Source organism: Protopterus annectens, chromosome 1.part0, assembly GCF_019279795.1.
Source record: "Protopterus annectens isolate FY-2018-M chromosome 1.part0, PAN1.0, whole genome shotgun sequence".
In the NCBI taxonomy this organism is placed as follows: Eukaryota; Metazoa; Chordata; order Ceratodontiformes; family Protopteridae; genus Protopterus; species Protopterus annectens.
The window spans coordinates 528895770-528967858 of record NC_056725.1 but is presented as its reverse complement, the minus strand read 5'-3'; positions in this window follow the sequence as shown (position 1 = coordinate 528967858).

The window sequence follows — 72089 nt, the reverse complement described above, 5'->3', positions numbered from 1 at the left end:
CTGGCACCCTACCTAAGCACCATGTTTAATCATAGCCTCACCTCAGGCTTTGTGCCCACTGAATGGCGCACAGTGACAGTTATCCCACTCCACAAAGGGGGAGCCACCATGGACCAAGGGAACTACCGCCCCATTAACCTAGCGAGCCTGGTCTGCAAGACCATGAAATGTATCATCATGGAACTTATAAACAAAGACATTGGTAATCTCCGAACTCTGGACCCCACCCAGTTCAAGTTTGTAAAACGCAGATCATGTCTCCTAAACCTGACAGACTTCTTTGAAGCAGTCACCAAAGCAGTAGACAAGGGTATGGTGGTTCACACAACCTATCTAGATCTCGCCAAGGATTTTGACACCATCCCCCACTCTGGAATTATAGATAAACTCACTAAACTAGGTATAAATCCCTATGTCACAAGATGGGTTGCCAACTTGCTCACTGACAGAACCCACACTGTGAAAGTAGCAGACTCCAAATCCGACTTCAGATGAGTGACAAGTGAAGTACCACAGGGTTCAGTCCTGGGTCCCCTTCTGTTTGGTATCTACTTTTCTGAAGTACAGGCTAACACAGAAGGTCTTTGGCTAATGAAGTTCGCAGATGACTGCAAACTAGGAGCCATAATCGAAACTCCTAACGATGTAGGCTTCCTACAAAAGGGCCTCACTCAGACAGATGCCTAATGTCAAAGCCATGGCCTCAAGCTCAATGCCAAAAAGTGCATTGTCATCCCCTTTGGTAAAAAGTCTGTACCCATGAGCTACCACATAGGTGGTAGTCTACTTAACACTGAAAGTGTGATAAGAGACCTTGGGGCACAGGTGGACAGTAGTCTCTCGTTTGATAATCACATCACCACAGTAGTCATGAAATACTTCTACCTCTTCACAAAAGGTTTCTCATCCAGGAAAATAGAGGTCATTGTTCCCCTCTACTCATCACTCATTAGACCCATTATAGAGTACAATGTCCCTTTTTGTATGTACTTCACAAGACATCTACAGCAACTGGAAAGGTTGCAGAAATACCTCACAAAAAGGATTACTGGCATCAAAAATAATCCCTATGCAGACCATCTTAAAAAACTCCAGCTTTACACATATCCCCTACTCAGAGGCAATCTCTGCCTAACATACAAAGCTATGTCAAACCCAGAGCTGTTGGACATGCTCCACTTAAAGAAATCCCAATCCCTTTGAGTTACATGCTCTAAGGACCTAAACCTTGTCACCACAATAAACAGAACATGCTGGAGGGATAGACTCCTGTCCCAGAAACTTCCCATACTCTGGAACAAACTACTTATCTATATCAAACAAAGTTCCTCATTAGCACTCATCAAGGAAAATCTTGATGACTGGATGAGAAATAGGAAATTCACCCAGTGGATCACCTCTGGGGCTCTGCTCAACAGGGGCACAGGAAAATAATTTGCTTGGGTGGTGAAAGCCAGAGTTCCTTTTTGGCTAGGCTTATATAGGTCCTAGGGCTAATAGCCTAGTACCTAACTATGAACCACTAAACCTATGAACCTATGTATATAAATATTTATATATGAATATATATGTGTATGCACATGTACACATATATCTACACACACACACACACACACACACACACACACACACACACACACACACACACATATATATATATATATATATATATATATATATATATATATATATATATATATATGCATATCCTTGTCATGTGTAAACATTACTGTTGTGTATACCTTCTCAGATGTATCACACCATATTTATCTGATATGTGTATATTTAGATATAACAACATATGTGATGCAACAGTAATATCACTATCAAGTACTACACATTTGTAGAAGTCACAGCAATTGTTCAATACTATTCAATATGTGTACTGACAGATATATTGGAAAACAACAACTGTCTTCACAGTTGTCATGGTGTAGTGATTAACTGCTGTGACTGTAGTGGATAGGGTCCTGGGTTCAAGACCTGCAAGGGCTGTTTATTTTGTTGCTGGGCAGAACAAAGGCCATTGGATACAGAGTGATTAAGGCACTTTTAAGCAGTTGTAGGCGGGTTTGTGTGGGTTTACATGAAGGTAAGCACTGCTACCTAATGGTTACAGTTTGTTATATTCAGTTAGCTTATAACTGCTTAACCTGTGTAGGCATTGCTTACCCCCATGCAAACAGGCTTAAACAAGCTTACTGCAGATTAAAAGTGCTTACTCCCGCTTACCCCCTGCTAATTTCTTTAAGAAAAAAGAAAAAGGGTTGATAGAAAAGTGGTGAAAAAGGGGCACAAAGAGGGAAAGACAGTAGGGAAAATAGCTTGGGATGTGCAGGATGGTTATAGGGAAGGTCCATAGCTGCCCATTTTTTCTAAAGCAACAGCTGTGCATATACACTGATTTGGAAGTAGATTTGTACACTCATACCCCTGAGAGAGGGGGGTGAGGATAACAATAATATGTTGTGAAGTCAATTAGACCAGATTACATTGTCCAGTGGACATGTGTGCGATATGGAAAGCTATGTATGGGGCGAGATTTTTTTGGGAACAGATTTCCTTTTTTTTTCTTAAGGTGAGAGTAGGATGTTGGGGAGAGATATTAGGTATATTTGGGGAGGTAGGTTGGGTAGGATAACAGACAAGATAGCATACAGGGGCGGTATATGACACATGTGGGAGGTAAACACCTTGGATGGGGAGGGGTGTTTGGAAGTCAGAAGCCCATGAGCCCCCTGGTGGAAACAGTGGGACTGAGCTCCCCACACATGGACAGTTACCACTGCACCTTCACAGCCCCAAAGGTGGCTGTGCTGGGGAGCTGGGTAGGAGGGGCAGGCTGACCATCTAGATGCACCATGTGGCCCTCAAGCTGGTGTAGCAGATCTCCAAACTCCCTGTGGAGGTTGCTATGCACCAGTCCCTCAACCTGACAATGGGTGACAGTATCCTGTCCGCACCTGCTCCCAGGGGGGCAAGCCCCATTCCCTGAGGTGATTCCACCCAAAGGTGGTGCAGGACCAGTGGATGAAGAGGTCCTGGGGTGGGCCCCAGATGTGCTGGTGCCGGTGCCATGGAGAGATGAGGTGGAAGAAGTGGGTCTGCTGGGACCGGCTTTCCCAAATGTGCTATGGTGTTTCAATTTTAAAACATGTGTGGGTTAGTAATAGTCAACACATTCCAGGATTAGGTATGCATAGATATTCCCATTAACCCAAAACACCAGATATGGAACAGTTGCATAGCAAACAGAACACATGCATATATGGAACCACAGTGGCCATTACAACAGCATGCAGATACATTGATGGCAGCATGCTACCAATGTGGGAATATTTCAACATGGCACATGCATAGAAACAAATTTCAATATTTATCAAACAATCAGACATATGTCCCAACAGTAGCTTTAATTGTACACATACCATTTGAGTTTTGTATTTAGTTTATTGTTGCAGATATGGTGGGGGGTGAGACAAAGATGTCAATTAACAACTTGTATATCCCTGTAGTTCTCATTACTTTCTTAGTCAGTGTTGTGATTTGTACATTACAGGTATTATTACACTACCCTATGGCCTTAGTTTGGACAGTGGTATGGATGTAGACAACTGTATACATGAACTGTGTTTTACCTGCAGTATACACCTCTTACCTGGTATTGTTTGTTAACACTACCTGACTGTTTCTATGCATATTCCCAGATTCCAGGTTGATGTTATGCACATACCTCTCCATCTCTTATTCCATACACTCTGGGCATGTCTTGACAACATGCAGGTGAAACTGGGATATATTTTGACTATTGCCCTCATAAACCTTTGGTGAGTTGTACAATGACAGGTTTGTTTTCACAGACATTTTCCAAATATTTACAGGCCTGATAGTCAGTTATATGACATTAAATGCTGCCTAAATGTCAGAGATTAGCACGCTGATATGCAAGGGGGACAGGGTAACAGCCAGCAGATATGGGCCAATTATGTGGACATTCTGGACAAATCTGTACAGTCGAGGGGTATGACTCTGCATACAGCTTACTACCACTCCCAGGATTCGAACCATGCCTGTGTGTGTGCTAGAAATAAAACAGTGTACATCACAGTTGAGTGTGCTTTATAGATATTGCTGTGTATCTTTTCTCTGAATTCTTTCTATAAGTCTCCCATGGTTTTACAATCTGACCTTGTAATTCTAACACTCTTATACAGGGTTTCCTAGACAGCTTTATTATGTAGCACTGTGTGGATGACAGTGATGAGTAATACCTTATTAGTCAGAGATACTGCAACACTAACACTGCCATACAATACCAGACTAAACAGTACCATTCCAGGATTTTAGTCTTTTATTTCTAGGCACAGTTTTGTATCTTTCAGACATGTGGGGGGAATGTTTGTTAACTACCTAAATGTTGCCACACATATTACCAGATTCCACATTATTATTATGCACATATTTCTCACTCTGTTACTGCACACACTCTGGTCATAGCTTCACAACATGGGGGTGGAGTTGGGACATAATTTGCTTCTTACTCTCATAACACTTTGGTGAGTGACAGGTTTGTCCTTATAGATATATTTCTGACAGTTATTATGTCTGACAATCAGTTGTATGTCATTATTTGCTGCCTTAACATCTGGAATCATCCCACTGATTTGCCAGGGTGTCAGGGTGACAGGCAGGGGACTTACAACAATTATCTGGACTTTCTAACAATATTTGTACAGTTGTGGGGTATGATTCTGCATACAGTTTACTACCACTCTCAGGATTCGAACCATGGCTGTGTGTGCTAAAAATGCAACACTTCATGTCTCAGTTGAGTGTGCTATTTGGATTATGTTGTCTATCTTTTCACTGTTTTCTAAGTCTCTTTCAGTTGTACAGTATGACCTTATGATTACAACAGTCGTATACAGACATTCCTACACATTTTATTTATGCAGCACAGTGTGGGTAACAGTGCTTAATACAACAGTACTATTAAGAGATTGCAACACTACTTTACCATATGATACCAGAGTAAACACAAGCAGTCCAGGAGTTAGACCATTATTGCCAGGCTGTCAACCTTTTATTTACATACAACCTATATGAGACTCTTCCTGCCATATTGTCTGGTTTATTCAGTACATGCCATACACAATACAGCTTTTATACTGGGAATTAACTTTCTACTACTTTTAGATTTATTTCTAATGACATTACATACAAGATTATTACTAATCTGTCACACGATGCAGCCTCTGCAGTCTACAGGCATAGGCTTCCCGATTCACAGCCCACTCATCTGCCACTGTCAAAGACATAAGAAGAATATTTAGCCATACCTATCCATATTATACATGAGCTGGCAATTATTAAACAGGTAGTAGACTGATACTTACACATGGCTGGGACATCACCCATGTGCTTACCCTCTTGGATCCACTGATCCAAGAGCTCGCTCTTTCTCCATTTCAGGTCGGCATAGTGATGCCTGACCTGCTCACCAGTTCGAGGGATGCCAGTGGCACTGGTGAGGTCAGGGGCGAGATGGTCCCAGGCTTCAGCTTTATATTGGGAACCCTGGTACTGGCCCTGCAGCAGTCTCTGTTCATTGTCTTTAACAAGAAGTCCTGCCATGACTTTGGACTCCTGGATGCCCCAGCACTGTGCCTGGAAGTGCGATCCTTCACCCACACTGGCCATAGTGACTACAGAAGGATGCTGCAACCAGTTATGAGATGTATTCCCACCTGTGGGGTTTAAATAGGGCTGATTTCCCACACTTTGCCATGAATGGATGGTTTTGAAAATGCTAAGCTTTGAGCAAACCTGCTTACCTAAGGTTGGCATTGCTTAAAGGGGCATACCAATGGGCAAACTGATTTTGCTGGCCTACACATTGCTTACACCTAGTAAGCAGGGGTGTGCAATGCTTAGCATTGCTTAATTTTTAATGTGCACATTATTTGCTGTTTGGCTTTGATTTATCATTCATTACATGTTATATATGTGTTTGGTATCCATGATTCACGTGTATGTACACTGTATGGGATTCTTGTGTTTATTGGGGGATTTCAACACTTTAATACAATGACACCTCACATCTGGACTTAATACAGTTCTCCAGTTCATATATTTATGTTATGTAGTAGGTTATACAACATAAAACTATATATAGATTCCTTTCACATGTAAATTTTGATTTTGCTATAGTGAAGATCTGTTTGGGGATGTCTCAGTCTTATATACTGCTGTGATGGCTTACTGGTTAACTACTGTGACTATAGTGTACAGGGTCCTGGGTTCAAGGGCTGTTTATTTTGTTGGTGGGCAGAACAGCGGCAGTTGGATACAGAGTGATTAAGGCACTTTTAAGCAGTTGTAAGTGGGTTTGCATGGGTTTGCACGACGGTAAGCAATGCTAACTTCTGGTTAAAATATGCTTACAGGGAGTTAGCCTCAATATTACTTAACCCGTGTGTGCATTGTTTACCCCTGCGGAAACAGGCTTAAACCTGCTTACTACTGCTTACAAGTGCTTACTCCCACTTACCCCCACACTAATCTAGACAGAAATGTAACATGGCTCTTGGGAAAGTGGTGGATTTGGACACTCAATGGATTTATCATTCATTACACATTATACCTTCAATTCATATCCCTGATTCATGTGTACATATACTGTATGGGGAACTTGTGTTTATCTGTGGATTTGGCAACATTATTACAATGACACCTCACATCTGCATTTAATGCAGTACTCCAGTTCACAAATATATGTTATGTAGTAGGTTATATGGAAAAAAAATGTTGATACAGTGATTTCACATGGAAAATGGAATTTACTAACGTGAGACTTAAATCAGGTATGACTGCTCGCAAGGTGAACGCTCTGACCACTGCACTATTGCAGTACTGCTTCATTTGCATGTATCTTGATATTTATCTTTTGTGCCATTTAAGCTACAGTATGCACAGCTAAGCAATGGGCAAACCTGCACATCTAAGGTTAAATTTAATCTGTTTGACAATAAAAAAATTCTACTGCTATTTTCTCTTGGCAGGGACAGGTTTCACTTATTGCTGTGGATTCTTACATGTTTCTGCACATTTGGCAGACATCCGAGCAACCCCCCATACCTCTCAACCTCTTAATGCACATTATCTGGACAAAGCTTGACAATATGAGGTCCAACTATGGACATATTTTAATTATTACTCTTATAAACTTGGGACAGTTGCTAGAGTAACAGGACTGGTTTTATTATACATTTTCTGATAGATTTTGGTGTCTGACACTCATATGTATGCCATTATTTCACGGCTTCATTCCTGCCATCATCCCGTCATTTCATGGTACAATTGGGGTACAGGCCAACTGTATGGACAACAAATGTGGACATTATGCAATGATTTGTACAGTTGGGGTGTATGCAACCTCCTATGAGCGTTCTTGCTCATTGTTATTGCCGAATGGTACTTCCTGAGTGCAGGGGTGTATGTATTGTGAGATCTCTGCTCTCAGACACACTCACTGCACTTGTCCATGCTCTGTGTCCATTTAGGAGCAGAGGCAGCACACCTTCATTACTATGCATGGCTCACTGCTGTGCTGCTCCTAAATGGTCGCTTCTGTGCAGGAATAAGCTATTCCTGCACAGAATCTTACTGAATCCCTGGGTAAGTATTTTTCAGTATAATATGAAGTTTATGTCCGTTTAATTTCTCCAAGTCTTTTGGGTTTCTAATACCATGATATGAGTGGATCCCATTCATATGTCAAAGTATGATTAAAGTTCATGAAATTAGTATTGTTTCAATCTTTGATGTTAGCCAAAAGTGCTCTTTACAGCACCTGCAGTGTGCACAGAACTGACTCCTGCAATTCATGTGGAGTTACATGTATCAGTAACATATCGAAATATGACTGGAAATGTTTTATCAGAGCCATTGCCACTGCTACTATTGGATCTGTCTGGGTATCCTTCTTCTATGTTGCCTTTGTTTCTGCCTGCAAATCCTGGTATTGTATGACTTTGTGTCTCTCTGTACACAAGACACTGTAGTCACTGGGTGTAGTAATTTCAATAATCAATGTTGCTTTTGTCTTTTTTTCATGGACTACTATATCTTTTTTTTTTCTCACATGTATTTTTGAACTGTTAGTAATGGGTGATCCCATGTGATATAAACTTCCATCATTTTCTAGAATGCATTGTTGCTTATGTTTCCAATGTTTCTCAGTTACTTTGATATTATAATGTTTGCAGAATCCCTAATGCAACAGTTTTTCCGTATTATTATGCTATTCAGTATACAGGCCTTCTGACATTAGTGCATCACACCTAGCAACATGATGTGTGACTGTTTACAATTCTGTTTTAAAATACCTGCATTTGCTTGTTTCTCCAACATGTTCAATGGACTTTGTAAACCAAGGTGTACATAGTCCATTATCCTGGGATGCCAGTATTAACCTTTTGTCTTTTGGTTCAAATTCACTTCTGAACCATTCATGCACTAGATCCTGATATACATGAGACTGTTGAGGAGTTTTCTGTACTTGCAACTATATTTATGCATTTTCCACATTTCTTGCCTTCTCATCTAATCCTTCACCTTATATTCTTTCTTTTGTTTTTGGGCACATTAATTTTTGTTTACTTCGGTTTGGTTTCCATTCTGGCTTGACACGGATATGCTTCTGCTAAACTAAGCAGTTAAGTCATCTTAGACTTGTTCTCCTCATGTTTTAAAACATTCACTATGTTTGGATCTTGTGAGGTGAGCAGATATGTATGCAGTCCAATGATTGCAGATCTATACAGGTAATCAATGTTTAGGAGGCCATACCTCCTTCAGAATGTGGAACATATCATTTTGATATACACTGATTTTTATAAATCATTTGATAAGCATTGCAGCACTTTTCTTGTTTTCCTGTCCAACTGATCCAAAACCTTTTGGTACCAGATAATTACCCCAAAACTTTAAGTTAGAACAGGAAGAAAAATTTGGTTTATAGCTTGGACTTTGTTCCAAGATACCAAGGCTGTTTTCAGTATTAACTTTAGTCTTCTGACATATTCCTTACTAAAATGTATTCATATTTGTTCATGTTTTATTGCTGATCCTTCATCAGTCCCCAAATATTTATACACTCCCACCTTCTCAAGTTCCTTTATATCTCATTCCTGTCCCAGACTAATATTTTTGGTGCTGCATCTTTCCTGCTTTAAAGGTCACATTTGCACATTCATCAAGAATAAATGACCTTCTTTTATCATCTGAGAATGTTTTGGCCACTTGCACTTGTGCTTTCGGTTCCTCATTTGATGAACTATACAGTTTTAAATCATCCACAAAGAGAAGATGAGAATTCTTTACACTTTGTTGTTTTCTGAGAGCCAAATTGTAGCCATGACCAGATCTCTTAAGTAGACAGCTTACTGGGTTAAGGGCAAGACAAAAGAGCAGCAGTGACAAAGAGTCACCCTGGAATATCCCCCTTTGAAATTTTATCCCTGAGATAATAATCTGTCCTATATCATGATTTAGCTGCAAAGTGATTTGCCACTGTTTCATCGTCACTGGAATGTAATTGATCAATACAGGGTGTATCTAATACATCTGTAAGCACTCCTTTATCTATGAATGTAGGATGCTATCAAATGTTTTTTGTATATATCCATGCCATACTTAGATTCTCCCCTGTTTACAATTCTCCATTATGACTTTATCTGACAACAAATGATCCTTTGTTCCATATGACTTTCTTTTGTCACCCTTTTGTTCTATTGCCATGACTGAGTTTTCTTCTAAATGACTATAAACTCTGTTGGCATCAATTCCATTGTATAGTTTATACATTATTGGAAGGCAACTTATGGGTCTATAGTTTTTAGGATATCTTGTAGGTTCACTGTTAAGGAGGAATATAATTTTTCCTGTTGTTAATCAGGTTGGCGTCTGTTCAGGGTGTGCATATAAATGGGTCTAACTCAGGGCTAACTGAAAGGGGATGGATCATTAAACTTGGGACTTTATTCTTCCCAGGGCTTAGTGATCATATGTAGTTTATGTATGTGATTATAGCCCCGATAAATGGAGCTGCTGCTGCTTTAAATGTTGATTTTCAATTATGGGATTGATCATGGTATAAATACTGGTGATATGTGCTTTTGTATTTATCACTGAAGAAGGCATGGTTGCCAAAATCAGTTTGATTTTTATGGTGTTGCCACATTAAAGAGAAGTATGAATATGCCTATTTGGTCCTGGCTTTGTTGTTTGAGAAATTCATTAAGGGTAAACCATGCCAGTTAAATTTTGTAAATTTTTCATGAAGGTGACTCAAGCAGTAGAAGTTGGTCACGTTGTACACACCGTTTATCGTAATCTCACTACGGCATTCAATACCATACCATGCGATGATATTATCAAGAAGCTACTGGCATTAAACATTAATCCCTATAGGGTTGCTATTCTCATTAAACATTAATCCCTATAAGGTTGCAATTCTCATTAAACATTAATCCCTATAAGGTTAAATGGATAGCAAATGGGCTCAGAGTTAGAACACACATTATATGCATAGCGGGTACCTGCTGAAACATTGCAAAGGTGATCAGTGACATCCTTGAGGGGTCCATGCTGTGCTCTCTCCAGTTCAACATCTATTGTTCTGATCTCAAACCTGAAAAGTATGACTTTAGGTTGACCATATTTAGGCTTTGAGAATGCAAATATCATTCAGAAATTGTTTACACAAGTAAACACCTAGTGCTTGGAAAATGGCCTGAAAGGGAATGCCCAGAAATGTAGTATTAGATACTTAAGGAGGGAATATTTCAATGCAGCTTACAGTACTGACAACATTTTATTGTCTGATGATAAGAGATTTGGGTACCTGGGCAGACATTTACCTATGCTTTGATCACAATGTAAGAACAGCAGCCTATAAACCTTTCTATATATCCCAGCTATTGTTTAAATTGTATTCACCACTAGATCCACAGAAGTAATCATTCCCCCAAATGCAGTTCTAGTTAGACCTTTTTTAGAATACAGTGCTCCTTTTGGTATGCACCTTACTAGGCACATCAAAACAAAAGAAAAAAACTCAAGGGCCTCAGACTTTTCAAATGAAAATTATCTGTGGACTAAAGAACCTCAGTTATCAAGAACAGTTGGAAGCTCTCACTGTACACAACATCCTACAAACTCCTGAAGAGTGATTTGTACCTCATTTAATGTGTCATTAAAAATCCTGCTATCCTTGATCTTCTTTTTCTCAGTAAATCAAACATAGTGGCTAATAGTAAAGGCGGAGACCAAAAACCCAAAACTGCACAAAAATAAGATGAGCTGGGGGGATAGAGACACTGACCAGCATCAGTCCCTGCTCTGGAATAGACTCCCCCTGCAAGTTAAATAATAAAACTCCTCATCCTCATTTAAACAAAACTTGAATGGCTGGATGGGTAGTCCATCAGGTTTACAACTGGACTAACTGCTCGAGAGAAGAGGTAAGGCTTGCAGGAGGGTATTTGACAAAGCATACATGGTCCTTAGATTGATCAGTCTTGTATTTTCTATGATCCTATAATTCTTTGTGAGAGGAAATTGAAGCTTCTAAGTAAAACAGCTGTGGGTACAAGAGCGATCTGCACACATCATACAGAAGGCACCCTATCTGGGAACAAAACCACTGAACAACTGCTGTGTGGAAACAGTGCTAACTATTGTGCCACATTTCTTCTGAGTCATTTCAGTCAAAATATTCCACATAGAAAAAAGCTCCGTGAAACATAGATAAAAAACAGAGGGTTTATTCCAAAAAAATGTAACGTGAAGCACTTTTCATCTGCCGACAAATGGGTAAACTTCATCAGACATATTACATTGCATATAATGGTATTAAACAGCGTTTCATCCAACCATTTTTTAAAAATATAACCAATCAAACATGTTTAAAACATCGCCAAAACCAGACACTAGAAACACCCACAACAAAATTAACCCTTAATAGTCATTCTAAATAAAATAAGTGCAAACATTGAAATACTAACATTTTGTGTAAACACAATAAATATAAATGCTTACAAATTTTGAAAAGCATATGTGATGAATGTTTCTAAAATATAAGTATAATAAAATGATTTACATAAAATTCCAAAACATGAACAAACTATCCTTTTTAATGCAAAAGTTTTTTTAATTTTAAAATACATGTCAAGGACACCAACTCATTGATACCAGGGGGGCAATAGGAATTTAACCTCAATTGCCAAATTAATTCTTTCTTTTCTAACAAAAGTTCCTGAGGACCTCCCTTTAGATCAAAGGCAACTTGATCAATTACCCTAAACAAAAAACTATGGGTAGCATTTTCCTTACAGTGTTTTGCTAGTGAATTAACAGTGGTCACCTTCCTTATACTATACGTGTGCTCATAAATCCTATCCCTTAGCCTCCTGTCGGTCTTACCTATGTAAAACGCAGGACACACATGAAAGGAGGCCAAGTACACCACTGATTTGGAGTCACAATTAAACCTACCCCTAGTCTTGAAATCAGTGCCTCTAACACTAACGTTTGTACCACTAGCTATAAATTTACAATAGTTACATTTTTTCACACTTGTAGGTCCCATCTATCCTATGTGTAGGTTTCCTCTCTACCTCAATGATATTTTTTAAGTTCCTCCCTTTCTTAAAAATTACAAAGGGGGAATCACCTAACTTTTCCTATAGTTCATTTTCTGCAATCAGAATGTTCCAGTTCTTGTTTAAAATACCTTTCAGTTGCCCAGCTTCTAAACTGAACATAGTAATAAAGCTTCTCATTGGTACATGTTCTTGGCAGTTATTTTGAGCAGGTGCATCAACTTCAGTTTCAGTTGTTATCCTTAACTGACCAGATACCTCATGTGGACTCTGATGTGTAACCCTCACCATATCTTCATTTGATAGAATCGGTCTAAACATCCCAGATCTTCTTTTGTTTTGTACCTCACCTATCAAGTCAATGACCAAACATTCTGGATAGCCTCGACTGATAAACATGTTCTTTAAAATGTCACACTCCTCTAAAAAACTAAAATCCTCAGTTGTCATCCTTGCTGCTCTCACCAATTGTCCTTTCAACACAGATCTTCTTTGATGCAGGGGATGACAACTGCTATAATGTAACATGGTATTAGAATAAGTCAGTTTATGATAAATTCATGCTATAAACCGATTGTTTACCAAGTCTTTCCTTAAATCAAGATCTAAATATGTAATAGAGTGCTCATGACAAACATAGGTGAACTTAAAAAACAGGGTACTGTTATTGAGGTGTCCAACAAATTCATCCACCTCTGACCTTGAGCCTTTAAACATTATAAAGGCATCATCCAAGAACCTAGTATAAAGTTTAACCTTGTCAGTAAACATACAGTCACTCAGGATGTTCTGATGTTCCCATTGAGCTATCACTAAGTTAGCGTAGCTACCACCACAAGGCGAACCCATGGCCACTCCTACTACTTGTCTGTAAAGAGTATTATTGAACATCACATAGTTGTTTTTCAGTATAATGTCCATTAATTCTTGGATAAGTCTAGTCTCCCTGCCATCTGCCCCATGGTGCATCATTCTTTCAACTACCCAATCTATCCCTACCTCATGTGGGATGGAAAAATACAAGTCAACAACGTCTACTGTAACAAAAATGATCTCTTTTTCAAAACCAAAACTTTCTATAGAGGCTAAAAAAGCCCCCAAGAGTCCTTACATATATGGTGCTCTTTCAACATGTATTTTTTCAAAATAGAATCAACATACTTTGCATCTGCATAGGTGGTAGATGACCTAGCATTCACTAAAACCCTCATAGGAGGGTCATGAAGATTTTTATGTAGCTTGGGCAAACCAAATAAAGAAGGTATCGTAGGATTTAGGTTGGTGAGGTAGTTGAAAGTATCCAAATCTGTCATACATCAATGAATAAATTGTTAATAAAAGAGTTAATCATTCTATATGCAGTGTTCATCTCATTTAAACCTAATACTTCATATGTCCCACCATCCAAAACTGACTGCATTCCATCATTATAATCAGCAGTGTCCATAATCACCAACCCACCACCTTTATCTGGTTTTATTATATGGACAGGTAATGCCTTTAATGCGTTCAAGAACTCCTTTTCTTTGATGGTCAAATTTCCACTATTCTGACCCATACAACTCTTGTGTAAGTTCCTAATATCATATTCACAAATGTGTTCAAAAAGAGCCAGTGTGTGATACAAAGGTGGGTTAAAGGTGCTCATGACTCTTAAACGCTCAGCGTGAGCACCACTGTTTCCAAATAGTAGAGCTAAATATATCATTGAGGTAGAGAAGAAACATACACATAGGATAGATGGGACCTACAAGTGTGAAAAATTTAACTATTGTAAATTTATAGCTACTGGTACAAACTTTAGTGTTAAAGGCACTGATTTCAAGACTAGGGGTAGGTTTAATTGTGACTCCAAATCAGTGGTGTACTTGGCCTCCTGCCAGGTGTGCCTCGCATTTTACATAGGTAAGACCGACAGGAGGCTAAGGGATAGGATTTATGAGCACACATATAGTATAAGGAAGGAGAACACCGTTAATTCAGTAGCAAAACACTGTAAGGAAAATGCTACCCATAGGTTTTTGTTTAGGGTGATTGATCAAGTTGCCTTTGATCTAAAGGGAGGACCTCAGGCACTTTTGTTAGAAAAGAGAGATTTAATTTGGCAATTGAGGTTAAATTCCTATTGCCCCCCTGGTATCAATGAGTTGGTGTCCTTGACATGTATTTTAAAATTAAAAACCTTTTGCATTAAGAAGGATTGTTTGTTCATGTTTTGCAATTTTATGTAAATCATTTTATTATACTTATATTTTAGAAACATTCATCACACATGCTTTTCAAAATTTGTAAACATTTATATTTATTGTGTTTACACAAAATGTTAGTATTTCAATGTTTGCACTTATTTTATTTAGAATTACTATTAAGGGTTAATTTTGTTGTGGGTGTTTCTAGTGTGTGGTTTTGGCAGCGTTTTAAGCATGTTTGATTGGTTATATTTTTAAAAAATGGTTGGATGAATCGCTATTTAATACCATTATATGCAATGTATTATGTCTGATGAAGTTTACCCATTTGTTGGTAGAAGAAAAGCGCTTCACATTACGTTTCTTTGGAATAAACCCGCTGTTTTTTTACCTACGTTTCACGGAGCTTTTTTCTGGGAGTTTATTTTTATTCATTTTTTAAGGATTTGCTAATCTTGTTATGGCTTCAGGAACCATATTTGGTGATAATGCTGAGGGTTCTATGGAACTGCCTAATGACTGGGAGAACAACGGAACTGATTTGAGTAATTTAACTTCTCTCATTCATTCCATAAATGAGAGACTGAATGCTTTAACAGATCTTTTAGACAATCTAGCACAGCCGAATTTGGTTGTGCGACCAAAACACACTTCAACTGATAACATAATTTTGGGTGAGAGACTGTCTCTAGATAATGTCGCTGTTATGGGGGGCAATTACCAGCAACTGAGCAAGCTTGTATTGTTTCTACAAGCCTCAGGAAGAACACTGTAGGAGGTTTGAAGTTAAGTAACATTGGAGCAACAACAAGTTCGGTTGTTTCAGGTTTACTGGATGTAGGCTCATGGTTGAATGAACAACCGGTGTTTGGGGAACAAGGTTTTACAGCTTTGCAGGAGCGTTAAACTGGGGTAAGTGCCTCTATAACTACAAAGCCTAAAGAACTTGATCAAAAATCCTTTAAAGTGAAGAAATTGCAGTTAGAGTTAAAATACTTTGAGGAATGTAAAAAAGTGGGTGTGGTCCCTAAATGGTTACGTTCTTGGCAATACCCTTCAGGATTAGAAGCAGGCAATCAATTTCCCACTGATTTAATCAGTTTATTTAACAAACATGGTATGGAATTAATGGAGATGATGAGTAAACATTATAAACAAACTATAGACAATCTTGGTACCAATATTAAGAATGTGGACCAAGAAGTAAGGTCCCATGCAGATTTTTTACATTATCAGTTTGAATATAAAAGAGTTTTCACATCAATTGAACAACAATTGATGAAGAACAGTGAAATGAAAGTAAAAGACTTAAAAGGGACATCAATTATTATAAAAATGGAGTGGCTTATCCAACCCCCCCTCCATCGCAAGGAAAACAATTTTTAAGTCAGGCTACTGCAGATATCAGTTTAAGGGTCAATGAAAACTTGGAGAATTCTGGTTCAGTTTTATCACAAGCAGGGCCTTCATTTAACATTCAGAGGAACAGTTGTTTTGATGAAGGTTCCGAAATTGATAGTAACCAGCATGCTAATACAAATGAGAACAAACATGATAAAGTCAGGTTTCAACAGGATTCTTTTTCAAACGAGGGACAGAACCACCAATGGAAATACAACATGAGAGGGAAAACGACGAGGAAGGAGGTGGACAAATACAACAGGTAGACATTAAACCAACTACTTTGACTAATACGTGTGGTGACTTCAAGGTTTAAAACTTTTCTAGTTTCGAGATTGAACCAGATGTGAGTGACATTTTTAGAAGAGGTTTAACCTTTGTTCCTTCCGAACACTTCAGGTTGGCTGAAACATTAGTGGACTTAAAACTTTATACTCATAAACTTAAAGTAGCTCTACTATTTGGAAACAGTGGTGCTCACACAGAGCGTTTAAGAGTCACGAGCACCTTTAACCCACCATTGTATCACACACTGGCTCTTTTTGAACACACGTGCGAGTACAATATTAGGAATTCACACAAGAGCTGTGTGGGTCAGAATGGTGGAAACTTGACCATTAAAGAAAAGGAGTCCTTCAATGCGTTAAAGGCATTACCCGTCCGTATAATAAAACCAGATAAAGGTGGTGGGTTGGTGATTATGGACATTGCTGATCATAATGACAGAATGTAGTCAGTTCTGGATGGTGGGACATATGAAGTATCAAGTTCAAATGAGTTGAACACTGCATATAGAATGATTAACTCTTTTATTAACGATTTATTCATTGAACGTATGATAGATTTGGATATTTTCAACTACCTCACCAACCTAAATCCTAAGATACCTTCTTTATTTGGTTTGCCCAAGCTACATAAAAATCTTCATGACCCTCCTATGCGGGTTTTAGTGAATGCTAGGTCATCTATCACCTATGCAGATGTGAAGTATGTTGATTCTATTTTGAAAAAATATGTGTTGAAAGAGCACCATATTTGTAAGGACTCTTGGGGGCTTTTTTAGCCTCTTTAGAAAGTTTTGGTTTTGACAAAGAGATCATTTTTATTACTGTAGATGTTGTCGACTTGTATTTTTCCATCCCACATGAGGTAGGAATAGATTGGGTAGTTGAAAGAATGATGCACCATGGGGCAGATGGCAGGGAGATTAGACTTATCCAAGAATTAATGGACATTATACTGAAAAACAACTATGTGATGTTCAATAACACCATTTACAGACAAGTAGTAGGAGTGGCCATGGGTTTGCCTTGTGGTGGTAGCTATGCTAACTTAGTGATGGCTCAATGGGAACATCAGAACATCCTGAGTAACAGTATGTTTACTGACAAGGTTAAACTTTATATTAGGTTCTTGGATGATGCCTTTATAATGTTTAAAGGCTCAAGGTCAGACGTGGATGAATTTGTTGGACACCTCAATAACAGTACCCTGTTCTTTAAGTTCACCTATGTTTGTCATGAGCACTCTATTACATATTTAGATGTTGATTTAAGGAAAGACTTGGTAAACAATCGGTTTATAGCATGAATGTATCGTAAACCGACTTATTTTAATACCATGTTGCATTATAGCAGTTGTCATCCCCTGCATCAAAGAGGATCTGTGTTGAAAGGACAATTGGTGATATCAGCAAGGATGACAACTGAGGATTTTAGTTTTTTAGAGGAGTGTGACATTTTAAAGAACATGTTTATCAGTCGAGGCTATCCAGAATGTTCAGTCATCGACTTGCTAGATGAGGTACAAAACAAAAAAAGATCTGGGATGTTTAAACCGATTCTATCTAATGAACATACAGTGAGGGTTACACATCAGAGTCCACATGAGGTATCTGGTGAGTTAAGGATAACAACTGAAACTGAAGTTGGCGCACCTGCTCAAAATAATCGCCAAGAACATGTACCAGTGAGAAGCTTTATTACAATGTTCAGTTTAGAAGCTGGGCAACTGAAAGGTATTTTAAACAGGAACTGGAACATTCTGATTGCAGAAAATAAACTAGTAGAAAAGTTAGGTGATTCCCCCTTTGTAATTTTTAAGAAAGGGAGGAACTTAAAAAATATAATTGAGGTAGAGAAAAACATACACATAGGACAGATGGGACCTACAAGTGTGAAAAATGTAACTATTGTAAATTTATAGCTACTGATTCAAACTTTAGTGTTAGAGGCACTGATTTCAAGACTACGGGTAGGTTTAATTGTGACTCCAAATCAGTGGTGTACTTGGCCTCCTGCCAGGTGTGTCCTGCGGTTTACATAGGTAAGACCGACAGGAGGCTAAGGGATAGGATTTATGAGCACAAGTATAGTATAAGGAAGGGGAACACCGTTAATGCACTAGCAAAACACTGTAAGGAAAATGCTTACCCATAGGTTTTTGTTTAGGGTAATTGATCAAGTTGTCTTTGATCTAAAGGGAAGTCCTCAGGAACTTTTGTTAGAAAAGAAAGAATTAATTTGGCAATTGAGGTTAAATTCCTATTGCCCCCCTGGTATCAATGAGTTGGTGTCCTTGACATGTATTTTAAAATTAAAAAAAACTTTTGCGTTATGAAGGATAGTTTGTTCATGTTTTGCAATTTTATCTAAATCATTTTATTATACTTATATTTTAGAAACATTCATCACATATGCTTTTCAAAATTTGTAAACATTTATATTTACTGTGTTTACACAAAATGTTAGTATTTCAGTGCTTGCACTTATTTTATTTAGAATTACTGTTAAGGTTTAATTTTGCTGTGGGTGTTTCTAGTGTGTGGTTTTGGCAGCGTTTTAAGCATGTTTGATTGGTTATATTTTTAAAAAATGGTTGGATGAATCGCTATTTAATACCATTATATGCAATGTGCTATGTCTGATGAAGTTGTTGGTAGAAGAAAAGCGCTTCACATTACGTTTCTTTGGAATAAACCCGCTGTTTTTTTACCTACGTTTCACGGAGCTTTTTTCTGGGAGTTTATTTTTATTCATTTTTTAAGGATTTGCTAATCTTGTTATGGCTTCAGGAACCATATTTGGTGATAATGCTGAGGGTTCTATGGAACTGCCTAATGACTGGGAGAACAACGGAACTGATTTGAGTAATTTAACTTCTCTCATTCATTCCATAAATGAGAGACTGAATGCTTTAACAGATCTTTTGGACAATCTAGCACAGCCGAATTTGGTTGTGCGACCAAAACACACTTCAACTGATAACATAATTTTGGGTGAGAGACTGTCTCTAGATAATGTCGCTGTTATGGGGGGCAATTACCAGCAACTGAGCAAGCTTGTATTGTTTCTACAAGCCTCAGGAAGAACACTGTAGGAGGTTTGAAGTTAAGTAACATTGGAGCAGCAACAAGTTCGGTTGTTTCAGGTTTACTGGATGTAGGCTCATGGTTGAATGAACAACCGGTGTTTGGGGAACAAGGTTTTACAGCTTTGCAGGAGCGTTAAACTGGGGTAAGTGCCTCTATAACTACAAAGCCTAAAGAACTTGATCAAAAATCCTTTAAAGTGAAGAAATTGCAGTTAGAGTTAAAATACTTTGAGGAATGTAAAAAAGTGGGTGTGGTCCCTAAATGGTTACGTTCTTGGCAATACCCTTCAGGATTAGAAGCAGGCAATCAATTTCCCACTGATTTAATCAGTTTATTTAACAAACATGGTATGGAATTAATGGAGATGATGAGTAAACATTATAAACAAACTATAGACAATCTTGGTACCAATATTAAGAATGTGGACCAAGAAGTAAGGTCCCATGCAGATTTTTTACATTATCAGTTTGAATATAAAAGAGTTTTCACATCAATTGAACAACAATTGATGAAGAACAGTGAAATGAAAGTAAAAGACTTAAAAGGGACATCAATTATTATAAAAATGGAGTGGCTTATCCAACCCCCCCTCCATCGCAAGGAAAACAATTTTTAAGTCAGGCTACTGCAGATATCAGTTTAAGGGTCAATGAAAACTTGGAGAATTCTGGTTCAGTTTTATCACAAGCAGGGCCTTTATTTAACATTCAGAGGAACAGTTGTTTTGATGAAGGTTACGAAATTGATAGTAACCAGCATGCTAATACAAATGAGAACAAACATGATAAAGTCAGGTTTCAACAGGATTCTTTTTCAAACGAGGGACAGAACCACCAATGGAAATACAACATGAGAGGGAAAACGACGAGGAAGGAGGTGGACAAATACAACAGGTAGACATTAAACCAACTACTTTGACTAATACGTGTGGTGACTTCAAGGTTTAAAACTTTTCTAGTTTCGAGATTGAACCAGATGTGAGTGACATTTTTAGAAGAGGTTTAACCTTTGTTCCTTCCGAACACTTCAGGTTGGCTGAAACATTAGTGGACTTAAAACTTTATACTCATAAACTTAAAGTAGCTCTACTATTTGGAAACAGTGGTGCTCACACAGAGCGTTTAAGAGTCACGAGCACCTTTAACCCACCATTGTATCACACACTGGCTCTTTTTGAACACACGTGTGAGTACAATATTAGGAATTCACACAAGAGCTGTATGGGTCAGAATGGTGGAAACTTGACCATCAAAGAAAAGGAGTCCTTCAATGCGTTAAAGGCATTACCCGTCCGTATAATAAAACCAGATAAAGGTGGTGGGTTGGTGATTATGGACATTGCTGATCATAATGACAGAATGTAGTCAGTTCTGGATGGTGGGACATATGAAGTATCAAGTTCAAATGAGTTGAACACTGCATATAGAATGATTAACTCTTTTATTAACGATTTATTCATTGAACGTATGATAGATTTGGATATTTTCAAATACCTCACCAACCTAAATCCTAAGATACCTTCTTTATTTGGTTTGCCCAAGCTACATAAAAATCTTCATGACCCTCCTATGCGGGTTTTAGTGAATGCTAGGTCATCTATCACCTATGCAGATGTGAAGTATGTTGATTCTATTTTGAAAAAATATGTGTTGAAAGAGCACCATATTTGTAAGGACTCTTGGGGGCTTTTTTAGCCTCTTTAGAAAGTTTTGGTTTTGACAAAGAGATCATTTTTATTACTGTAGATGTTGTCGACTTGTATTTTTCCATCCCACATGAGGTAGGAATAGATTGGGTAGTTGAAAGAATGATGCACCATGGGGCAGATGGCAGGGAGATTAGACTTATCCAAGAATTAATGGACATTATACTGAAAAACAACTATGTGATGTTCAATAACACCATTTACAGACAAGTAGTAGGAGTGGCCATGGGTTTGCCTTGTGGTGGTAGCTATGCTAACTTAGTGATGGCTCAATGGGAACATCAGAACATCCTGAGTAACAGTATGTTTACTGACAAGGTTAAACTTTATACTAGGTTCTTGGATGATGCCTTTATAATGTTTAAAGGCTCAAGGTCAGAGGTGGATGAATTTGTTGGACACCTCAATAACAGTACCCTGTTCTTTAAGTTCACCTATGTTTGTCATGAGCACTCTATTACATATTTAGATGTTGATTTAAGGAAAGACTTGGTAAACAATCAGTTTATAGCATGAATGTATCGTAAACCGACTTATTTTAATACCATGTTGCATTATAGCAGTTGTCATCCCCTGCATCAAAGAGGATCTGTGTTGAAAGGACAATTGGTGATAGCAGCAAGGATGACAACTGAGGATTTTAGTTTTTTAGAGGAGTGTGACATTTTAAAGAACATGTTTATCAGTCGAGGCTATCCAGAATGTTTAGTCATCGACTTGCTAGATGAGGTACAAAACAAAAAAAGATCTGGGATGTTTAAACCGATTCTATCTAATGAACATACAGTGAGGGTTACACATCAGAGTCCACATGAGGTATCTGGTGAGTTAAGGATAACAACTGAAACTGAAGTTGGCGCACCTGCTCAAAATAATCGCCAAGAACATGTACCAGTGAGAAGCTTTATTACAATGTTCAGTTTAGAAGCTGGGCAACTGAAAGGTATTTTAAACAGGAACTGGAACATTCTGATTGCAGAAAATAAACTAGTAGAAAAGTTAGGTGATTCCCCCTTTGTAATTTTTAAGAAAGGGAGGAACTTAAAAAATATAATTGAGGTAGAGAAAAAACATACACATAGGACAGATGGGACCTACAAGTGTGAAAAATGTAACTATTGTAAATTTATAGCTACTGATTCAAACTTTAGTGTTAGAGGCACTGATTTCAAGACTACGGGTAGGTTTAATTGTGACTCCAAATCAGTGGTGTACTTGGCCTCCTGCCAGGTGTGTCCTGCGGTTTACATAGGTAAGACCGACAGGAGGCTAAGGGATAGGATTTATGAGCACAAGTATAGTATAAGGAAGGGGAACACCGTTAATGCACTAGCAAAACACTGTAAGGAAAATGCTTACCCATAGGTTTTTGTTTAGGGTAATTGATCAAGTTGTCTTTGATCTAAAGGGAAGTCCTCAGGAACTTTTGTTAGAAAAGAAAGAATTAATTTGGCAATTGAGGTTAAATTCCTATTGCCCCCCTGGTATCAATGAGTTGGTGTCCTTGACATGTATTTTAAAATTAAAAAAAACTTTTGCGTTATGAAGGATAGTTTGTTCATGTTTTGCAATTTTATCTAAATCATTTTATTATACTTATATTTTAGAAACATTCATCACATATGCTTTTCAAAATTTGTAAACATTTATATTTACTGTGTTTACACAAAATGTTAGTATTTCAGTGCTTGCACTTATTTTATTTAGAATTACTGTTAAGGTTTAATTTTGCTGTGGGTGTTTCTAGTGTGTGGTTTTGGTGGCGTTTTAAACGTGTTTGATTGGTTATATGTTTAAAAAAATGGTTGGTTGAAACGCTATTTAATACCATTATATGTAATGTACTATGTCTGATGAAGTTTCCCCATTTCTTGGTAGACGAAAAGCGCATCACATTACATTTCTTTGGAATAAACCCTGTTTTTTACCTTCGTTTCATGGAGCTTTTTTCTGGTAGTTTGTTTTTATTCATTTTTTTTAAATATTCCACATATTCAGAACACAGGAGGGAAATAACTGTGATCTAATATACATGATTCACGAAGAAATGGAAGACTTGACTTCAAGTTTTAATGTTAGGTGTTACTTAGCTTTTAATTTATTTTGTGCATCTGTGATGTACAAGAAATGCCATGTGGTAATTTATTGCAGGGGAAGCTACAGACTCAAGCTGGGAATAGTGAAATCAGATTTTGACAAATTATGCTTGCAGATAAAGTACAACATATATATATATATATATATATATATATATATATATATATATATATATATATATATATATATATATATATAAATTCTTCAAAACATTGGTGTACTATTCTGTAACTTAAACTTGTAATAATTTTCATTAGATAAACAAAAGTTTATCTTACTGAACACTAACATGAGCGAAAATCCCAGAACCCGAAACCGGAATTGTGAGATCACAGTACAGTGAAGATGGGAATATTTGCCCTTTCCTCACTGTAGTGTGATCTCGGAGTTGGAATATATATTTAAAGGGGGGTGTTGGAGGCGCAGCCAATTGCAGTTTCAAGTTCCCGGATTTTCGATAATGTCAGCATTCGGTAAGATAAACTTTCATTTATCTAATATAGACCCATGCAATATGAAGGCAACAATCATAAAGATAGGATCAAAAACAATTTATATTCTAAATATAAACAATTGAAATTTGAAGACAAAAAAATCCTTCAGTAAAAAGCATCGCAAAATGAAAATAAAACTATTAAATATATAATGGTAATGAAACAGTTATAGAAACATGACAGAATTTTGATCAGGACTCTTACAGTGTGCCTTTATGTATACAAGCTTTCACAGTGATAAAACAGGAGAATGTAGTAAGAATCTTAATACTGTTCCAAAAATCTAAATTTGACTAATAAAGGTAACTTGCTGCAACTCCTAGATTTACCCATCACATTCCAGTAACTTTTACTGAACCGCTACCTCGCATACACTACCATTTAAGGGCTAACTAACTATCATCTTAACATTTGACCTCAGGTACTTATCATACATATACCCAAACCAGCAAACTAAATTACAGCAACAGCACTAACCACCCACATACCAAAATTATATTAGTGAATACAAATGTAAACTGCAATAATATGCTGTGGTCTCGAAGCCAAGCAAATAACTTATATAATCAGTCCAACCTTAACCATTTCCATGCAAAATATAATGCCTAACCCCTGAATACAATATTAATAGTAAAATTACTTCTTATACTATACATTCCTCTTGCATTTGTATTTTATCGGACAAAGCCACCCCCATCATAGAACTCAAATGTAAAATGGCTATAGGCCTCCTAGATATTCTTCCCTCAGTCGGTCTCCTCATGGATTTATCTTGGCCCACTTTAGTCCAATATCTTCATCAGCCATCTGTCCATTTAACTTACCAACTCCACTCTGATCCAGTATGCAGATTAATCCACTATCATCTACTGATCTCCTCCTATCTTTGAAATTCAAAATGTCACTCAATATTCCTTCACAGCTTCTGGAATCTAACGTGGTCCTAAACCCCCCAAAAAACAAAACCTATGCTCTTCTTACCTCAACCAGTAGAAACACTGCTCAGCCCACTTACCTGTCAATCATCTAATGGCATATCAGTTGAACTAGTCCACCACACTAAACTACTAGGAATCACTATTGATGGACACCTAAAATTTGATCTACGCTTTCACCAAGCAGCCCATAAGATCAAATAAAAATTAGGTATACTCCATTGAATCAAAATAAATTATCAGGTCAAGCACAGAAGGTCACTGCTGCTGCTACCTACATTATCCCTCCACTGACATATGCCTCTGCAATTTTTGCCAACCTACAATCAACACATCTCACAAAATTTTAACAATCAGACACAAAGATTGTAATGTTTGCCACATAACCTTATTTTTCAGTTTTGCTAATAGAATTTCTGTCTGTGTTTGTTTCTAAAATGTTCTTTTATATAACTTTTCAAGAGTCAGCACTATTGACACAGTAATAATCTGCTCTTTAGCCTTCTGCCATTTACAAACTAACCTAATGAGAGACCACATCCCTGCAGTGTAGTATTCCAGTATTCTAACACTGGAGATGGCAGCCCTTATAACTTTTGTGATTGTTTCTTCTCATTAGATCCATTATTGTTTTGATGGTTCTCTGTATTTATCCATAAGGCTGTAGATAGTGCGCACTGGATATTATAAGCTTAAATTATAATTCATTCACAAATCTTCTGAATTACTGACTGTTCTATTGTGGGCCATTCTCAGTGCCAACAAGATCAGGTACCACCTCTCTTTGGAATACAGACTTTCATGCATCAATAACATTTGCACTTTTGTAGGAAACTCAATATGAAACTTAATATGAAACTAATTTCTGGCATGGATGATCTGGAATCGGGTATCCTAGCATCTCTTTTTTTGGATTGTTGTCATGATAGGCATAGTAGACAACTCTTAATTACTTGTTCCATCTGATGTAATGTATTTGGCCAAACCTCATCTATTGCAATTTCTTCATGTTTTATTATTCTCTAATAAGATTTACACATCTTGTCAAGAATTTGATTTATTGATTGACTGTCAACTGTTATTTTGTCAGCTTTCAACATTAAGTCCTAGACACAAGATATATCTGAGATGAATGAAAAAATGTTAATTTTTCTTTGTAATTTCTGCTTGGTCTATTCTTTCATTGCCATCTTTTTCAGCAGCTGTATTTTTCTAAGTCAGTATCTGCACACCTCTGAAATTATTTGAACTTTTGTCTATCTTTGTGCCAGACTAGAGTCAAGCTCAACAGGCTCTTCTTTCCCAGCTGATTTTGCCAACCCCTTTCTCTTGGATGTGGTTTCGCTAATTAGTAGGTAGGGACAGTGGGAATCTCGTTCATCCATTCATGCGCATCACTAATTAGATGAGGCATTTGGCTACATTAAGAGAGTCATAGTTACACCCACCATTTACCCACGTTTCATTGAATTTCTTCACTTTGACATTCAGAGCACTGGGCAGAAATCACATCATGTCAACACCCATCTTAGGCCTTAGCAATGCTTTGTTTTAATTAAACAGTCAAATTCCCCCAGACTGCACCAATTCTAAGTCAGCTACTAGCTGCTGGATGATGCAGGATGCTGGTCAGGACTGGCACCCACCACAGCTGGTATGATCCACAGGAAGAGCCTGGCTCTCATCCGGATTCGGTGCCACTGTCCCCCTGGCCCCCCCTGGAGAGGGGGAACATGAAGAGGGGGTGATGCCTCATACAGCTGTGGCACACACCCAACCCCGACAGTAGATAGAATAATAGGTAGTGCATAAGAGGGAAGGGCCGAAATTGCTAAAATGCAGAAGTGTGTACAATGTCCGAAGTCAGTGTCAGTGCTGTGCTGAATAAATCAAGTGTGAGGACTGTCTCACATAGGGAATTATCCCTGTGATCTGCCTGCAACGGCAATGCCAAATACTAAACCGGTCTATTTGTAAAAGAATCACACCGAACATGTACATAATTAGTTCTCATGTGTAACATGTACGTTACCATATAGTCAGACTAATTATTTCATTGTAGTGTCATGTTAACAGGAGTAAGTATGTAAGGAAGTAAGAGTCTAATCTTGACATAAAGACAAGTGTGTCCCATGTGGGATAATGCAAAAATTGCAAATAGTGTCCTATTGGTCACTCATGTCACCAATGTTTGTGGACTAAACGTTAGGGATTCCTGAGGATACGTGTAGTGAGTAAACCGATGGGATGGGTCTACAGGGGTAGGGAGCGGCCAATGTGTACTGGTGTGGATACACTGCAAATCCAACTGGAGAATAGATGACTGCAGTGTTAGTGAAGTGTCGGGGTGGGTGTTTGGGGAAGTAGGAGACATGGGTATATGGGTATATATGCAACTGAAGCAGCACAGCAATAGTGTATTGGTCAGAGCATTCACCTAGTGAACAGGCATTCACGGTCCGAGTCCCACGCTAGCACATAACATTTTCCATGTGTAATGTGTATATAAACATATTTATACATGGTGTTGCTGTACAACCTACATAAGAACATATACATGTGAACTGGAATACTGCATGAAATGTTTAATTAATGTCATTCAATCTCAGTGTTAGTGACATAATGAATAAATTACTATTAAGCAGGTGTAAGCACAAATATGCAGTCATAAACATATATAAGCACCAGTAAGCATGTTTAAGTGCGTTTGCACGGGGGTACTTTTCTGATAACGGGGCAACACTGTTAATGCGGTTCTGACCTCTGAATCCAGTATCAAACCATGTATTTGTGTTAGTCTTAACATGTGTGTAAAATGTAGAAGTTACAGTTGTTTTCATTTTGTTTTTACATTTTATCCATTTAACTGATTTACACACAACTGTTAACATTAACATCCAAACAACATGGCTTGAGGTTGGAGTCGGAGCTCAGCACCCGCATTGAAAGTGTTTGCCCGAAAGCAGAATAGTTCAAAAACAAAGACAAAGGCCTACTATTACAGCAGTCTATCCATTATAGGGAAATCAGGCATTGTAGAAAACGTTTTCCTTGTCAAATACCCGTCCTCAACATCTCTAATTATACTTACTCGGCTTCTTTAAGCCGCGAGGATGCGATTACAATCAGTAAACAGTGATTGTTTGCTTTTTAAGAGTGTATGCATGGATTTAGGAAGGCATCACTCTGCCCAGAAATAACTGTGTTTACGATGTATACATCTGTTGCTATTGTACAAGGCATTTACATAATTAATCCAAGTTGAAGCCTAATCTTAACAACTTGTGTCTTGTAAGCCCTTCACGGCATATACATAGCAATTTCACTGTCGTTTAATCATCATTTCACATGCCTCACAGAGGATTGAAAACTGTCTGATTACAAATGGTCAGCATGACTATGTCTTTGTAAACTGCAAGCACAGGCAGTTACTTCATGTTAGGCATTTCATGCAGTGTACATATCACCATGTCATGCCTAATTAATAGAAAAAAGGAATGTCATGTTATTTGCAAGTATTTCCTTATTACTGATTTCCTGTCTGTATGAATTACTGGGGCAACACTTTAAAGCGATCGCTCCAATGTAATGCAGTACCTTAACACATCTGTCAGGGAGAAGTGTGTAAAATTAGACTAGTTACTTGGTTAAACATTTAATTATTAACACAAGCATTTTATACCGACATGTGCCCAACAGGCATGTTAATGAGCTGCAGTACACCTGAATGATTGCATTAATAGTGTTACCCCGATAACGGAAATGTACCCATTCAACAGTATAGGACATGTATTCAATTACGTAGATGTATGTGTGTTAATGTCTATATATATATATATATATATATATATATATATATATATATATCTATATATATCTACACATACACTCACAGTAAGACGCTGTCCAGTTCGATTCTCAGCTAGAGCATCTTCTGCGTGGAGACATGTGTGAAGCGGAGTACCTTCGTTGAAGGTTGTGCATCAGGTCTGGCAAGCCGGTACATAAAAATCAACTGCCAATCATTAGCGGACTGTAGTTCCGCTGTGGCGACCCCTAACCGGGAAAAGCCAAAAGACACAAACAAACAATCCCAAGAACAAACCTCGCGACACCAAAGCATTAGAAAAGAATGAAAAGGAAAACACCTGCAGCTCCTGTATTATGTACTGGTGTTAATCCCAAGGCAAGTGCATTTCTGTCTGACACATGGGTTCAGACTGTAGTCTGGGTAATATTAGGGTTGCTGACGCTACTTCCCAGGCCTATTGCCAAATGTATGGATATGTCTCGCCATCCCAGTCACTTGGCTGATTGTGACATATATGGCCACTATATAGGAAAACTACAAAACACTCTCCCCAACACATCTAGTGGCTAGACACTCACAGCCACCAACACACAGGATATGACTGACAAACACACACACCTGCTATGCCTCGGAATAGAGCACCTACCTAACTACTTTAACACAATACAGCATTAACGCAGTTACAGAACCCGCTACCAAGATTACTGGGTTACAGCAGTCCGAGAGGTGTATTTCTAGGTGGGTGACATCAGCGGGACTGCCAAAGTTGAGTATATGAATTGTACGGAGTGTGAGTACTCTAAAAGCATTGGTCTGTCCTCAGGCAGACGGACATACAGACACAAACAGTTGGCAAGTCTGGGATTAGAACACTGACCTAACTACTTTATCACACTACAACAATATGCAATTACAGAACGCACTACAGAGACTACTGGGCTATGACTTTACCAGAGGTGTATTTCTAGGTGAGTGACATCAGCAGCCTTGCCAATGTTGAGTATATGAATTGGACAGACTGTGAGTAGCCTAAAAGCATTTCTCTCTACACAGCCTGAGACAGACAGACATGCACACAATCACACACACAATTGGCAAGTCTGGGGTTAGAACTACTACCTAACTAGTTTATCAGTACAGCAGTACGCAGTTGTGGGATGTGCCATGGATTTTACTGAGCTACAGCTCTCCCAAAGGTGTATTTCACATTGGATGACCTCAGCAGGCTTGTCATAATACTGATATGGGGAGGGCAGTGCGTGCATGGGCCATAACCCATTCATGTAGGGGTTGACATGCCACATGTGGGCACACACGGGGTCATATGTCACAGGTACGGGTATACAGCTACTAGATGACTACTTCCTTGTACAGTCATGTTGCACAGCTGGCACATGCACCACATAGTCTGTCATGCTGACAGATGCTGGTAGCTAGTATCTGCAGTGAATGGCACCTGCAACTCATGTGTTTGGGGCCCTTTGGCTGTTTGCTGGGTGGGACAGGCCTGGATGGCTCCTTGTCATGGCCACCCTCTTCCACACATCTATGTCCATCTACCTTTGCCTTATTATAGTGTGTTGTCCTTACACATATGCCTGTATTCCTATCCAGTGTGTGTGCAAGGCAGGAGTGGTGCATACTGACATGTGTCTGCACTAAGAACTGCGACCGCCAGATATGTCTGGACCACTGGTGTTTGCAGACATGGCCTTCATGTGTTTAAGTGCGTGAGCATGCCTAGTATGACCTTTCAGTATGTTGATGACTGACATTGCCTTCATACCTTCAAGTGTGTGAGCATGCCCAGTATGGCCATCTGTATCACATGTGTGGATCAAGTCCAGGTAGTTTGTACTGCGGTGCTGACCTTTGTGTTGTACACTGACAGGTAGCATGCTGTGTCTGCAGGGTATCCATCGGTCATTTGGCATTGACTGTTGCTACATGTCTGCATAGCGGGGGGGAGACACCTGACTGTATCTACTTTCCTACACAGGAGCGGGGGGGGCACACCTGACTGTTGCTATAGGTGTATGTTGGATGGGGGGGGGGCATACCTGACACTTGTACACATTTTCTAGGACTGTACTGGTATGTCAGGTACTCCATTTTAGTGTGTAGTCTTACCTATTGTGTTGGCTAGAGGCATACCAGTGTACTACAGATCTTAGCTTTAATTACCAACATATTAGTTATTGACTTCCTAGCCTTCACAACTTACATCCAACTGCCTGGCCTGCTGTAGTATGTCTGTGTGGGTCTGGGGGAGGGGTTACCCATAGGGCACAGTCAGAGGCCATAGTACAGCATTTGTTTGTGTCTGTCTACACCTGTTCTGCTGGCTGAGACTTGTGTAGGTCTTATGGACACACATGTCGCTCAGCCCCTTACCTGTAGTGGATTTTGTCACCCTGTATAGTACTGGCTACTATGGTGACTCCAGTATGTGTTACAGATGTCATGGTGCCACTATGGGTGTCTACTGTCTGCTGCCTTAACATTCGGCCATCCGATTCCCTTGCATTCTCACATCCATACCATAGCTACAGGTAACAACACATTCCACTCCATTTGGCAATTGGTAGGTTGATTGACTTACCTTGAGGGTGTGCTAGACTTGAGGATGGTGCTGGAGGGATGCTTGTGTCAGATGCACATAGTACACTCCCTATACCTGGTTGAGCACAGGTAGTGTCATGTTTAGCATCCGTTTTACTGTCTGTGCTATTCAGAGAGGGTGTCATTCCCTGGGTCCCTACTGTGTCAGTGCATATGCTATGTGTTGCCTCTTTGCCAAGGCCAGGTCATACTGGGCATGCCTCCTTCTGCCTACTGGGTCAGGCTCAGGTTGTTCCCCCTCCGAGTCACTCTGTGCCTGTACAGGCCTTGGCACTAGGGGGGGGCTGTGTGGCCTGCCCCATGCTGTTCCTGCTGCAGCTGTTTCCACAGGATCATATTGTGTAACATAGCACATACAATAACAATTTTGGTGCATGTAGCTGGTGAATACTGCAAGGTTCCACAGGATATGTCCAGACACAGGAACAGTGTCCTGAGCATCCCAAACACATGCTCTATTATATGTCTGGCCTGTGTGTGTGCCTCATTATGGCATTGTTGTTCAGGTGTGTGTGCATTTCTGATGGGTGTCATCAGCCACAGCTCCAATGGGTACCCAGCATCCCCCACTGGTGTAATACCCTGGATGCTGATGCCTGTGAGATCCCCATGATATCCCCAGTTGTGCTTTGGGAGGTAACTGTGGCTAGTATACCTAGGCCTACACATACCTTGGTATCCGCTGGGATGGGTTCCCCTTGGCCAGTTTAATGTGTCAGGTGTGGCCAGCACAGCTCAACAATTTCCTGTAGGAGGTCTCTGTCTACCCAATAGCACTCCACTATCTCCAGCTCATGTAGCCCCTGGTAGGTTACCCTGAGTCTGTACACTCTTCTCTGTCTCCTCACTGTGGGTTGTTTGGCAGCATTCACATCCTCACCACCCTCAGCCTCTTGCACATGTTGTTCTATGTTGCCTGTTTCAGCCCTTCTCATTTTGTAGGTTTGTTTGTTACAATTTCCCCGCTTGTATACACCGGTGGTGTACAGTGTGGAAAGACCAGAGGGGAAGGTGTTTGCTTAGTTTATAGCAGTGTTCTGGGCTGGGCTGGTCTGCTGCCTCTGTAATTGGCTGATCCTGATACATTTCACCTGTCAGCTCAGCTATTTCTCCTTGATTACTTTCCTACTGTTGTTTTCCCTTCTGATTTCCCTAGGCAGGTTTAGACACACCACTAGCTTAGCCATGCTAAGCTAGGAGCAACCCCGAGCCACAGGGCTCCAATCCACTTACAGTATGCCTGACACACCCCCCATGATGTCACCTATATCCAAGTCTTGCACCTGGCTATCTATACTCTTACACTCTTGGGACCTGCCTCACACCGTGAGGAAAACTGGGATTCACTATCCTTCACCTCATTTGCATAGGATTGCCTGCTAGTGCATAGTTACATGTCCCATACTGAGCCTCTCCTAAACTAACCACTGCTTACCATCGCGCAAACCCGCACACACCCACTCACAACTGCTTAAAAGTGCCTTACTCACTCCATATACAATGGCCCTTGTTTTGCCCAGCAACAAAATAACCGGCCTCTGCAAGGCTCGAAACCAGGACCCTGCACACCACAGCCAGTGTGCTTTACCACTAAGCCATGGCAGATATACAGACATTGGATGTTATCACAAACATATTATCCATCACAGTCATTCAACAGTATAGGACATGTATTCCATTACATAGATGTATGTGTGTTAATGTCCACACACATACATAAATATAGATTATATATCCCAAGAACAAACCTTGTGACACCAACAGATTAGAAAAGAATGAAAAGGTAAACACCAACAGCTCCTGTATTATGTACTGGTGTTAATCCCAAGGCAATTGTGTTTCTGTCCGACACATGGGCTCAGACTGTATTCTGGGTAATATTAGGGTTGCAGAATTTACTCACCAGGCCTATTGCCAAATGTATGGGTATGTCTTGCCAACCCAGTTTCTTGGCTGATTGTGACATACATGGCCACTATATAGGGAAACTACAAAATACACTTCTCAACACTTCCAGTGGCTAGATACTCACAGCCACCAACACATAGGATATGACTGACAAACACACACACCTGCTATGCCTTGGAATAGGCCACTTACCTGACTACTTTAATACACTACAGCATTACACAGTTACAGAACACGCTACCAAAATTACTGGGTCACAGCAATCCCAGAGGTGTAGTCCTAGGTGGGTGACATCATCAGCCTTGCCAAAGTTGAGTATAGGAATTGTACGGAGTGTGAGTACTCTAAAAAGAATTGTTCTGTCTTCAGGCAGACGGACACACACACACACACACACACTCACACACACACACGGCATGTCTGGGATTAGAACACCACCCTAACTACTTTATCACACTACAGCATTACGCAGTTACAGAACACGGTACCGGGATTACTGAGTCACAGCAATCCCAGAGGTGTATTTCTAGGTGGGTGACATCATCAGCCTTGCCAAAGTTAAGTGTAGGAATTGTACAGGGTGTGAGTACTCTAAAAAGCATTGCTCTGTCCTCAGGCAGATGGACACACACACGCCAGTGGTGGGATCAGAACACCTGCCTATCTACAGATCACTATTACAGTACTACACGGTTATGAGTCGCGCCACAGAGATTACACATTCCAAGGCACTCATCATGACCTTCTAGGACTGCAGACATCTACAGGGATGCTGACAGTTAAAATGTACACAGCTGTGAACCTGTGTGTTTAAAGTAGGAGTCCATCCTGAACAGGAGTATGCCCATCTGTGGAATGGACGACTACTATCACTATACAGGGTTACAATGGCCATGCTCATACACATAGAAGCACATAACTTACACAAGGTGTCAGTGGGCATGCTCACATACTTAGTAGCACAGGGCTGTTTGGAATGCACTAAGAGTCTAACTATACAAGGTTATTCTGGGCATGCTCATGCACTTAGTAGCACAGGGCTGTTTGGGATGCACTCTGATTCTAAACATGGAAGGCCACAGTGGCCATGCTCATACAGTTAGATGTACAGAACATGTTGTAATGAACTCCGGTGTTAGTAGTTGTCATTGTTAGCAAGAATGCTGCACTACATATATCTGACACTGGTCATCTACACAACATCTGCTGCTGTCCATCACCTTAGATGTTATCAGGCTATACCAAGCACAATACTACCACTTGCAGTGATGTCACGCTAGGAATGGCAACTGCTTGACCAACACAATGAGTCAATGTCCTGCTGTAATTACGGGGTTGTCCAGTGTCTGTCATTCTGGGATGACATGACTGACAGAAGACAAGCCTTTGTCACAGATCACATGCATCCATGATTCAAGGGAGTGGTGATAATACCTAGGTCGCATTTGCCCATATAGTGCCATTCCAAGGCAAATGTCCTAAACACAGGATAACACCCTGACACCTAGAAGACAATTGCATTGTATGCTTATGCTAACCAGTGCTAGATGTGTTGCTGTCGTAATCACAGCTGCTCATTGTTAAACCTACAATGGGGAATACTGACATCTGTGCAGTGAGGAGCACCTGGCTGAAGGCTCTGTAGTGCACAATAGCACTACCACCATATAATTCAGAACCAGACATGTGGGCCATAACACTGGTATAGACCACTCCAGGTGGTGGTGTCCCCACATTCATAATGGCTACTCACATGCACAGAGCAGTACTCCAACATAAGTCATCACAAATGAGCCAGGTGCAGGTCACAGTGTCAAAAGCTGCATTCTAGGATGTAATCCTCAGACACCACCATGTCCTCAGACCACCAACACACATCCATACATGTGGTATGACATATAATAGTACAACACCAAGTAACCTTTGACTGGTGGACTGTAGCTAGCCCTACAACAACTGTACAGAGTACCCATGTACTGACACAGTTGCATTATGTGTTATGCAATGCAGTGATACCACTGTTTGTAACCAAGTCAGCTGTACACATACCAGGGTCTGTCGGATATTGACAGCATTAACAGATGACTATTGCTGTGCACCATTCAATGTGTACACAGCCTGACATGAAGCTATGATTGTACACGATGATTACGTGGAGAGCAGATTGGTTTGACATTTGTGTAGGATACATCCTGGGATTTGGACAGGTCCCATGCAGCCTGTATGTATGGCATTAGAGAGTGCAGCTTGTACCTGCATAGTTGTTATTATAGGGGCTCTGTAGTGTACATGGATATATGAATATGTACCTGTTGGGAGGTATGCAACCTCCTATGAGTGTACTCACTCATTGTTATTGCCAAATGGCACTTCCTGAGTGGAGGGGCATGTGTATTTTGAGAGCTCTTCTCTCAGACACACACCTTGCACTTGTCCATGCTCCATGTCCATTTAGGAGCAGAAGCAGCGTGCCTTCATTATTATGCATGGCGCACTGTCGTAATGCTCCTAAATGGTACCTTCTGTGCAGGAATAACTATTCCTGCACAGAACCTTACTGAATCCCAGGGTTTGCATCTAAGCTGCCTGTACTCTTCTCCCCAATCTACCTATACATCTGAGGGGGCATGTAGGTGCATATGATGCTGCTGGGTTCTGTGCTACTCCACTACTCAAATCATGATTCCATGTTCCCTTCCCATGTTAACTGTGATGGTTTCTGTTGAGAGGATACTAAATATCCACCAATAAACGTCAATCACCTTTCCACTTCATCTAGGCAGCCCCACTCTGGCAGGAGTAATACCAGGAAAGGAGGATGGAAACAGTAGCAACAAACATGTGCATTTGGTGATAAGCTGAGGGCACAGATGAGGGGACCTAAAATGTAGTAAAAAACAAAAACATAAAAGAAATGAAAGAAAGAAAAGAAACTGTAAGGATACTGGTAGCAATTGAAACACTTCTGTTAACTGCTCTGAAATTATGTCTGAATGTCTGATATACAAGGCATGATACCACTTAAAGTTGTTAAATTAACTCTCTTGTCTCAATAAAGGCATCTTGAGATGGTTTCATCCTATCCTAGTGTAACTTCAAGTACTTGAAATCTGTAAGCCCTTTGCTAAATTATAAGCATTGTTTTAGCAGGACTGAGGATACGTCTTCTCAACTATACCCAAAGGGACAAATCTTCCCTGATGTCTCCAGTACTGTAGTAATATCTGAGCTATTTATTTTGCAAGAGAGGCAATTTGCTTACAATCATTCAGTGAGTGAAAATCTCCCCACTATCATCTCAGAGGTCCAAATGTATGAAGTGGTGTAAATCACTACCACCATTTTCTTTCATTAGTTGGTCCTCAGCTGGATGTAGGTAGTTCATGGGGTGGTATCTGCTTAGGCATGATATTGTTTTACTGAGAGCTTGGCTTGGGCCTTCTTTCAACAACACTTTCAGTATGTATGTCATATAGTGACAGATAGCTTTCCATTTAACATCAGTTTTTGCGACCGGATTGTAAGAACCAGTGAAGGAGGGGCGACATCCACTTGAAATTTTCACTATACTACTAATGGTAACTGAGGGTTATTAGCACACTTAAGGAGGAAGACTAGATTTAATTTTATTCATAATTAATCATTTATCTCTCAAAAATGTAATATATCTACATTTCATATGTGATGTTTTGTGTGTCAGTGAGAGAAGTCAAATATATGTAGGAAATATTTCTAAAAGGTTAAGTAGTAATACATGGTGAATCAAGTTCACCTTTCAAAGCATGAGTAAATATACTGATTTGGATTTGACTATTTATAGGGAGGGTAACATGATGCAAACCAAGTTATTTTGTAAAGAAGTATCAGCTAATGCATTTCTACATGCAAAGTATGCACATCCATCAAACTTAATTGCATCCCTTTCACAAGTGCATTCATTAGATCTAAACATAGTACTACAGATCCTAGTCATTTGAAGGCAATATTTGATGGTATTCAGCACAAACTAAGAGGAGCTATGCACAAGCATTTATTGCTCAAGCCAGCAATAAAGTTGTGCAAAGTGAGACTGATGGTTCAGGTCACGGTGGGTGCAGACGCTTCAGGTAAGAACATCCACTGTGTTTCTAAATATAGCACATTTTCATAATGCTATACAAACATTATAAAAGGAAATAGTGTTGCGTAAGCAAACTTACCATAACGGTAGATGTTTGAATGATCACTGCTGCAGTAGCCTTAGCTGTATGATTATATCCTGCCAAAGATATAACAGACAACCAGCTTTCAAAGCTTCATAGAACCTTCCAACAACCCAAAAATGTCAGTCAGCTTGAGCTGAGCTGACTAAAAAAACAGCTGTGGGTGCCAAGCTCTTCAGAGCCTTCATGCCAACAGACAGACAGAGGCTGAGCCCTGAAAGGACAATGCTAGGAAAAATGAAAAATAAATATCCACATTTTGGCATAAATAAGACATAAAAAAAAGGAGGGGTGGAGGGATGGAGGGAGCAGCTACTACAGCAGTGATCACTAGAACATCTACTGTTGTGGAAGTTTTCTTACACAACTGTACTATGATCATCATATTAATCAGTACTTAGCTATATGGATAGATTACCCTACTATACTACACTTGCGAGGTGGACAGAGGAGGGTCCAGGAGTCCCTGGAGAAGGATTCAAGCTTTTAATACATTGGAAACATGTGTTCAGAGAACAAAGTTGCTGTTCCTAGAATACTTATAGAATCCATCCCTTTCCAAAAAGCTGTAGGTTAAGCCAGGGCCTCAGTAGAGTGGGCCTTGATCCTGTGTGGGATACTTTTGTTGTGGTGAGTATAACAAAAGGTAATGGCCTTAGACAACCATTTGGAAACAATTTGTTTTGAAATAGGTTGTCCCTTATTCTTACATTCATAAGAAATGAGCAATTGATCCTAAGATCTCAAAGGTATAGTTATACCAAGATAGTACTTGAGTTGTCTGTGGACATCCAAGTTATGGAGCATCTTTTCTCCCTCATTTATAGCTTCAGGGAAGAAAACGGGGAAAATGATAGTCTGGCTTAAAGTAAACTTGGATACTATTTTAGCCAAAAAATTGCTAGTTCTCAAAGAAATTTTGTCTCTGTGGAAAATGAGATAGGATTGATTGGAGCATAGATATCCTTCTTGCAGTAGTCAGAGCAATCAGTAAAACTGTTTCCCATGTGAAGAACCTCAAGTCACCTTGATTCGCTGGTTCAAATAGAGAAATAGAGTAAGTGTTAGCTTGCCTAACAAAAAAAAAATCAGCATTACAAGAAGGGGCTACCAGTTTTCTTGGGGACCTCTTATGCAAAAACCCTTTCAAAAACCTTTTGACATGGGAATGCATTGAAAGAGGAGGACCAATGGGCAAATGTTCCATAAGTAATATTACATGTAAAAGGCAGCTTTTTGTATTTTAAAATTGCACTTTTAGTGACCTTTGTAGTGATACTTTTTTGTATCTCTTTGCTTTTTACCCATGTTTTAGCCAAAAAGAAAAGCTATCTGTTTGCATTTTTAGATGGTTCTGGGACCTTATCTTTGTAGGTTAATTTGCATTTGTGGGAAATTGTATAGCTTTTAGCATTGTTTATATATTATGCTGCACTTCCTTTTCCATAAGTAGAACTATGAGTGAAAGGTATTTTTTTTTTGTATTTTGAACCCAGTCTAGGGCCTCAGTCTTTTAATTTCATTCACTGTTGTGGCAAGACTGTGATCTACTGCCAGATTTAAGCCTTTTATTCATTTTTACAGCATCACTGATACATTTCTGCATAGTCTGGTGCATTAGACTATGGTGGGATTGCAGTAGTGGCAGTAAAAAAAAACATTCTAGATGTGTTGCACTTGCCAAATGAACTTAATAGTGGAACTGATAGAATTATCCAAGACTGAAGAAAGTCAGAAGGAAAAAAAACTGTCCGGGAAAGATTTAATGCAGTATTCTTACTAAACTATATAATGATTGCTAAATATGCACATGAAAAACAAAGTAATAAGATAAAATAATCTTCCAAACTGTTTGATGATTTCTGTAAACAAAAATTAATAGAGGCAAGAAGCCAACTTTATCCATACAGGAATAATGTACATGAACATGGAATATTAGCCTCATTTGAATATTCTGTAATTTAATTTAGATATTGGTCAGGTCAGAGAGTTTCTTTAAAGACAATAAAAGATGACAAAGACTTTACTGCTTTTAGAAGTAAGATTTAACTAATTAACCTTACAGAAATAGAAGGGCAGATGACAGAAGAAAACTCAGAAAAAATCTCAAATTCTCCCCACAGTTGTCTTGCTGGTGAAAGAATAAAAAGGGGCTATAAACAAAATAAAACTCATAACAGGAAAAAATTTAACTCTCCTGAACCATCAAAAGGCTTAAGATGATTTCTGTAAGGATCAAAATACAAATAATTGATGTAGAATAAAAGACTGCTGACTTCAAGAGAAATCACAGAGAGATGGTATAGCAGAAAACTCCTAACATATGTTAAAGGTGGAATTGTTCAAGCGTCAATAGCACACAGAAAAAAGAAACAAATGGCATAGAGTTGAATACTGTATGCAACAGGAAATCATTACTGGTACTGTTTTTAAGTGCGTGCCAACAATTATTCACTTATTTTGGGAGATTTCTCCCTTCTTCAAGTTGTATTGACCATCGAGTTGTTAAATCCAGGGGCCAGATTCAAAAAGAGTTGCCTTGATTCCAAAAGACAAGTTCTCAGTGTAAGTGACTTACTTCAGCACAAGGCTTATCTATAGACAGGCCTACAACAGGTGCCAGATTACAAAACACCTGCTCTCAACCTTCTCTCAGTGTAAGTGGTCACTTACACTGAGAGAAAGCCTGTTGGAATTGGGGCCCCAAGTTTTGCTAAGAGGTTTTAATAAACAAGAATATGATAGCATCATATGAGGTTACTAGGCTATCAATCCAAAAGTCATTTCAAGCTTTGCCATTTCATCCCAAAGATATACTATAGATATCCTGGATTATATTTAGTAATAGGTTCATAAGTTGGTACTAGGCTATTGGACCTAGGGCCTATATAAGCCTAGCCAAAAGGTACCCTGGCTTTTGCCACCCAAGAAAATTATTTTCCTGTGCCCCTGTCGAGCAAAGCTACAGAAGTGATCCCTGGGGTGAATTTCCTATCTCCCATCCAATCATCAAGATTTTTCTTGAAGAGTGCTAATGAGGAGCTTTGTTTGATACACATAGGTAGTTTGTTCCAGAGTATGGGAAGTCTCTGGGACAGGAATCTATCCCTCCAACATGTTCTGTTTATTGTGGCGACAAGGTTTAGGTCCCTAGAGCGTGTAGCTCGGAGAGATTGGGATTTCTTTAAGTGGAACATGTCCAACAGCTCTGGGTTGGCTATAGCTTTGTATGTTAGGCAGAGCTCACTTCTGAGTAGGTGATATGTGACAGAGTAAAGCTGGAGTTTTTTGAGATGGTCTGCGTAGAGATTCTGTTTGGGGCCGATAATCCTCTTTGTGAAGTATTTCTGTGGCCTTTCCAGTTGTTGTAGATGTCTTGTGAGGTACATGCCAAAAGGGGCGTTGTACTCTATAATGGGTCTAATGAGTGACGAGTAGAGGGAAACAATGACCTCTTTTTTCCTGGATGAGAAACCTTTTGTAATGAGGTGTGCCACATAGAAGGATTTCCTGACTACTGTGGTGATGTGATTATCAAAGGAGAGACTGCTGTCCACCTGTGTCCCAAGGTCTCTTATCACACCTTCGGTGTTAAGTAGACTACCGCCTATGTGGTAGTTCATGGGTACAGAGTTTTTACCAAAATGGATCATAATGCACTTTTTGGCATTGAGCTTGAGGCTATGGCTTTGACATCAGGCATCTGTCTCAGTGAGGCCCTTTTGTAGGATGTCCACATCGTTAGGAGTTTTGATTATGGCTCCTAGTTTGCAGTCATCTGTGAACCTCATTAGCCAAAGACTTTCTGTGTTAGCCTGTACTTCAGAGAAGTAGATACCAAACAGGAGAGGACCCAGGAGTGAACCCTGTGGTACACCACTTGTCACTGGTCTGAAGTTGGATTTGGAGTCTGCTACTTTCACAGTGTGGGTTCTGTCAGTGAGCCAGTTGGCAACCCATCTTGTGACATAGGGATTTAAACCTAGTTTAGTGAGTTTATCTATAATTCCAAAGTGGGAGATGGTGTCAAAAGTCTTGGCGAGATCTAGATAGGCTGTGTGAACCACCTTACCCTCATCTACGGCTTTGGTGACTGCTTCAAAGAAGTCTATCAGGTTTAGCAGACCTGCCTTTTACAAACCCAAACTGGGTGGGGTCCAGAGTTTGGACATTACCAATGTCATTGTTTATAAGTTCCATGATGATATGTTTCATAGCCTTGCAGACAAGGCTCATCAGGCTTACAGGGCAGTAGTTCCTGGGGTCCATGGTGGCTCCTCCTCTGTGGAGTGGGATAACCGTTGCTGTGCACCATTCAGTGGGCACAAACCCTGAGGTGAGGGAATGATTGAACATGGTACTTAGGTAGGGTGCCATTTCGTTCTGTAGTTCATGTAGAACACAACCTGGGATGTTGTCAGGTCCCATGAATGCTGTGTTCTTGGCTTTGGAGAGTGTGATTTTTACCTCTGCAGCCATGATTATACGAACTTTGTATTCTTCTGGCATAGAGATAGGCCCTTTGGGGGATGAGAGGGGGGGTAAAGTTAGCACTGAACCTATCTGCCAAGATGTTGGCAATATCAGTTGGGTCTGTATATTTAGTGCCATTTTGCTATAACTCAGAGCAGATCTGAGTGTTGCCACTGAAATTCTTGACATAGCTATAGAATGCTTTGTGGTTGTCTTTAGAATCAGTGGTGATTTTGTTTTCATAACTAGCTTTGGAGGATTTTATGAGGGATCTCCGCTTCTTACTGAGGCTGACCAGGGAGTTCCTACAATAATGGGATTTTACTCTTTTTTGCAACAGTTTCTTTCTTCTGTTGTAGAGTTTGCTTATGGCAGGGGACCACCAGATTGACTTCCTTTTTTTTTGGAGACAGCATCTTGGTTCTGTTAAGGATTGCACAGTCCATGCACTTGTGTAAGTGCTTATAAAGTGTATTTGTGTAGGATTCAGCAGTTCTACCTCTATTGTCCATCAGCATGGGTGTCTTGAAGTTTGCCACTTCTGTCTTAAGAAGCATGAAGTTGAAGAAATTTTTTACAGTGGTTTCCCTAATGGGGGGTGGGGCCGGGATGTGGATGTCTAGGGTGATTAGCTTGTGGTCGGATCTGACCAACGAGTAATTGACCTCTGGTGTGGAACACTGGTTGCCCATGTTGGTAATGGCCAGGTCCAGGATATTGCTGCCCCTGGTGTGGGTGTGGATAAGTTGATCCAAGGCATTGGAATTTATAAATTCCAGAAAACACTGAGCACAAGAGTTGGTACATGAGTAGTTTTCCCAGTTAATGGTGGGGTAGTTGAAATCACCCATTATTAGGGTGTTAGGTTGTACCCTAATATTTTCCAGTGTATCAAGAAATGAGGAGTGGGAATCCTGTGGCAAGGTGGGGGATCTGTAGCAAGCTACAATTTGGATTGTGGTCTTACCCAGAGTTAGTTGCACTTGGATAATCTCGGATGCATTATGCTGAGCAACTAGCCTGGAGGTGTGGATATCCTTAATAAATATGGACATACCTCTGCCTTTATTGTTTCGGTCCAGGTTAGGTGGCCGAAAGGTGTGGTATGAATTATAGCCTGGTAATGTAGGGGTGCTGTCTGGAGCCTTGAACCAGGTCTCTGTCACTGCATAGATGTCGATGTTCTCCATTTTAAGAAGTGCCTCGAGTGAGTGCATTTTGAGGTTTAGACTTCTAGCATTGAGTAGCATTACCCTCAGATTTTGATTGCTTGTATCTGTTACATTGGTGAATTTGTCATTTGAACTTTGCCTAAAAAAGGCACTATAGGGGTGGCAAGAGCCTTAGCCAGTATCCGGAATCCCAAGGGCAACAGGTGGAGGCCATCTCTGACAAAGCATCATGGTTTGTTGATCATGTCATCCCAGGCAGACAGATACTGGATCCCCTTAGAATTACACTACTTGCTTAGCCAATTGTTGAAGTCAATCATTTTGTCCTTGTACTGTGGTATCATTGTGGGTGATGGCAGGATGCTTCTCAGGGCTAGGGTCATACCTGCCTGGGCTACAAGATAGGACAGCTCTGCCATGTCTCTTTTCATATAGTCAAGGGAGGTCTCAGGTCATTCACATCAAAATGGACAATGACAGAGTCATATTTGTACCTGTTGTGGAGTGACCTGAGTGTGTGGGTTATGTGGCGGATCCTGGCACCCAAAAGGCAGCTTACAGCAACTTTCTCCTTGTTTAGCCTGGTGAGTGGAACATCAGTGTGCCTGACTATAGAGTCACCTATGACTAGAGTGCTGGGTATGTTGTTATGCCCATGTCCAGGAGTGTTGTGGGTTCTATCCCTGGTATGAACTTTACAGTGCCCCATCCACTCATCCAGGTTCTTTTGAACAGTGTCATAGAAGTGTTCTGCTTCACATGAACCGGCAGCCTATTACTAAAGATGTGGCAGCTTCTGGGAGACAAATCCATCCCTCCAGTACATAGTATTCATGTTACAGGCCATATTTAGGTCCCTGGAATGAGTATATCTAGTCCCATTTGATTTATGGATGTGCAGCAAATTCATTAGGTTTGGGTCGGAGATTGCTCTGTAAGCCAGGCATAAGCATCCCCTAAGATGTCTACTAGATGCAGATTATAGTAATAGGGACTTTAGTTGGTCTGTGTAAGGCATATGCTAAAGTCCCTTTGATCTTCTTCACTAGAAACCTGTGAGGTCTCTCCAGTTGCTACAGGTGCTTTGCACTGTACATGCCAAGAGTGGTGTTATACTCAATTATGGACCTGATTAGTGATGAGTTTAGAGGGGTTATCATAAGATAAAGGCATGCAGCACTTAAAGTAATTGTCAAAAGGGGATTGGGTAGAGATATTGAGAGAGAGAACCAGCTATGTCAGAAATAACACATAGGTTAGCAGATTAGACATTGTTATTCTGTAGATATAAAAGGTTAGGAGTATATTATTTCAACTTTATATGAGTGAATGGTAATACCTTGCAGTGTACATTTTGATTTTTCTGAATTCTTCTGATGGGTTTAGAATAACTGCTATGGCCAACAGGATTATATGTCAGGAAGGGTTTGAAAATAAGATTTTTACCAAAATGAGGTATCCATTATGTCAGAAAATCTTGTTCATTTCAGGTCATGGGAGGTAACTCTAGTGAGACATCTTTTAGGCAGGTAAATAAAGAATGTGAAAACCTGTTTTTATGCCTTGGATTATGAGGCATTTCAAATCCTATTAAAAAGGAAAAAAGCATGTTTAGTAAACTTAAAAGAGAAACAATCAAGTTAATAAATTACAAGAGAAAAAACTGGACGAGTAAGATAAGTAAGTAGCACACATGCCTTTCGTGCAGAAGGGTGTCGGTTCTATTCTCACACAAGGTAGATTGATTGCTGACACTGCAGTGCAGAATGGTGGGTAGGGGTGCTGCATTCTGGAATGTGCCATCCCTCAGATTAGATGTTAAACAAAGGCTTCATCTGTTTGGCGGTAGCTCAGGTGGATATAAAAGATCCCACAATACCTATCGAAAAGAGTAAGGGTCCTTTATTTATACAAAAATGTTATTTACAAATTTACACAATATAATTTTCCATTTATTTCCTTTGCTACTATACATTCATAATTATCTTATACATTATACCAAGCTTTTATCCTTACTAGACTCCTGCTCCTTTTTCATAACTGCCAACTAATTTTCCTTAATATTGTTGCCAAAATCTATTTTTCATTAAACAAAATTTTACTTATCCTTTTATTGCATACTCATGTAACATACAACTTCTTTTTATCTATTCTTTTAACATACCCCCAGATTTACGAAACTTCTGTGCAGGACTAACTTAGTCCTGCATGGAAGTGACCATTTAGGAGCAGGACAGCAGCGTGCCATGCATATTAATAAGGCACGCTGCTCGAGCTCCTAGGCTTACACGGAGCATGTAAGAGTGCGGGGGTGTCTGAGAGCAGAGCTCTCAGAATAAACATGCCCCTGCAATGTACAACAGTAAAAAGGGGTATGCAATGAGTGAGACTGCTTAGAAGTGACCGCATATCCTCACCAACAGTCCCCCTTGTGCATAACAGCAACAGAATGTAGTAATAAAATGAAGAAACCCTATTTTTTTTTTTAAATCAGATTGAAGCTAACCATAGGTGTGTGTGTGTGCCCATTGCTTAGCTACGGTTAAAGCAGCTTAAAAGGCTGAAGAGGATAACAAGGAAGATATATGCAAATGAAGCAGCACATCAGTAGTGTAGTGGGCACAGCATTCGCCTAACGAGCAGGCATTCCCGGTTCGAGTCCCACTGCAGCACATTTTATTTCACATGACAAAGCACGTTATGACCAATATTTTTTTGTTGCATAACCCACTAAATAACATATATTTATGAACTGGAGTACTGCAGTAAATGCACATTTGAGATGTCAGTATCATAATGAATAAGGCACTAGTAAGCAGGTCTAAGCACAAATAAGCAGTAGTAAGCATATGTAAGCAATAGTAAGTGGCCTTAAGCCTGGTTGCGCTGTGGTAAGCAATGCCTACAAACTTGGCACAGTAGCAACTCCCCAATACCTTATGTGACTAAGAAGCCACATATGTCCCATTACACCCCAACTTGTTAAGCTGTGGTCAGAGTGTGTACAGTAACAGAGTGAGATGTATGTGCATACTAGTAATGTGGAACCTGGTACTGTGTGTGGGAACATTCAGGTAGTGCTAATAAACATTCCTCCCACAGGTCTGTCAGATACCAACACTGTGTCCAGAAATACAAGAATGATATGTAGTTGTTCTGAATAATGAGGTATTACACATCACTGTCACCCACACTGTCCCACAGCATATAACTGTCTAGGAGATTTGTATAAGAGTGTTGTTATACAAGGTCAGAATGCATAAGCACAGGGGATTAATAAGACAGAAAGTAGTTTGGAGATATACAGCAATATCAATATAGCAGACACAACTGTGATGGACATTGTTTAAGTTGTAGCAGACACAGCCATGATCTGAATCCTGGGAGTAGAATTAGACTGCATACAGATTCATACCCCACAACTGTACACATGAGGCCAGAATGTCCAGTATATGTGCCTATATCTGCTGCCTGACCCCTGGTAAGTCTGTGGGATGATCCCAAATGTGTACCCAGCAAACAGGGAATACAAGTGATTGTCAACCATCATGAGAACACACATGTCACTGTAGCAACTCCCAAAACTGTTAGGAGAGTAATATTTCAAGTATGTCCTATCTGCACTCCAATAGCAGACATAACTGTGATGGACAGTGTTTAAGTTGTAGCAGACACAGCCATGATCTGAATCCTGGGAGTAGAATTAGACTGCATACAGATTCATACCCCACAGCTGTACACAAGGCCAGAATTTCCAGTATATGTGCCCATATCTGCTGCCTGTCCCCCTGTCCCCCTGGTAAATCTGTGGGATGATCCCAGATGTGTAGCCAGCAAACAGAGAATACAAGTGATTGTCAACCATCATGAGAACACACCAGTCACTGTCCTATCTACACTCCCATGTTGTCAAGCTGTGACCAGAGTGTGTACAGTACCAGAGTGAGATGTATGTTCATAATACTAATGTGGAATCTGGTACCTTGTCTGGCAACAGTCAGGTAGTGCTAACAAACATTGCTCCCACAGGTATGTTGGATATGAAGACTGTGCTGAGAAATACATAACAATATAACCTGTACTGATACCATCCACCCTGGCATTGTAGAAGATTGTGAGTGTTACAGTTTCTCTGAATAATAAAGTATCACTGGTCACTGTCACCCACACTGTGCTACATAATATAACTTTGTAAGAAAGCAGGTATATGTGTGTGTCAGGTCACTAAAAGTGGAAGAGGGCAATAGTCTACATATGTCCAGGCACACCAGTATCTGGTCAACACATGTGCTGAAATAGTTGGATAGCATTGTGCAAAACATCAACCTGGAATCCGGACATATGAGTACAGTTAGTCAGTGTTAACAAATATTCCCTCCACAGGTATACCAGGTAAGAGATGTATACTGCAGGTAAAACTGGTTCATGTGTAATGATGTCAACAGCCATATCAGTGTCCAATATAAGTCTATAAGGTAGTGTAGTAAGACTTGTAAGGTACAGATAACAGCACTGACTAGGAAAGTAATATGAAGTACAGGAATATACTACTTGTTAATTGACATATTTCTCCCCCCCCCCACCTTATCTCCAACAATAATAAACATACCCACCCCAACTGGTATGTACTGACTCTGATAATGTCCAACTGTTTGATAAATATTTTAATGGTTCCCATGCATGTGCCATATTGAATTATTCCAACATTGTTGGCATAGTGCCATCAACATACCAGCATGCTTTTCTTATTACCACTGTGGTCCCATATATGCATGTGTTTTGTTTGCTATGCAACTGTTCCGTATCTGGTGTCTGGGTTAATGGGAATATCTATGCATGCTGTTATACCGAACCCTGGAATGTGCTGAATATTACTAACCGATATATGATGATGAACTGTAAACACTATAACACGCTTGGGAAGGCCAGTCCTAGTGGACCCACCTCAGCTGGCCTAGGCACCGGGCACCAGCATGTCTGGGGCCAAACCCCAGACCTCCCTGTCCATTGGTCCTGCACCACCTTTGGGTGGAACCACCTCAGGGGATGGGGCTTGCACCCCCTGGGAGTGGGCATGGACAGGCACCTGTCACCCATTGCCAGCTTAGGGTCGTGGTGCATAGAGCTATCAATGAGCAGTTTGGTGATCTACTCCAGCTCGAGGGCTGCATGTGGCGATTAGAGAGTCAGCCTGGCTCTGCGGCTCATCCCCCAGCACAGCCACCTTCGGGGCTGTGAAGGTGCAGTGATGACTGCCCATGGGTGGGTACCTTAGTCCCACTGTTACCACTAGGGGCATGTGGGCTTCTGATAGCCCAACACCCCTCCCCATCAAGGTATTTACCCCCCACATGTGTCATATACTGCCCCTGTATGTGTCTTGTGTGTCTTGTCTGTTAACCTGCCCAAACTACCTCCCCAAATATACCTACTACCCCTCCCCAACATCCCACCCTCACCTGAAAAAAAAAAGGGCAATCTGTTCCCACAAAAATATCTTGCCCCATACATATCCACTGGACACATGTAATGTGGTCTAATTTTCATAACTTATTATTGCTGTCCTCACCCCTCTCCCAGGGGTTTGAGTGTCCAAATCTCCCTCCAAATTCAGTGTATATGCACAGCTGTTGCTGTTCCCTACATCCTGTCTGCACATCCCTAGCTATTTTCCCTACTGTCTTTACCTCTTTGTGCCCCTTTTTTACCACTTTCCTATCAACCCTTTTTTCTTTTCTTTTAAAGAAATTAGAGTGGGAGGTAAGCTGGAGTAAGCACTTTTAAGCAGCAGTAAGCAGGTCTAAGCCTGTTTGCACAGGGGTAAGCACTGCCTGCACAGATTAAGCAATTTAGAAGCTGAGTATAAGAAACTGTAACCGGAAGTTAGCAGTGCTTACCTCTGCGCAAAAACGCACAAACCCGCTTACAACTGCTTTAAAGTGCCTTAATCACTCTGTATCCAATGGCCTATGTTCTGCCCAGCAGCAAAATAAACAGCTTCTGCAAGGCTCAAACTCAGGACCCAACATAGCATAGACAAAGTGATTTGCCACTAAACCATGCTAGATATACATAAAGCTGATGTTTTCAGAAACATATCATCCAGCCCAGTCATGTAACAGTACAGGGAATGTATACCATCTAGATGTATGTTTGTGTAAATATATTAATATCTAAACAGATACAACATATATATATATATATATATATATATATATATATATATATATATATATATGTGTGTGTGTGTAGGGTAGACCTAACATACACTGGTAATTGCAGAAGGCCCACAATGGTATACCCTGCCAAGAGCAGTGACTGCTGCAGTGCACACAACAAGAGGTGTGATAAACCATCATGATAAGGGTGTGTATACATATGCCCACATGGTGGGTATGCATTGCGGTCAGCAGCCGCACACCTAATACAATCTGTAGACACTGCATGTGAAAGTACAGGACATATGTCACATACCGGGATTGTATACTGCTAAGAAATGCGGTGCTGTGGTCCCATGGCAGATCAAGGATGTGTGTGTAAAATAAATAACGGTGTGTATACACCCCATAGCCACGGTATGTTCTGATGTTTGTCATTTTAAGCATTTCTGCAGTGGTCATACAAGGTCTGTAAATCAGGCATCAGGCATTCACCAATGACAACAGTCCACATATCATCCCAGGTATGTGTTGCTGAAAAACACAGGGACTGTGAGAAGTAAAGCTGACATAACTGACACAGTACTACACATTCCACAATGGGTTGTACACCTGTGAGTTGTGGTGCACAGTACATGACAGGGTATAGAACAGGTGCACAGCAATAATGTGTACATGGATGCAGTGGTATCCAGGGGAAGGGGCATCACCTAGTGACACAACACATGCATCATACACATGTATACTGTTGTTAGCATGGATTGACTATAGCTGAACTGCATGCCATTCTGTACCATATGTTCTGCATGTTGGCAGATGGGTAATAGGAGGACTGTGTGTATGATTATTGTGCAACCTCACCTGTATGTGTGTGTGTGTGTGTGTGTGTGTGTGTGTGTGTGTGTGTGTGTGTGTGTGTGTGTGTGTGTGTGTGTGTGTGTGTGTGTGTGTGTGTGTGTGTGTGTGCGAGCGCATCTTGGTGGTTAGTTAGTTTGCCTGCAGGGTCACTCTGGTGAAGTGGTGGGAGGTAGATGAATGTATGATGCATGTGTGCATGTGTGTGGCCATGTATGCACATGTGTGATTGTGGGATGTTTATACAGCTGTACCCCCCTTTGGGACCATGCAGTACATGGACATGGACTGCCACATTACGCACCAGAAATACTTGTCATGTGTGTAATCACAGGACAGCAAATAGTATAATATGGTCTGTAGCATGGAACAGGCATCCAGAGGGAAGGTGGACTCCAGGTACACAATTACTATCACAGTCAGCAGAGAGGTCACCTACAACCCACATATGCAGCTCTACAGATGCATTGGGGAAGTAATAGTCAACACCAGGGAGTTTATCCAAATAATATAGGTGTCACATGATGGGCTGACGGAGCAGCATATCTGGCATGTAGTGAGCATTACATACACATGGCATACTATTGGGAGGTATTATGGATACAACATAGTAGCCCACACATATAGGGGCCATGCACATCATTCCGGCCATACAGAGGGTGCATAGCGAATGATAGCAGTGAAGCCATGTAAATCCACTACACACAGGTCAGGCAGGTAAAGTAGCAACAGGCCTTGTGTTGTGGCCGCTTGTGTGGGCATTTAGAGGACTGTGATGTTAATGAGTGGTATCAATGCGTGTATGTGAACAAGTGTGATGCAGGATGGGGTAATACATTGACATATACATGGGACTGTCAGTAAAGCCATGGACAGGTAGGTATTATGGAGGTGTGTGTGTGTGTGTGTGTGTGTGTGTGTGTGTGTGTGTGTGTGTGTGTGTGTGTGTGTGTGTGTACTGTTAGGCAATACTATACAGGTTTTAAAGTGAATTTATTGTTTTCCCTACAGGTGGCGAGGTGGATCAGGGTCCCTCCTGCATGCAATCTGATGTAGGTGTCGATACAGACACCGATGATGATGATAATGTTTTGGCACAGATGAGGTTGTCAGGGAATGACACTGGACCAACATTTGACAACCCCCTTTTAGCCACCCCACCCCCGCAGACAGTTTCAGTGCCTATACACACCCCATCACCCCATCACCAGTGGCCATAGCAGAGGGACAGCTGACATTCAGTGGCAGTGCACAGGAAAGTGTGGTAACCATGCCTACTGTGTCCAGTCATAGCAGGCATAGCCAGATGTCCAGCAGGCTGCCACATAGGTAGATGTCCCAGGGTGCTTGTGGTAGGGCCACTGGACATCATGCCCTTGGCAGAGGTGACATAGCTGCTACTAGAAGAAGCATGTTTCAGGCTGTAATGGTGGCGCAGGCACATATTGAGTGTTACATCAAACAGGGCCTTAGGCTGCAGAGGGCTGCTCTCACATCTGTAAGCGACAACCTCAGTGAACTTTTGGGTGCCATCAGTGCTTCTACCGAGCAAGTGGATAGACAGCATGATGAGATGATGGCCCTCATTGGCCGTGGTGTGTCCATGCTTCAACGAGTGGTGGGGATGCGGCGACGCCCGCATTGACGTGGGAAAGGAACACCAACAGCTGGCAGTCAATGTAAATGTGCTAGGACACCAAGGGGCTCCTGTAGTGGCAGTAGCAGCCACGGCAGTGCAGGGGGTGTGCTGTCCACACCACAGCAGGCCACGTGCACATGGTCCTGGCCAGTCCCAGGATTCACCTGGTACCAGCAGACAAATGTCATCAGCAGGTGAGAGTAGCACATCAATGCCTGTACCTGGACATGCCCGCAGAACCCCTTGCAGGCACAGTCCATGTGTCCATGGCTGGAGGCAGTGAACTACACATCCTGCAGGTATGGTCTGCAGCTATCCATAAACACCTGTGTAGGAAAGCGACAAGGCAGAAATGTGTGCATGCATACCCACATACTATGCAAACACACCTAGGGCAATCCCATACCTACACACACCACATCACCTCTGCCAGCTCTCCAGAGTACACCCCTCAGCCACAAACATGGTGTCAAATGTATGGCTCACCCTCGGCCTCTGGCAAACCAACACCACACCCTGTGCATATGATGATACCTGTGCCCCATCCCTATCATACCATTGATGTAGGGACAGGCTGATATGGTTCTATTGTACACTGTGGTTGTACAACAGTGTACCACAGTCCTGCAATGTAACATGTTGTAGGGAGTAGAGTGTGAGGCATATTTGGCAGGTAGTGTAGCCATCCAGAAATGATGCCTTACAGCTGTTAGTAACAGTGGTTGGTTCTGGTCTCTACAATGTTATCCAATTGTGTTGTAGGTGTACCTGTGTTAGCACAAGTATGCCCTGTGCATATGATGATATCTGTGCCCCATCCCTGTCATCCTTACCATCGATACAGGGACAGGCTGATGTGGTTCTGATGTGCAAGGTGACTGTACAACAGTGTAACATGTTGTAGGGAGTAGAGTGTGAGGCATATTTGGCAGGTAGTGTAGTCGTCCAGCAATGATGCCTTATAGCTGTTAGTAATACTGGTGGGTTGTGGTCTCTAAAATGTTATTCATGTTGTAGGTGTACAGGATGGACTGCAGTCATATTGCACAGCAGGGTATTTCACTGTGCTGACACCATGGCAGTGACATATCTGGGGTACAGACGGACACATTTCACAGGTTACTATACCAGTTATTGCCTGTGCCACATGGACAGGTGGTCTGCTGAGGTGTGCATACCCTGCAACCTGATGTAGACCCATCCACATACACACACACTGTTACTTGCCAACACTGGGACTAGACCCCTACCTAGCAATGTCATGATACTGACATGTGTGGCTTACATTGCATACACACTGCACAGCGTTTAGGTGGAGGTGTGTCCCACATTACATGGTACATGCAGAATATCCCCTGGCATGTACAGTATGCTAATGGGGGATGTAATGGGTGTATTTGGACGATACGTAGTGTGACATACCATCAAATACACATTTACAGACACATAACAGCCAGCCACACATCTGAGATACCAGGGCCTATCGCTGCTACCTACCTTGACAGTGTCTCCAATGTGTTACAGGTAGGCTGCACATATCACATGCAATACTGGCTTGGATTGTGGTAACAGTTACCTCTATGATTGATGCTGACAGTCATAACCATAATGTGATACATGGCACATACACCTGGTGTACCTTAGTGTAATAACAGTGTACACAGCACCCACATCCCCCACTGGATATTGTACTCCCTGAAACCCATGATGACACTCTGCCATACCCACCATCACACACTGGCCATGACTGCGATACAACCCATAGTATACCCCAACATTGGTACTACAGGGATATGCATCTCATGCACATGCCACATTCATAGTAGGGTGTCAATCAGGCATAGGTTGCCTGTACATATCCCAGCTGGATACCTGCCACCTGCACATCTGTACAGGGGCTGACAGTCCTCAGCTTGGCAGGTAGCTATGCAGTAGCATGAGTACATTGACAGACCAGTAAGGGGTATATACTGTGACACAGCTCACACACCAAGGATACAACAGGGAGTTGTCGGTGTCCAGCCATGCTTGCAGGTGTGCCTGTTGTCAGTACTACATTAAGCACTCTGCTCTTGCCTGGATTAGAACTGTCAACAGTAGTACTGCCATGATACACTACATGCCAGTGTGACAGCACATACCCTTGGCTAATACACCTGTATGTCACACATTCACATGGATAACAGTGCTGTATAGCCCTCACATATGTCTGTGTCCCACACATGACACTCACACCCTTTGCTACTGTAATGACAGCACACAGATACATGTATTGTACATGGCATTACATACACTTATTACAAGTTATCAGACTGGGTTGTGTCTCCTGCTTACCAGGGCTAAGCTATGCTGCAATATAACAGCTAAGCTAATTTGTGCACTGGTAAGTGCTGCCTACACTTTGTAAGTGCCCATAAGTATACCCATAGCTTAGCACAACTTAGCTTCACACAAACCCATGCAAATGTGCTTAAACCTGCTCAAAACTGTCTTACCCACTCTGTATCTGACAGTCCTTATTCTGCCCAGCAAAAAAATGAACAGCCCTTGCAGGCCTTGAACCCAGAACCCTTTACACTGAAGTCACAACACTTAACCACTATGCCATAACCACTGTGGTGACAGCTGTTGTTTTACCAATATAGCTGTCAATACACATATTGAGTAGTATTGAACAATTGCTTTACTACTTATATTGTGTAGTCCTTGTTATTAATATGATTGTTGCATCAAATATGTTGTTTTATCATAATGTACACATACCAGATACATACGGTGAGATACATGTAGGAGGGTATACCCAACTGTGATGTTTACTCATGACAGGAATATGGTTGCATGTATATAGGTGTATATATGTCTACATGTACATACACATGTGCACTCATACATATGTCTGTACACACATCTGTATAGTGCTACATATATATGGTCATTTGTACATCTCTTCATATGTACATATGTATATATATATATATATATATATATATATATATATATATATATATATATATATATATGTGTGCGTGTGTGTGTGTGTACATATGTGTATATATAAGTATACATATATGTACAAATAGATATATGTGTATATAGCTATATATGTATGCACATCTTATGTGCACAGATATGCCTAGTTATGTTGGTGTATATATATATATATATATATATATATATATATATATATATATATATATCTACAACTATATGTGCATACATATTTATTCTGATATACCTGCTACTGTCAATATATCTGTAAATATCCATACGTATATGTGCATATGTATCACTATCTGTATATGTGTAGACATATATTGCTCTGTATATGTATATATATCTGGGTGTGTATATGTATATCATGTACATATACATACCCATCTATATATGTCAATATGTATATGTGTAATCATATATATAGATATCTGGATAATTATATGTACATATATTTTCACCATATGTCCTGGACATGGAGTGTAGCCCTACCCCAGCTCCTATAGTCCCAACTTCATAGTGCAAGGGGGATGTCAGGTATGTATATCAGGTATATTAGTAGACTATTGCTACTGTAATTAGGATTGTCTTCACAGACATGGTGTGTGTGAGAGGTCACATTTGCTTTTCACATGTGTGCCATTGGCTACTGACAGACATCCTAAGGACATCATAGTAAAGTACCACTGCTAGCACGTAATGCCCCTGTGTACTGCAGCAGAGATATTGGCCAATATATGTGGACATTCTGACACACTCTGTACAGTCCAGAAGTATACACAGAACCCCTTAGTGCAAAACATGTGTACCATGCCTGACAATATGGATGTTAACAGCCATGTAGATGCGTATAACACATAACAACTGGTATACATATGCCACCATAGGTAATACATTCACTTACCCCTGTCTGACCTGATACATAATAACCACTGGTACAGAGGTGCCATGGCAACATACTACCCACTAGATATTGACATACATCTGTACAGCATCCCACTGCTCTGCCTGACATACATGACTGTTAAGGGTGGCCCAGCAGCAGTACATCTGGCAAGTATCTGCACATGACATCTCACTGGGTATGTACACTAAGCTGCTAGGCATGTAACATTGCACTGTGCAGGCAACAGGCAGACTGGCTTAATGCTGGCCTACATTTCCTATAGGAGAATGCACATGTACCTGCATATATAGCAGGCTCTACGGGCATGTCACATCACAGGGTAAGATACACCTGTGTGAAAGTGCATAACCACAACCAATATGAATACAGCCACAGCTGCATATGGTAAGCTAGCATAATATTACAGTATATGGACTATCTGTTCAACACCATCTTCATATGTGCCACTCACAGACTAACCCTACATATACTGGGCTGCTAAACAGTTTGGTCTGATGGCTGTCTGTGGTATGGGACATTTGTGTGCATGGCCCTTCAAACATGTAAGCCAATATTGTAACATACAGTGGAGCTGCATGTAACATCAGATAGGACGGTACCTACAACAATGATATCTACCACAGTCTGTACACAAGCTAAAGTACATATTAACAATACACACACTGCCGACATTCACCATAAGCACACAGACCTCAGTACAGTACAAACAACCACAGAATGTCCGAGTTATGTCATCATATATAACCCCTACTGTACATAACATGTGTAGCTGTCTGATATCTCACTGGCTTGTTATCAGATATGATGACACTACTGATGGTGTACAGCACATATGCACCTCTTAATGCATGACATATGTACAAAGGTTGACAGAGTTGTAGCTGGAAGCACGTACACAGGGCCAGTATTGACATGTTGCTGTGATAACCTCATACATTTACTGTTGTAACAGGGTTTGTTGCAACATATGTCCTATGAGGGATATGAAGTCAGTAACTGTCATGGCTTTCACCATCTACAGACTGCAATCCTCTTACTACCTTCTGCAGTTCACAGATAGATGCTCTGTGGATAACACATGAAAGCAAAGGTACAACACACTGCCCAGTCTGCAGATGACCCTACAGATTGGGATTCTTCATAAACATAGAACTGACCCGGCAGGTATTAAAACATGTAGGACAGCCATATCCACACAAACTGTTAAACTAGCATTCCTCCAAATGCAGTATAGCAGCACTTACAGTCTGTAGTCAGGTCAGGCACATCCCCCTCCTATGTGTTGCCCTGTTTCCACAGTGTATGTTGTTAGAGGTAAATCCCAAATCCATCTGAGATGCTATTTGCCAAACAACAGATCTAGTTCCTGCTCACTATGAATGAAAAGGGCCAACACCAACATGATGTTCATAGATATTGGAGTGTGTTTTCATGCAATTGGATATGGGAATGTTACCACAGCTGTTCCACATGCAATCAGCTAGGGGAGGGCTGCAATTCATGCAGAGGCCACCAGCTGATCATGAGCATCACTTAAAATACACACACTGCTGCCTAAACAAAGAAGGTGTAGGTCTCCACATCCACTATAGAGGAAGTGAGAGAGGCAGACAGAGGCAAAGGCAACTCAGGGAGGGGTGGGAGAGTAAAACTTATGCATGTTTGGGTCACACACCTACCAGTAGAGGGTATCAACCCCCTGACGACTGTGTAGTGCTATCACAATTCTATGCAGTTATTGGATGTGCCACATAGGTTGCATGTTGCGGAGCCCTCAGAGCATATATGTGATAATACTCGAATCTCTCCTTAGCATGGAGAACATTGATATCTGTGCAGTAACAGAAACCTGGTTCAGGGCTCCCGAGAGCACCCCAGCACTACCAGGTTATACCTCATACCATGCTTTTCGGCCCGAAAACCTGGACCGAACCACAAAAGGAGGGGGAGTATCGATATTCATCAAAGATACCCACACCTCCAGGTTGGTGGCAAAGCACAAAGCATCAGAGACTATCCATGTGCAACTAACAGTGGGTAAAACTGCCTTCCAGTATATAGCCTGCTACAGACCACCCTCCCAAACCCAGGAACCCCACTCGGCCTTTCTGAGAACACTGGAAAATATGAAGGTCTCTCCAAACACCATTATATTGGGCGACTTCAACTACCTAAACATAGACTGGGAGCATTACTCTAGCTCCAACACACTAGCCCAAAGGTTCCTAGAATTTATAAACTCAAATGCTATGGAACAACTTGTTACCACTCCCACAAGAGGGAAAACATACTGGACCTGATCATCACCAACATGGGGACTCTATGCTCCAGACCAGAAGTGTATCCCTCACTGGTAAGATCAGACCATAAACTAATCTCACTGGATATTCACATCCCGACCCCACCCCCTGCCCAGAAAACCACAGTGAAAAACTTCTCTAAAGCAAATTTCACACTCCTCAAAACCGAGGTGGAATCCTTCAAAGCCCCGGCCTGTCGAAAATACGACCCAGACTGCAGAATCCTTTATAAACGCATTCTATGAACACCTTCAGGAATGCATGGATCATGTGATCCCAAATAAAACCAAGACCCAATCCTCCAAAGGCAGACGTCCTGTCTGGTGGACCCCAGCCATAAACAAACTATACAATAGAAGGAGAAAGCTACTAAATGATAGAGCAAAATCCCAAAAAGGGAAGGCATCACTGATCAGTATTAGCAAAAAACTACGGGCACTCATAAAATTGTCTAAGGCCAGCTTTGAGAGAAAAATTGCACAGGACACTAAGGATAATCACAAGGCTTTCTTTAGTTATGTTAGGAACCTGGTTGGTAATTACCAGATATGCTCAGAATTAGTCCAAAACGACAAAAAATACACTGAACTCACAGACATTGCCAACATCCTAGCTGACAGGTTCAGCGCAAACTTCTCCCCCCCCTCCCCACCAAAAGGGCAAATATCTATCCCAGCAGAGTGCTGCCCCCCTGACATCTCAGATGCTTAGGTAAGAGCTGCCCTCTCCAAAGCAAAAAACACAGCATCGATGGGAACACACGGTGTCCCGGGCTGCATCCTACATGAACTCCAAGAAGAGCTAAACCCAAACATAAAACTACTGTTCAATCTCAGCCTTACTACAGGATATGTGCCCAAAGAGTGGCGTACAGCAACAGTGCTCCCTCTCCATAAAGGTGGTGCCTCAACGGATCCTGGAAATATCACCCCATAAGCCTGACTAGCTTGGTCTGCAAAGCTATGAAAAGGATCATCATGGACCTCATAAATAAAGATATTGGGGACCTACAGACACTGGATCCTACCCAGTTCGGTTTTGTTAAGGGCAGATCCTGCCTCTTAAACCTGGTTGATTTCTTTGAAACAGTCACCAAGGCCATTGACGAGGGGAAGGTAGTCCACACAGCCTACCTGGACCTCACAAAAGCCTTCGATACAATACCCCACTCGGGCATTATAGATAAGCTCACCAGCTTAAATATAAACCCCTATGTCACTAGATGGATTGCAAACTGGCTCAAGGACAGAACCCACATGGTTAGAATTGCTGGAGCCATGTCAGACTCCAAACCAGTTACAAGTGGTGTCCCACAAGGCTCAATCCTGGGACATCTCTTGTTCGGTATATATTTCTTGGAGGTACAGGCCAACACAGAAGGACTGTGGCTGACCAAGTTCGCAGATGACTGCAAACTGGGCGCCATAATCGACTCTCCAGCCAACACAAGCATCCTCCAAAAGCGCCTCATAGAAACAGACAACTGGTGCCAGAGCCATGGCCTCATGCTAAATGCCAAAAAGTGTATAGTCATCCCCTTTGGCAAAAACAAAGTGCCCACAAATTACCACATAGGTGGTAATCCATTAAGTACAGAAGAAGTAATTAGGGACCTGGGGACCCAAGTTGATAGCAATCTCTCATTTGACAACCACGTGGCCAAAGTGGTTAGAAAAACATTTTATATAGCCCACCTAATCATGAAGGGATTCACATCTAGATCAGGGGAGGTCATCGTGCCTCTTTACTCATCCCTCATCAGGCCCATAATTGAGTACAATGCCCCTTTGGGATGTACCTTACCAGACACCTGCAGCAACTGGAAAGACCCCAAAAGTACCTCACCAAGAGGATCAAAGGGCTCAAACAGATGCCATATGCTGCCCGGTTAAAGAAACTCCAGCTCTACTCAGTGGCATACCACCTGTTCAGAGGCGATCTGTGCCTGACGTATAAAGCCATGTCCAACCCGGAATTAATGGACATGCTGCACCTCAGAAAATCCAAATCCCATCGAGCTACGCTCGAGACTTGAACCTCAGCACTGAAATAAATAGGACATGCTGGAGGGACAGATTCATAACCCAGAGGCTCCCTTCACTCTGGAATAAAATCCCAGTCCAGGTTAGGCAGAGTCTCTCATTGACTCTCTTCAAGAAGAATCTTGATGATTGGATGGGAGATCATAGGTTTACCCCGGGTATCACTTCTGTGTCACTGTTAGACAGAGGCACAGTATACTAACCTCGAAAAAGGGCATAGCAAAATAAATTTAAAATGGGTGGCGAAAGCCAAACACATTCTGGCTAGGCTTATAAATGCCCTAGGGCAGGTAGCCTAGTATGAACATATGAACCTATGAACCTATGAGTGACATCTGCAACAGGGATATAGTAGCTACATGGTAGGTGTAGTACACGTGCCTGTCAGCATGAACAGGTGCCAGCGTCAACACAGCCACATTCTCACAGGGACGCACACACATTCACACACTTGGCAGTGCCAGGAATACAACCTATCACTAGTGAGATTGCCACAACACATTACTGTGCAGGTATCACATGCACCACAGGAGTCATACAGAGGTGATATGGGCAAAGGGTATAGGGAGGTGTCTGACATCAGACAGCATGCTTCAGTATGCCAGTGGAGGTTGTAGTGAGTGTGGATGTGATCATACGCATCATACTACACACACACAAACACAGAGGATGCCAGTACTGACATGCATGGGTGCATTTCTGCAAGGGTGTGTGGTGGTCAGCTGTGCCAGACATCTATACAAGGCTAGGTGATGGTTATAACTTGGCATCAGGCCACACGACAATGGTCAGCATTGTGGCTCAGGGCTGTAGTTTTTGCATTTTCCCACACAGGTGGGTATTGTATCCCCACCCAGTCACCTGTGTGACTATTGTGTGTGGCCAATGCTGTGCATCACTTGCCATGTATATGTTCCTTAGTCCATGACATGGATGGTGTCTGGGATGTGCACACCTCCCACATGCATGTACAGTGACATGTGGAACTGTACCTGGTGTGTCTGGCCCATTTTGTGTACACAGATTATCATCAGATTTGCCTGTCTTGGCCACCTGTGGCAGGAACTGGTTGTGGACAGCAGGTTTACCCTGCACATACATTGATAGCATGCTAACAGCATTCCCTGGTGTCAGTGGCATCTGTCCATACAGGGCATGTTTTCAGGCATGGTATGTCCTTTGTGGGTCACATGTGATGGCACCACCAGTGGGGAACATGGGGAAGGTGCACTGTCTGCATGTACATGCCTACTGGACAGATGGACAGGGTGCCATGCCCTCTGCATTCCACTGCAATCACTCCATAATTACTATCAGTGGCTAATATGCAGTATACTACCCACATATTGGCTGTTGCCTAGGCATATGTTTGTGTGTGTAGGAGACATGGGTTGAGAGCATGCTCTGGGTAACACTGGGGAAAGCTAACTGTGAGTGCCTGACCTTGATGTCACATATGGGTATGGATTTGCACCCCAGCCTTTCGGCTATTTCACATCTATTATCCCTGTACAATGGACACTGTGATATATACTAAGACTACCATATAAGAAGTTTGCAAACCCGCTCCACATTGGGCCCATGTGTCACACACTCACAACCCCCTCCACACAGGATACGAGTTACTAACACACACACACACACACACACACACACACACACATACACACACACACACACACGCGTCACTTCTCGGAGTAGAACACCTACCTAACTAGTTTATTACACTACAGCACTACGCAGTTATAGTATGTGCCACAGAGATTATTGGAGTTCTTCTTCACCAAAGGTGTATATCACATTGGATGACATCAGCAGGATTGGCAAAGTAGGACATTCAAATTGTAGTGAGTGTGGCTAGACTAAAATGCATTGCTCCCTACACAGGCAGTGACACACACACACACACACACACACACACACACACACACACACACACACACACACACACACACACACACAAAACATACAACCAACATGTGTGGTTATAGAACCCCTAACAGAGGTCTATACCACACTACAGCATGGAGTTGTTATAGGATGCACCACGGGGATTATTGGACAACACCTTCCCCAAAGGTGTATTTCACAATGAATGACATGAGCAGGATTGTCAAAGTAGAGCATTTGAAATGTACTGAGTGTGACTAGCCTAAAATGCATTGCTCCCTACACAGACATTAAAACACACATGAAACATGTAGAACTGCCATGGGTGGGAATAAAACCCTACCAGAGTTCTATATTACACTACAGCAATACACAGCTATAGGACTTGCTATGAAGATTACTGGGCTGCAACCTTTCCAGAGGTGTATTTCTATGTGGATGACATCAGCAGCCTTGCCAAAGTTGAGCGTTTGAATTGAAGGGAGTGTGACTACCCTAAAAAGCATTCTACCCTAAAAAGCATTGCTTTCTACACAGACAAACACACACTTGCCAACTCTGGGATTAGAACAGTTACCTAACTAATATATCACAATACAGCACTACACAGTTAGAGGATGCTCTATGGAGATTACTGGGCTACAATCTTATCAGAGGTGTATTTATAGGTGGATGACATCAGCAGTCTTGCCAAAGTTGAGCATTTGAATTGTAGGGAGTGTGACTACCCTAAAAAGCATTGCTTTCTACACAGACAGACACACACACTCTTGCCAAGTCTGGAATTAGAATAGCTACCTAACTAATTTATCACACTACAGCAGTTACAGGACACCCTACAGAGATTATTGGGCTACAACCTTCCCAGAGGTGTATTTCTAGGTGGATGACATCAGCAGCCTTGCCAAAGTTGAGCATTTGAATTGTAGGGAGTGTGACTACCTTAAAAATCATTGCTCTCAACACAGACAGAGACAGACAGACACACACAGTTGGCATGTCTGGGATTTGAACTTCTACCTAACTATTTTATCAGACTATGAAGTTATGGGACATGCCACAGAGATGACTGGGCTGTAGTTCTCCCAAAGGTGTATTTTACAGTGGATGACCTCAGCAGGCTTGTCATAGTAGGGCTATGGGGAGGGCAGTGTGTGTGCATGAGCCATAACCCATTCATCTAGAGGTTGACATGTCACACGCAGGCACACACGGGGTCATATTTCACAGGTACGTGTATACAGCTGCTAGATGACTACTTACTTGTACAGTCATGTTGCACAGCTGACATGTGCACCTCATAGTCTGTAATGCTGACAGATACTGGCGGCTAGTATCTGAAGTGAGTGACATCTGACCCTCATGTGGTTGGGGCCCTTTGGCTGTGTGCTGGGTGGGACAAGCCTGGATGGCTCCCTGTCACAGTCACCCTCTTCCACACATCTATGTACATCTACCTTTGGCTTATTATAGTGTGTTGTCCTTACATATCTGTCTGTATTCCTATCCACTGTGTATGCAAGGCATGAGTAGTGCATACTGACAAGTATCTGCACTAACAAATGCGACTGTCAGATATGTTTGGTCCACTGGTGTTTGCAGACATGGCCTTCATGTGTTTGCGTGTGAGCATGCCAAGTATGCCCATCTGTATTTAATGTGTGGATCGAGTCCAGGTAGTTTGTACTGCAGTGCTGACCTTTGTGTTATACACCAACAGGTGGCATTCTGTTTCTGCAGGGTATCCATCAAGCATTTGTTCCTACATTTCTGCATAGGATGGGGGGCTCATCTGACTATTTTTACATTTCTACACAGGATTGTGGGGGCACACCTGGCTGTTACTACATTTCTACATTGGAGGGGAGGCCATACCTAACTATTTCTATATTTCTACACAGGATTGGGGGGGCACACCTAACTGTTATTACATTACTACATAGGGTGGGGGGAGCACACCTGTCTATTTCTACATTTCTACACAGGGTTAGGGAGGCACACCAACTGTTATTACATTACTACGTAGGGTGGGGGGGGGCTCACCTGACTATTTCTACATTTCTACACAGGATGGGGGGGCACACCTGACTGTTCTTACATTACTACATAGGGGGACACACATGTCTGTTTCTACATTTCTACACAAGGTTTTGGGGGCACACCTGACTGTTATTACATTACTACGTAGCATGGGAGGAGGCACACCTGTCTATTTCTACATTTCTACACAGGATTGGGGGGCACACCTGACTGTTATTACATTACTACGTAGGATGGGGGGGCACACCTGACACTTCTACACATTTGCTATGACTGTACTGCTATGTCAGGTACTCCACTTCATTCTACAGTGGATGACCTCAGCAGGCTTGTCATAGTAGGGCTATGGGGAGGGCAGTGTGTGTGCATGAGCCATAACCCATTCATCTAGAGGTTGACATGTCACACGCAGGCACACACGGGGTCATATTTCACAGGTACGTGTATACAGCTGCTAGATGACTACTTACTTGTACAGTCATGTTGCACAGCTGACATGTGCACCTCATAGTCTGTAATGCTGACAGATACTGGCGGCTAGTATCTGAAGTGAGTGACATCTGACCCTCATGTGGTTGGGGCCCTTTGGCTGTGTGCTGGGTGGGACAAGCCTGGATGGCTCCCTGTCACAGTCACCCTCTTCCACACATCTATGTACATCTACCTTTGGCTTATTATAGTGTGTTGTCCTTACATATCTGTCTGTATTCCTATCCACTGTGTATGCAAGGCATGAGTAGTGCATACTGACAAGTATCTGCACTAACAAATGCGACTGTCAGATATGTTTGGTCCACTGGTGTTTGCAGACATGGCCTTCATGTGTTTGCGTGTGAGCATGCCAAGTATGCCCATCTGTATTTAATGTGTGGATCGAGTCCAGGTAGTTTGTACTGCAGTGCTGACCTTTGTGTTATACACCAACAGGTGGCATTCTGTTTCTGCAGGGTATCCATCAAGCATTTGTTCCTACATTTCTGCATAGGATGTATTCTTACCTATCATGCTGACTAGAAGCATTCCAGTGTACTACAGATCATAGCTTTGGATGCCTACATATTAGTGTCCGACTTCCTTCCCTTTAGAACTAACATCCCACTACCTGACCAGCTGTAGTCTGTCTGTGTAGGCACTGTTTGGGTTTGTCTACACCTGTCCTGCTGGCTGAGACTGTTGTTGGGTATGTGGACGACCCTGACTGGCATGTGTGGGTCGTATGGACACACATGTCGCTCCGCACATTTCCTGCAGTGGGTTTTGTCACCCTGTGTAGTACTGGTTACTATGGTGACTCCAGTATGTGTTACAGATGTCATGGTGCCACTATGGGTGTCTACTGTCTGCTGCCAGAATATTCAGCCACCCTATTCCTTTGTATGTTCACATCCATACCATAAATACAGGTAACAACACATTCCACTCCATTTGGCAACTGGTAGGTTGATTGACTTACCTTGAGGGTGTGCAAGACTTGCAGATGGTGCTGGAGGGCTGCCTATGTGGGATGCACATAGTACACACGCTATACCTGGTTGAGCACAGGTAGTGCCATGTTTGGCATCCCTTTTACTGTATGTGCGAGTGAGAGAGAGGTGTCATTCCCTGGGTCCCTACTGTGTCAGTGTATGTGCTATGCATTGTCTCTTTGTCGCAGCCTCAGCATACTGGGCACACCTCCATCTGCCTAATGGGGCAGGCTCAGGCTGTTCCTCCTCCAAGTCACTCTGTGCCTTTGCAGGCCTTGGCATTGGTGGGGGGGCTGTGTGGCCCTGCCCCATGCTGTTCCTGCTGAAGCTGTTTCCACAGGATCATATTGTGTAGCATGTCACATACCATAACAATTTGGGTACATGTAGCTGGTGAGTACTGCAAGGCTCCACCGGATGTATCCAGACACCGGAACCATGACCTGAGCATCCCAAACACATGCTCTATTATAAGTTTGGTCTGTGTGTGTGCCTTATTCTGGTGTTCTTGTTCAGGTGTGTGTGCATTTCTGATGGGTGTCATCAGCCACGGCTCCAGTGTGTAACCAGCATCCCCCACTAGGTGACCGTAAGGGATGTCCCCATTTGCAAATTTCTGGTGCAGCTGCATCAGATGCCATATGTGGGAGTCGTCATAACTTCCAGGGCAGCCTGCACACACATTCATTATAATGCCATGGGCATCACATATGACCTGGCAGTTGATGGAGGGGATGCCACTGCAGTTGATGTAAGCCCTACTCTGATCAACAGGTGGTGCTTTGAATCATATGTGCATGCAGTCTATAGCACCCACTACCTCAGGGTATTCTGCTATTTGGTGAAAGAGATGCATATTGCTGGCCAACACCTCACGGGTGTTGAGGAAATATATGTGCTCATTGGCGTGTGCTAACATAGCATCCAGGAACTGGTGGAATGCTCTGGATGCTGATGCCTGTGAGATCCCCATGATATCCTCAGTTGAGCTTTAGGAGGTATCTGTGGCTAGTATTCCTAGGCCTACACATACCTTGGTATCCACTGGGATGGGTTCCCCTCGGTCAGTTTGATGGGTCAGGTGTGGCCAGCACAGCTCAACAATTTGCTGCAGGAGGTATCTGTCCACCCTATAGCGGTCCACTATCTCCAGCTCATGTAGCCCCTGGTAGGTTACCCTGGGTCTGTACACTCTTCTCTGCCTCATCACTGTGGGCTGATCAGCAGCATTCATATCCTCACCACCCTCAGCCTCTTGCACATGTTGTTCTATGTTGCCTGCTGCAGCCCTTCTCATTTTGTTGGTTTGTTGTTAAAATTTCCCTGCTTGTATACACCGGTGGTGTAGAGTGTGGGAAAAATCAGAGGGGAAGGTGTTTGCATAGTGTATAGTAGTGTCCTGGGCTGGACTGGTCTGCTGCCTGTGTAACTGGCTGATTCTGATACATTTCACCTGCCAGCTAAGCTAGTTCTCCTTGATTACCTTCCTACTGCTGTTTTCCCTTCCCGTTGCCTTCCTGTTTAAGCCCAAGTGCACGCCCCGCAAACACAGTGCTCAAATGTGCACAGTGCTGCTATTTCCTTGTTTAACTTCTTTTTTTCTTCCTGTAAAACCTGGTGCGAGGTGCGCACACCCGCTTAGGCTTTGTAAAGAGTGTTAAGCAGGTTTGGACAAACCCCCTAGCTTAGCTGGGATAAGCTAGGAGTAAACCCAAGCAACAGGGCTCCAATCCACTTACATTATGCCTGACACATTCCCCCATGATGTCACCTAACTCCTAGGCTTGCACCAAGCTATTCCTACTTACACTGTTGGGACCTGGCTCACATGCTGGGGAAAACTGGGATTTACTATCCTTCCCCTCATTTACATAGGATTGTCTGCTAATGCATAGTTACATGTCTCACACTGAGCCTCCCCCCTTAGCAACCACTACTCACTGGCCATATTGTCTTTTGCCTGCCATTGATTTGCATGGCAGAATACTGATTTTAATTAGAATGCTTAATTTAGGTTCATTTTGTTATTTTCTCCCAATCCCGTTTGCGTGCCACTGCCCTACTCTTAAACACCCGAGATCAGCTGAAAAAAAATAAAAGTTGATTTTTGTATTTCTTTTAATGTTTGCAATGCCGATGGCCTTATACTTTGCCATTGGCATGCTTACTACATGATATGTAGCCTTTATTTGGAGCTGTTACAGCTCCGTTTTGGATTTTGCAGAAATGTACTTAGTTACTAACCAAGTACATTTCTACAGATAGCACTAGCCCTGCACGGACAGTTACAAGCTTCCTGGATTGCAAAATCACCTCATTTGCATAGATTTCTCCTGCAAATGGGTTGATTTGAATACAAGGGCTTCATCTGTGCCGGATTAGTGCAGGAGCGCTCATGCATACCCCTGCAGGCTGCTCCTAGATCGCACGGCAGACATATTGCCTGCTTGAGCTCCTGCACTGATCTTGCATGTTGTGCAAGCTTTTAAGAATCTGGGGGATAGTCTTTATTTCTATTCTCATACTTAATCCTGCCCATATTTATCTTATCCACTCACTCTTTTATATCTTCAAAGAAATTTTCTTTACATAACTTTTCCCATACTTTCACTACTCTTTTGCATTTCAAAAATACATTCTGCAGTTTCTTCTTCCCTGAAATGTAAACATATTCTTTAACTTTTCTTTTTACATGGAATGTTTTCTTTCATTACTAATTTATATATTACCAGTCTTCATAAAAAATTCGAAATTCTACTTTCTTATTACACCATTCATTTCTTATTTGTATAGCTTTCATTTTTCCTTCTGCTAGATTTTCTCATGGTTTAACATAATAATATCGTATCTCAGCCCCATATGCATGAAAAATGATCTGCAATAATTATGTTTCAAATATTATTGCCAAAGTAAATACACCTGCTAAACATGTTATTTTTCCCAATAATGCTGAATTTATCAAATAAAACTTTTTTTCTAAAAGATAACCTATATTTTTCCAGAAAAAAATATTTTAACTCTGCTTTTATTTTTCCACAATGGATTCTATTTACATTCTGATTTCTAAATGTAATATGTAGCACTGAGATTTCATTAATTGTAAAAAATGTTCCCCATATCTTAACCACATCACCTATCCTTTACTTTTCTCTTTATTTAAATTCATACCTATTGTTTGTAAGCACTCATTTAGACATGATTTTACTTATTTTACCCAAGTCTTGCTTTTTGCAATTGCTATATATTATGTCCATAAGCTAACAAAACTGGAATTATGAATCCTTCTAGTGTTAGGTACCTAGCCTCCTTCATTTTACAATTTATTTCAGTTACTATCATATTCATAACTAAAGGAAAAAAGTATACAATTCTTTGGACATCCCTATCTTACAACTGTCCTCATATTTATAATTTTACTTAACCAGCCATTTACTAGAACTTGTATTTTGTTATTGCTATTAGCAGACATGCATACTTTCTTTATTTTTTCACTTATATTATATTATTTCATTATCATCCATGCATTTTCAAGTCCTATTGTATCAAATGCTTTATTAAGATCCCCTACCATATGTTTAGCTTCTTCTCTTCTATATACAATATCATCTACAATCTCTCTTAATATAATTAATAATTGTTTACATCCATTCCTCTTTATGCTGTAATACAACCCTCCATAACACTTTCCACATTAGTTTCAATCTGTTCTCTATTATTTTGATAAAAATCTTATAGTCATTATTATTCAGTACTATCAGTCTCCAGTTTAATTGCCTTTTGTCTTCTTTCTTCCAAATAAAAGTATTCTTCTGTATATTTTTTTTATATATAAAAGCTTCATTTAGGCATTCATCAAAAATCTTTAAAAATATTAATTTTCCCTTTCCGTTAAATTTTCAGGCATTTCATATCCAAATGTATCTGCTTCTGCAGCCAAATCTATATTCACCTGTCCAAATGCTTTGGCTAACTCACATAGAAATATTGCCTTTTCAAACCTTTTATTTTCTTTCTCTAAAAACTTTTTTACTTACCATATTATTTCCAGTATCTTCTTTTTTCTTTAAATATTTCGTGTACATACTCTACTACAATATTTATAATTTGTTCTTTGGTTCTTTCTATTTCTCATTTTGCATTTTTCATTTTTCTCATTATACTACTACCATCTACTAAAATATGCTGATATTTATTTTCTTTTTCTCTGCATGAAATATTGTTGCTTTAATAATGACTCCTTCATTTTTTTCTTGATTTTTTCTGTATAGTTTCTTTTTCTTTATTCAAATGTTCTCAATCATTTTTTCCAAATATTTCAATGCATCTTTATATATTCTCCTATACCTTTCTTTGTCTATTTTCTCAAATCATACTGCCACTGTAAAAAATCTATATATTTTGCCTTAAAAGTAATCCATCATTCAAAACAATTTTTATAAAATGCTCTTGATCTCTCCATAACTGTTAATAATTTCTTTCATTCTTCATCCAATGATTTTTCATTTAACCTTTTTATTACTTTACCTATTTTTATGTATTCCTTGTTTTCCTTTATTGCTAGCCATATTGCTAGATGATCAGAAAAAAATGTTTCCATTATCCCTCCTTCTTCTATGCTTAATTCATCTGATACTATGAAGTATTCTATTTCAGTTATGTAAATACTCCTTCTGTAAGTACATGAACTTTTATCCTAAAGAATTAATATACCACATCTCATAACCTCTAACATTTTTCTTACATTGTTTTCTTTCTTTTTTATGTTTTTCTCTTAAATCACTATTAAAATCTCCTGTAACATTAATATATATATTTATCACCACATAGTCTAGAATCTGCTGAAATAAATGTTCCTTTTTCTTTACAGGTAACATACAAATATAGATAGAAAACACACAGACTGCCAGAACTTCACCAGTATCTCACTTTCTTTATTCCAGCGATCTGGTACCTCAGCAATTCGCCTTCAAGGATCACAGTTAATTGAATACAAGCATAATACTTATATACTCATTGAGACAATTAATATCTTAATTAGCTAATTAAACAATAAAAACATCAGCTTTCAAAAATATTTTAAATGTATTAAAGTGACCATAAATTTAGAATAAATAAATATATGTGTATATATATATATATATATATATATATATATATATATATATATATATATATATATGTATGTATTTAAATATTCAAGTATAAATAATTCATTAACTACCTAATTCCTGATTCATTCCATTAGGCTTTAGAGTATGAAACTTAAAAATCATTCTAGTTTCAAGCTCCAATAATTTTACTACAATGTCATCCCCTCTTTGAAGGAAGAGCTTTCCCAATATACTAAATATTAAACTGCTAGAAGAACCACTATGTTTCTCTTGGAAATGTTTAGCAACAGGACTAATCAAATTTTGATTTCTAATGTCTTTTAAATGCTCTAAAATGTGTACTCTTACCATTCGTTTTGTTTGTCCTATGTACTACATATTTTTACATGAACAACCCAATATATAAACCACCCCTGTAGATTTACAACTAAAATGGTGTTTAGAAATAAAATTTATGTCATTGATAATACTCAGGTTCCTGACCTTGTCACAAATATTACAAGAACCACAGGGAAAAGTACCTAATTTTAAAGCTGTAATATTGTCTTTCCTTTCAATTAAATTATTATTTAACAATTCCTTAATATTTTTTCCTCTCTTGTAGGAAAATTTAATATGTTTGGGGTATAAATAACCAATAGACTCATCATCACTGACAAGATACCAGTATTTTCTAACCAATGAAACCAGTTTCTCAGAAAAGGCAGAGAACTTGGTTACATAAAAAAGCTTTTCATCATCTTTATTATGTTCCATGGTGAAAACTTCATGTCTTGATTCAAAATTTACATCAGATGTATCAGTTCCTTCTGCTTTTTTACCAAGTAATTTATCCCTGCATGCTGATAAATGTGTTTTATTATAACCCCTTTCACTTAACCTTAACACAACTTTATTCAATTCATTAGTTTTTTTCATTTTCATTGCTGGTATGGTCAAAAATTCTCTTAAATTCACCATAAGGTAATGCCTTTAATAGATGATCAGGATGCATGCGGGTCACATGCAAAAACATATTAACTGTAGTGGATTTCCTAAAGGGCCTACATCCTATATGTTCCCCATCTTCAAATAATGTTAAATCCAAAAAATTAATCTGTTTTCTACTTAGCTCATAGGAACAAGTGAGATTATGTCCATTGTTATTTAGGACCTCAAAAAATTAATTTATATCTCTCTTACAAATAAAAATAAGATCATCTATAAAGTGCTTTTACAATATTACATTGTTCCTAAAAGAAACAGTAGGATAAATGAATGTTTTTTCAAAAAAACCCGTGTATATAACAGCATATGAGGGTGCAAAAGCTGCCCCCATCGCTGTACCCTTCACTTGCAAAAAATAGTAGTTATTAAAGAAAAAATAATTGTGGGTCAAACAAAACTCTAATAGACCCACCAGAAAGGTGGTTCTAGGCCATTCACCTAACATATCAAAAATAGAATCCAGCCCCCATCTGATATCTATGTAAGTATATAATGATTTAACATCTATATTCACCCAATAATAGTCATGATGCCATTTAATTTGAGATGTACTATTGATGAGATCCTGAGTATTAGAAATGTGAGCTACTACCTTTTGTAAATAAGCTTTTAGATGAAAATCTAAAAAGGTATTAACATTATCCAAAAAAGAACCT